Below are 71,450 nucleotides of genomic sequence, written 5' to 3'. Positions count from 1 at the left end.
GCGTCAGCGTCGTGACGAATGGAAAAAAGAAATCTATGTGCTTATTTGCAACAGCAACAGCAGCAGCGGCTGCGATGCGGCGGCGTCGGCGTCGACGCGGGCTAACATTGTCACGCTAAACTTAGCTCGACGAATACTCAAAATGGATGTGCGCGCAACTCTCGACTCGGCGTTTTTTCTGGCCTGCCGCCAGGACTGCCTTGTGCATCATGCACTCTCTCGACCGCTGTACATTTTATAATATTATTATGTCACCTGCGGAGCGCGCGAGTGGTATACCTATGCCGTATCATACTTGTATGCGCAGAGAGGAGAAGGAGAGCATTAGCCATTATCAAACATGCCGATTCGCACGATTTCGTACTTCGAACCAAGTCTATCGACGCTCGAACGCGTGTGCGGATCCCAAGAGTCGAGGAAGCTCGGCGAAGCCACTGCACTGATCCGAATTAATTTGCGTTAATATTTGCTTAATATAGCTTACACGTGTCATCTCTCGTAGGAGGATATATAAATTTCGAAGCGTGTTTCGAAGTTCAAGTTACTCTGCGCGGTGCGCGCGAGGAGAGAAAATATTAGCACAAGCCAAAAAACGTCGAAAGCAAACGAAAAACGCGTTTCGAGCAAATTATCATTCGTTCGACGGAGAGAAAAAGAGCGAGAGCAGCGATCGCGCAGCACGTGGGTGGAAATTTTCAGCGATTCAATTTTTTGTTATTCTTTTGTACGTGCACGAAAAGCACGAGCAATAATTGCAACAAAATCAAATGAACGATCTTTTCGTTTATTATTTGAATTCATCGACGGCAATCCTATATATCTGCATAAACTGACTGAGATTATACGCCACAGGTAGGACGTCTGGGTGAATAAATTTTACGCTCTACTCGGTGCAGCGAGAGCGAAAGTTCAGCGAGTCTACCTATATATACGTGTACTCGGTCACATATGTGTCCGCAAGCTTGTATTATACATGCGTGTAATATAACACTACGCACAGATGCCCACTGCCGTCACCTCGGCAAGGCCGTTCGCGGTTTTTTCCTCCTTCTCTTTCACTATTCGTCGGCTTCTTTTCTTCAGCGCGCCTGTACAACAATCTTATAATTTGACTTGTAACATCAGAAAATTGGAGCAAGATCGTTTTCTTTTAGCTGTGATGTTTATTTTCTGTTTTATAACGTCCATGTTATACCTTTGCAGCGTTCAATCCTGTTCCTGTATTCAGCTTTTTAAGCTATTCTTATCTTCAAATGTTGATGAAAATTCGTGTCTTGTCTCAAATTTCCTCTAATCAATGCAAAAATGTGATTTCAACGATTTTTCGATCGAGTGAACGTGATTTATGCACTCGCTGTGCTAGCGCTGCTCGCTTGTTTGCTTTGCACAACACTCGTCCGTCGTAAACTAATGAAATTTATACGATTTTCAAACCAGAATGAATTACGAAATTAAAAAGCTACGAAAATTTTTGCTTTTCTCATTTTTGTGCGTATAATATGGAGCGTTCGGCAATAGCTTCGCAGTCGAATACGAAAAATAAGGAAATTTCACAGCACTAATTATCATCGTATAATTTTATGCACGCATAGATCGGCAGAAGAAAAAATAGTTCTCGAATATTTGCACACATTTTCGCTCGGTTTTTTTTTTTGCGAACACACCCATGACAACTGGGGTGCCAAAGGCAAATTATAAAAGTTACGCAATGCTCGCAGAGCATAAAAAATATTTCTATTATGTGCAATACTGTCCCCTGGACTCGTACACGCGCATTTGGTCTACTTTGTGTAGCACGAATTACTTTCATGTAATTTCCGTTTCTTTTTTCGACTAATTCGTGTTATTAGATGCCGTTCGCGTAACCCACACGATTGGAACAATCAATAACTTTTTGCGTATATCGCTCAAAGATTACATATTTTCCCTCTTTGATGCAGGTAAAAAAATCAATTTTTTCGTCATTCTACTTACTGTAAGCGCGTGGCGTCGATAAACAAAGAAATCGGAGAAATACAGTCGATAGAAAAGTGTGTGTACCTGAGATCGCGATTGTATCTCCATGCATGCCGGTCAACTCGGATCGTTGAGTCGCAATTTACATACTTGTTTGAAATAAAAATTCGATATCAGTTCGGCACACACTCGGCGGTCACGTGCACGACATCGAATTACCGAAATTAAAAAAATGCTCGGCTCGTATATATGGGGCAAATTTCCTGAAGTGTCCTAGCGCTCTGCCGCACGGCATTTTTTGGCCGAATCACTCAATTTCTAACTCGCTGTAAAAGTATCAAAACGCCCCTCAAAAAAATAACTCACTAATGATTTTGATAGGAAATTTCCTCAGCTTTCTGATGGTGAGGTCCGATTTTTCGGAATTTTCCATTTTCACCTCGGAAAATGCAAGTAAACATTCAAACTCGAATATCTCGAAAAACGCCACTTTTTTTGGGTTTTTTATTGTTTCAATCAAAAGATGAGGTCTTTTTACATCGGATATGGTAGTTTTCAGAGTGTATTTTTGATGAAAACTAAAGAAAATACGGGAGGTTTTAGTTAGCGCTCGGCCGCTCGACGCGATTTCCAGCCTTGCGCGGCTCGCTGTAACTTGTAACTCGCTCTTATGACATTGTGATTTGGCTGGAAAAATTATTAAACATATGGTTTCGATAGGAAATTTTCTCAGCTTTCTTATGGTGTATTTGGATTTTCCGATAATTTTCATTTTCATTGGGAAAAGTAGAAAATAGACATTCAAGTCCATTTTTTCTAGTGAAAATGAAAATTATCGGAAAATCCAAATACACCATAAGAAAGCTGAGAAAATTTCCTATCGAAACCATATGTTTAATAATTTTTCCAGCCAAATCACAATGTCATAAGAGCGAGTTACAAGTTACAGCGAGCCGCGCAAGGCTGGAAATCGCGTCGAGCGGCCGAGCGCTAACTAAAACCTCCCGTATTTTCCTTAGTTTTCATCAAAAATACACTCTGAAAACTACCATATCCGATGTAAAAAGACCTCATCTTTCGATTGAAACAATAAAAAACGCAAAAAAAGTGGCGTTTTTCGAGATATTCGAGTTTGAATGTTTACTTGCATTTTCCGAGGTGAAAATGGAAAATTCCGAAAAATCGGACCTCACCATCAGAAAGCTGAGGAAATTTCCTATCAAAATCATTAGTTAGTTATTTTTTTGAGGGGCGTTTTGATACTTTTACAGCGAGTTAGAAATTGAGTGATTCGGCCAAAAAATGCCGTGCGGCAGAGCGCTAGGACACTTCAGGAAATTTGCCCCATATATCTATATCTATATTTACATCGTGGGCGCTATTATACCTCAAGGCTAGCGAAGAAAAAAAAATTTATTATAATACGATGCAGCCGTAAGTATAATCTCGCATGAGAAGTCAATTTATATATCATGTATATGCGAATATGAGCCAGGAGAAGAGTATAAACGCGGGAATAGGAGATCGTAATCCTCGCTTCGTTCGCTCGCGCGCAGCCAAGAGCGTAGACGTGAGTGTCGATCGGTGCGCGCCGCCGCGATCCTGCTATTGGTGCGTATACAGCTGCTGCTGCGAGGGCACCGAAAGTGAAGGTGGTCTAGTATCTATTCCATATAATGACGTAACACGGACACGCGCTGAATTTATGTACTAAACGTTTCTCGCGCGATCGAATGAATGGCAGCATCGCAGCCAAGTGCACGTTTACAAAGGCTTCCGATTTTTTCTCCCTTTTTTATGTGAAATGTAAGTTTAATTCCCCCATCGAATATCGATAAGCCGAATGGATCATTTACGCACGTGTCATTAAATTCGGCGTATCGTGTGTTTTGACGAATAGTCGATAAAGCAATTGTCATTGCGACTCGTGTGTACATGAGTTAAAAATGTTTGCGATCGAGGAAATGATGAAAGTTATTAGGAAAACAACGGTGGCCTAAGCGTTACAAACGATAAATTTATAATTTAAACACCTGGAAGATAGAATACAACGATATCGGGCGCAATATTTCATAGCGTTTTGACGCCACGGTTCGCGCTCGAATTAATGATGTCTGTGGCCGGTCGAGGAAAAAAAAGCTCAACGAGTGTTTTGTTTATACGAGTGATATATATTTTGACGCAACTTGCGTAACGACCGCCACTAGGCCACCGCAGTATAACTCGACTCACTCAACGTATTTATGGCGCTGGACAATATTTCGCATAGGGTAATGAACATTTCATAGCGTCGTAGACGCAATTTCGGTACGAAAATTTATTACAATTTTGATCGTCCGAAAGATTTTTTTGTGCCACGGACAGCTCATTTTCACGAGCATCGAACTTTGGACGCGTCCGCACAACACCCATATCAGTCTCTCGGCGATTAAAAATCTTTCTCAAATCTCAAGATGCGCACGATAGACGGGGTCGGGTATTAATAATCGATTTGTTTTCCGCATCTATTTATACAACATTAATTTATCTATAGACTAGTGTCTCATTCAGCATTCCAAGCTCGCGAACGAAAAGTCATCTCACTACAAGTTTGTGTCAATTTCCTCGTCAAAATTCGCCAAATTTCGACCTATACGCAGCAAACGCGGGTGTAATAGGCCGTGGTAGATGCTGGACTGTATCACTTTGGCGCTCGAGAGACTGTACTTCATATAAGACACGTAACGCAGACAAACTTACACGCGGCAGGCAATGCACCTCGCGCTTAAAACATTGCGGCATAATATAAGCTTTCACGCGCTCCAATACGGCCTTCAAGGACGTTTGTCAATATTGCAGCGCGTACAACCAACTACTGTACTTTTCTCCGTGGCTAATTTTTTTTCTCTCTCCCCCTGTTTTTTGTTTGATCGCCTTTTTTTGCTTTCTTGTCTTGTAAATAAAAGTCTTGAATTTTCAAGCAAGACAAATGACTTTGTCTCTCGGAGCGGAGCTGCAAGAGCGGCAAATTATAATACTCGCGCTTTGTTGCTTGACTTTATAAAAGTAATATGCGAATTTTGCTCGGCTAACAACTACTGATTGAAATAGAGAATGTATATTTTATATGTACGTACTTATACAGCCTGTGGATAGAACAAAGGACGAGAGTTCGCGTAATAATTTCCACACACACACACACACACACACGTATACACTGGGCCGCGCACACTTTTTTGTAGCTATAAGTCGAGACCGATCGACCGAGCTTGATATCGACATAAATGTAGAGTTTGCCTAATTGTTAGAAAAAGAGACGTCTTTGGTATGCATCAATTATTTACGTTACCTAGTCGACGATCGATCCCCACGCGTGGAGCAGCCGTTGATGGAAAAAATCTATAATATGGGGCTAACTTATTCTGCCTATATAATCGTTTGCACGTGTCCCCTGTGCCTATTCGTTCGACCTCTCTTCCAGATGGTACTTGCAAGTACAAAAGACAGAGAGCACGAGTAAACTTCGTGTTACATCGTGAACGTATGTAGAAATCACACCCGTATACTCGCGTACACACATTCGGGGCGAGATAATTTTTGAAAATCAATGAGGCATGCGTCGATGTATGCCGCATTATTGGACAACGTTGACTGCGCTCCTTCATTGTGATTAGTTAATTGAACGAGTCGAAATAATCCGTTATATTTGAAGATATTAAAACGCTCGCCAAAACTCGATTACGGCCGGAATCGACAGTGTAACCGAAGGGGATGATAAGGATGAGGCAGCGAGAGAAATATTTTCCGCTCGATTCGCTTCTTTTTTTATTCATTCGCTCGATATTTTGTTATATTTTGTTTACGAAGTCGCATTGATTTACAATCACAATTGACGGAAAAAAGTTATTTTACAAGCGAAAGCTGCTAATTTGGAGCGTATCGGTTTTTCTCAAAGAACAAAGACATTTCTTTCGTTCAATATTTATTGAGACGAAAATCATAACAAAAATGCTGCCAGCGTGTCTTTATTAAGATAACTTTATCTCTTGTTTATCTTATTTTTATTGTATAAAATATATAGTCATCATTTAGTCTGTGCAGGAGGTTTTGCATATACGCGCTTTTCAACGAGTTATCTCATCATTTTGCTCGTACACCTCTTTCAATGATATTAAAAAAAATAACTTTGGCTAGCGTATAGATAAATTTTTTCTTTTTTTTAATCTTAATTTGTACGTGTCTCGGTGAACAACGCAATTATAACTTTAAAAATTATAATAATACATGCTCCATACGGAATATAGAAAATGAACAAAAAGTCTAGGTTAAAATACTTGGTAAAACATGACGTGACATAAATATATGTAGGAGCAATTGATCAAAATCTGCAGAACAGCAGCCAAGGCACGAGCACGTATCCCAGGCTCTCTGCATGGACATTTCAACTTGGCCGTAAGCAGACTATCATTTCGCAAAGTCGTTTCGTAAAAGCTCGCGTGAGCGCGTGCGACAAACAAATTATAATACGTACGATACGTACGCGGACTTTTATTAGCGGCATAGGCGCGAGTTTAAAAAAATACAACGTACGCCGCGTTTCAGGTCAAATTGACTCTCGAGTCGACGAGAGAAAGAGAGAACCTAAGCTAAGAATGAAAAGTAAAAATTTAGTATAGTATAACTATAAGCGCAAAGCCTTCGGATCGATCGAAATGATGGATCGTGCTCTCGAGGTGTATAGGAAAATCTGAATATCTAATCGATGCGAGCAGCCCGCGTGGTATAAATGAATCGATAAGTATCGAAGGAGCTGCAGTGTGACTTGTACACGCCTTTTACGAAATTTTGCCTGCGCATATACATATACACGCGTATGCGTAGCAGCGATCGGCGGCGAAAAATTAATCATATATGCAATTTGATCGTTCAACCGCTTGTCACAGACGTCTTGCACGCGTAACGAAAGCAATATGTGTCTATAATACGTGTACGTGTATATGAACGTTTAACAATCGATGACGAAAACCCTCGTGTTTTTATAATAAATGTACACACATCGTACGTTACACGCGCACTGGATGGAGCTCCAACTTATTTAATAACAACCCTCATTTATAACTGCGGCAGTTTAAAACTGCATATATCTGCATAATGCGTGAGAGCGCGCGGTGTGTGCAGGTTGTAAGCGCGTCGGCCGTATGGCCGCACTCCCCATATATATGTTTTATAAACTGGTAAAACAGGAAAGTGCCATTTTTGCGGGCGTAAAAAAGTGGAAGACAAGTGAGACTTGCAAAATGCGCCCGAGACCGGTTTGCCTCTCCGCGCGATCGTGCTTAGATTCGATATACATACGGACGCACGAGCGCAACCGACTGCGCGTCTATATATTAATGCGTCTATTGCCTCTCTGATGTTCTCCGTCGTCCAACTTGCTGTTCGATCTTCAACACCGTACGAGATTCATCTCATTTTTTGGTGCTGTATCTTTCTAAACATCTACGCATCATCTATAACATTTCATATATTATTTTTTAATATTTTGTAACAATATTTACCTATCGAGTGAGCTTTTAAAACTCGTAGCTTTGAATTGACCCAGTCAAACAATAATGCCTGCAGGTGTATCGAAACAATCGAATTAATTATCTTTCACGAAGATATTTTTGTCATTGTGATTAAACTTACTGTTATTGTTCCGGATAAACAATATTTTCAAATACCCATCCAAATATGTCGCTGCGTATTTATAAAAGTCACGACGTGCGTGTGCTAATACACGTGAGCTTTTTTGTCAATGAACCGTTTTATCGATTCCGCTAGATAGTGACCGAAGTGAATCATCCTCGAAGCATGTCTGCTAATTTTACAAGATTACCAAGTCCGTTCAGTTTTCATACGGACTTTCAAGAATCATCGTTTCAAATATTTAAGTAAACTGATAAATGAATACAGAATAAGTAGCGAATATTTTTATAAAGTGCACACATTTCGACTCAGCAGTTTTTGTTTTGAATTTTATCTTCTACGCCGCGCCAATTGTCTAAAATATATATATTAACTAAGCAATTCAGACAATACTATTGAAGTACAAGAAATATACATAATTCTTGTCATGCTTTTTCTCTCTCTCTCTCTATTGTCCATTGTACGTGACGTAAATTTCCTATTATTCACTATTTTTCACACGATATTTGCTTATCTATATTTATTGGCAAACTCACTTGACTATTTTACGTCACTTTCCAATTTAATTAGGCATGTGTTCAAAAATGTTCGTATTACAAAATTCTTACGGCCACATCTTTCATATTTGTGATAATTTTTTTTTGGTCACTGAATCATATTTCATTTAAAGTTTGCAAAATTAAAATTGAAAAAGATTTTTTTAAATTTATTTGTTGGTATTTTATGAAAAAGTCCTCGAAACATAAAAATTATTTTTATACATTATATATTATTCATATATTATTTAATATTATTATTTCATTTTTGTAATATTTATTTACAAAAAAAAAATGGTAGTCCTTAAAATGAAGCATTGAAAAATGACTTTTCATTGTTCGAGCAACTTTTAACTTGATTTGAAAAGGAAAACAGTGATACCTACGATGAAAATTCAAAATGCAAGACTGCATTTAAATGACTATATTAAAAATTCATTTTTTAAAATAGAATTTACAAATGTTACAATGACCAGAAAATGACGCGATCAAGTGAACATTATATTGAAATTTCCTTACGAAATATCGGTGATAAAGTTCAGGAGTAATCTGAGAGTAAATATCGAGTGGTAATCGCTGGAGAACGTTGACTTAAAAATATAATGTCTCATTAAGTTGGAGCGAGTGCAACCTCGTTCATAAGATGATTATTATCTATCTCTTTTTTATGAAGACTTTGCACGATCAGAAACGTCAATTAATATATACAGTAAATCAGCGTACGGTCTTATGTGCGCGCGCGCGCGCGGCGCGAGTGAATGTATAAAATAATCGACATGGCCGTGACAAATGCAAGCTTGGAATAAAGATCCATCATTATAAAGCCGATCATAATATTACTTGAGGTCAGGCAAGCAAATACATAAGGACAAATAAAATAGCGGGGTAGATAGGTACGAACGAACGAAGGAACGTACTGTGCGTTCGGAGCACGCAAAAAGGCAAAAAGAGCAACGAATGGAAATGTTGGAAAAGATAAAAAGACGCGGGCGCACACATATACACATAGAGAGAGATCAGAGAGGTGAGTTCGCGATGCAGTACGAGCTTGATACGTATACACATCTACACTGTATCCAGCTGTGCGTGAGCAGTGAAAGAGAAAAAGAGGCTCTCTCGCGTGTAAAGTGTAATGCTCGCACACACAGTCGTATCGAGTGTGTGTGCGTGTGTGTGCGCGAGTATAGGCTTGCAGCAAGAGAGTCGCCCTGCCCTTGAGATTCTACAATCGACTTTGGCTCGCAATAAAGCAACTTTTGCGTACGTTATAAGAAAGGAGAATCGCACCACCGACACACTGCTCCGATCGAAAGAATGAGCAAAATTAGCCACATTGCCTTTTTTCTCTCTCTCTCTCTCTCTTTCTTTTATACTTTTTATATGCTTTTCGAGCTCTCTTGGACTTTGCCAATTAAACTCGCGTTCAAGGTGCGCAGGTAAATCGAGCGTCAGCGTGACTCTCGGTATGCTCTCGCATCAAATTCAAACGTATGTTTATTTATTCGATGCAATTTCGAGCTGAGCGCGTGCTTTTGCGCAACCCGCGATCGCGACTCACACCTTGAAGCTCTCTCTCGCTCTGCAGTGCGCCGCACTCACGAAAAAGCAAAAAAATCTCGCCGAGCGAACAACCGAGAGAGGATCGATTTGAAAACGCAGTGTCGAAAGTGTATACGCGAGACCTCGTCGCGTATATAGCGCATTATACACATGTAAAATATATATATATTTTGTATACAGATATACATGCTATACAGATCGCGGCGCTGCAAACGTATACGACTCACAATATTATCTTCGAAAGTTCCTCAGAATACTCGCACGCGTGCCTTACATTATGTACTACGGCCGCGCGCGCACAAAAGTTGCTGCGATCCGTCTACGTGAAGTGCAGTCGCGATATATATATATATACATATGCAGCGACGGTGAGAAATCAGAGCTACATACACACATACGTATATGCACGCTCGCGCGCAGGTGCTTTATCGATTTCCAAAGCGCGCTGCACGCGGATCGAGCCGCTATTTAGGCTCTTGGCACTTACAGACACAGATCTCGAGAAATCATTCTCACGCTAAAACTCCTCTCGATCGGTCTGATTCTCATTGACTTTTTTCACTGGCCACATCTATATACACGATGCACGCGTCTATCGATCCGTCGACTCGTTTTAAGAATGTTCTTGTGGGTGTTTGCGAGGACTATAGGAAATTGACTCTTTGCATGCAGTGCAGAGATGCTGTAGAGCCTCGAAGAGTCGTACCTTTCGAAAAAAGAACGAATTTAAAAATCTTGTTCTTTTGGTTATTTCGAGGCTATCGCTTATTTCCAAAATACGTTTTATGTAATCAAAAAACTGCTCGGTTATATGTAGTCACGACTGGTTTTCCTCTCGAAATTTAACGCGATAAATTCATGGGTAGACGAGGCTCTAAGGTCGCGACCTCATTCTCGACTGGCAATTTCACGATGGGAAAAGTTCGAAAAGTTGACAAAAAGTGTTAAAAAAGGAAATGCGTAAGTGCAATGCCACATAGCAATTGCGATCGCGACAGAAGAAAGAGCAGTTCTGCAGCTTTTGTGCGCCGATGATCGTGTGCTGTAGGTGCTTATACGCGAACACGAAGCTGCACAGGGATACATGTAACGATCACCACGAGCGCCCGTGTCTGTGTGTGTATATAAGTGGCCTTCGTAACCGGATGATTGTTGCGTGCCCGTATAAAGACTTTAACTATATATACGTTCTATACGATATACGCTGCGTCCAGCGATAAACACACACACCGAGTGTACGTCCCTTTGAGAATCTTTGTAGGCTACTTATGGTGCATTTGCCGGTCACTTATAATGAAAGGCGTACTTGAGATGGCTCGAGTATACGTCCAGGCATTGCCGGCCAAAGCTGCGCAACGCGCGCATTGTAAGCTCTTTTTTTCCATTGCATCCGAAAAAAATAAAAAAAAGTAATGCGCCACTCTTCGTGAGAATAACTATGACTTTTATTGACATCTGCATACACTTATCCATTTTTCATTGCTCGTAAATCAATTCGAGCCATCTGAGTTCGTATAAGGTGATAAACTTGGAGATCGATCATTTTCGTTTAACTTAATTAAGCTCGTTTTATGATACAAGACCAAATGTCTATGAAACTTTGAGTAGAAAATGAGCAATTTCAAAATTTCCCGTTATTTTCACAATTACCTTCACGGCTTGCACCAACAGCCAATCAAAAAGTTGGAAATGTTTTTTAGTAAAATTACCCATCACTTGTTTAAAAGAGAAAATATAAGTATACAAATACTTTATGAAAGAAATTAGCTTCTCGATGTAAAAAAATGCTCTTGGGGATAAGAGCGTTGTTTACGCTGTTGAAAATTTTTATACGTCTGATTCAGATTTCCTATTTTTGACTTTTTAACGAATCCAAAAGTGTAAAAACTGCATCTGCGTTATTTTCTCGCTCACGACACACCGCTGAAATATTTAACAAATGTTCGGTCTGTTTTTGCACTCACTCGCGCATCGAGATTGGTAAAACTTTTTGCCAAAACTCGTTCTCGCGCGATAAGATAGGCGGCCATTTATCACGCGAGAGGAAACTATTTACGCGCGCAACTTTTTTCCTATTATTCAACTAGTTTGCGCGCGTTTCGGTGGCATCGCCTCGGAATTCAAATGTGTACGCGAAATTTTCATTGCGCTCGCAGCAGGTTGTCGTCGGCTGCATTAATAAACTGCGAGTGCGTACTTTTCGCCCTTCTCGATTGGATTGAAAATGTCTACCTCGTCCGTCAGATTACATTGGCCGGACGACTTAAAAATTTTTGATTACTTGAATCTGCATAACTTTTGCAGGCACGCGCAATTTTTCAAGTTTATTGTAGCCTATTCTTTAAATGAAAATGCATTTGTAAAATAATCAGTAAATTCATCAGAGGAAATCAATTTCTAGTGGATTTCTTATGTTTTTAATATTGATATTCTCTTACATTTAGTCGCGTTAGATTGTTTCATCTAAGTTTCATCTTTCAAAAGACGGAAATATTTAGCTCCGAATTCTTTATATATGTTCTACATTCGTTCGGGCAGATTTCTTTCAATTGCAATCCCTACTCGTGGCTGCAGTACTCGATGAGCACTTGCATCGTTATAGAAGTTAATCTTATGCTCTTCGATAAAGATAGGTCAATGTTTCATCTCAATTATTCTCAAAATTAGTTAATGCGTAAAATTTGAAAGGTTTGCATTTATAGGCATGTGTCGCTAAATCATGCCCTTGACAAAACGAACCACGTTAAAGGCACAAGCTAATTACGACTCTGCTTTGGATGCAAAGACTTATCGTTGCAAGGCTATAGGCGCTAGGTAAACGCCGCATCCGGGAAAGCTTGTCTCCACGAAGGAGAAGCGAGCGTACGAACGGTCGCCCGGTGAAATATAGGAAAATAAATGAATAATTGCGTCAAAGCGATAGCTTGACGTCTCACCAATAAATGTCATTTTTGACGAAAAAAAAAAAATAATAATAATAATAAAAATTAAGCGAGACGCTCGGATAAGCGCACGAAAACAATGTCCGTCGCGTTAAGTAACATCGATATAATGAGCGTCAATGAATGCAATCTACGTCAGCTTTTTAATAGTTCCTTTTGTTGTTCGCGGCTCGCACTTGCTCGTGTGTGTACGTGCACATATGGCTGGGCTCGTGGCGCGCTTTACAATTCATACATAGCGTGCTGGGTGTCTTCACAATTCATTAATCTCGCGTACCGATCGTTATAGCTATAAATACTTACACACGCGGATAATGTTAAAATAATGTTTACTCATGCTTATGCAACGAAGTTTGCGACGCTACGCGATCGTCGCAATTGTTTCCATCGACAATACACGAACGAGTAGAGGTGTATTCTCGAAAAGTCCGAAAAATGCGCCTCTACACACAGCCACGACGACTGCCTGGCGTGGTTCAACGACAAAAACTTCCGGAGGCAATATCTGCCGTTGTGTCGGCGAGCGTCGTACACTGGCAAGTGCCTCGACGCGACGAACGAACGTTTTCGTGACTCTACAATGATGCGCGCATTCATGTGTGTGTGTGTGTCAGTGTGCAAGAGCGCCACTATTATACTGCCGAGCGCGCACGCCACATTTGGGTCATCGCATTTCTTTCGACGTTATGCGTCGCTGCAACAGTTTTGCGACCCAGAAAAAGATGCGCGCAGACAATCCGGTGGATAAGACCATTCTCGTTCTCTCTGGCCGTAAGTATCGCGATGATTTCGTTCAACGCGCGACCATAAAAGCTATACCACGAGGAAGTTTGGAATCGGTTTTTTGTTGCCCGCCGATACTCGAGCCGCTTGGAAAACGAGCTCCCCCTGCGTTCCGTCGCGGCACGTACGCGAGCTTGCAAGCTCGGACTCTGCTCGACGCTCGATCGGGTTTATTATTCATAGTCTCGCCGCTGCCAGACTCAAGGGTTATAAGTTGGGCCACTCTGAAAATACAGTGTGCGAGCGTGATCTTGAAACCGACCGATGAAAAATGTGCCTCGCGTAACGCCTGGCTACATGTTTTTTTAAAACAATAATTCATCCGTATCGTGCCGCTTGTTGCGTTGAAGAATTTTTTCTGCTTCAAAATAATTTTTATCTACCACCTTGTGATAGCGCACTATATGTAAATAGTGTAGCTTTATGCTTTTTCTCTTTCGAAAACGAGTGTATTTTTTTCAAGCTCTGGCAGCACTTTACGAGCAAACGCGTTGCCAAGCGACACGAGCACCAGCTAAATTACGCGCTGATATATATTTGCAATCACCGTTGATAACCTTGAACCAAGTGCATCGAACAATAATTATCAACGGAGTAATTAATAACTGTATATGTAAATGTGAGCTCGAGGCAGGAGTTTGTTACTTTGACTTTTTTTTTCCTTACAACTATTAAGTAAACTTTCGCGCGCGCACTAGACAATCGCCTCGTATAATCGTGATACATAACTGATACCGTGAATTGGCTAAAAAAAAATTCTCCTCGTTGCAAAATTCACTTTGAGAGCCGTTATTACCTTCATCGTTGGTTTGAATAATTTATATTTGGTCTGCAGCACCCGTATAAATATTTTATTCTCCATGATTTTTGCAGGAGTCTACGTATCTATTATCTTTTCTTTATCTGAAACGACGAGGCGCGCGCACTTGTTCCGACACTTGGACAGCTGTTGCGCGCGTAAAGGTGCCTTGTTTGATCGCGAGGCTTTTTTTCTTTCTTTTTATTTTAACTGCATGGCACTGCACGTAAAAATAAACCATATTTGTCGCATTGTAAATTTAATATAACCGAATTCAAACATCACCGAAGTCACACATGAAGCGAAAGCCGACTTTTTTCGTCGATGCTTCACTTGAAAAAATACGCAACGTTTTACATACACACGAGATAAATGCAATAAAGCGCCTAGTATTGCTTTCATTTTGATTAAACTGCACGATCGAAAAGCCGGCCTCAACAAAGACTTGTCTTTCTTCATATCAATTAAAGCCATGCTCCGTGGCGCGCGAGTCCAGAGCGAAAAATGCATATAAAAATTCTGATCGCGGTATGACTACACGGATTTATCAGTTCGGTATAAGCAGTTTTATGTTTCTAGTATAATATAATGCAGATAAATGCCAGGCGTATAGCTATACTACAGATGTAGAGTAGAAGCCGAGTGGCGCGTTGCGACCATTGCGTAAGTAATGAACTTAGCCAACGTTCTATTCTATGTTTAATGATCAATTTGTCGAACGCTAATACTCGGCCATTGGAACATTCAAAAGTTGATTATTGTTTTTTATTCATCGCGCGTAATACGATACCGCATTTTTCTATGAGTATGACAGAAAAGAAAGGCTGAGTTCACGTTGTAAACGTTACCTTCACACACTTGTCGAGGGCCTATTTATTTCTGATGATTTTTACACCCAAGGATTGTACGTGATTATTATTTTCTATGAGATATGAATATTTACAAAAATTGTATCCATATTGATTATCATTTCTGCATGTAACAGAAATTCCGGAAGGCAGCAGTAACGGTTGAATATTAATTTAAATTTATATTTAAAAAAATTTACGTACAAAATTGTTGTAAATGTTATTCTTGATAAGAATGATAATCCCGCTCATTCCTGCATTTCCAATCGATATTATTTTTAGATAAACTTCGGTGCATAAGCTAGTCCATTTGTATTACCGATTTATGTTATAAAGGATATTATAAAACTCATCGGAAAAACACGCTTTCAAGTTTTCATTTATTTTGCGAAAAAGTGCGCGCTCTTAAATTTGGTCAAATTAGCGAATTGGCACAGTCGCAACCTGCAAGATATCGCGTGATCTTAAACAGATAGGCAATTATAATAGGTGTACAATGCATCGGCGTCCGTCGTAAATTACGCGCGCCCGCTCATAAGGATGAATGTTATCGGGATAAAAGTCGCATAAATTTGGATTTTATGCTTATAGATAGAATCGACGCAGGCGTTTGTCAACGATCGACGTTCGAAAATTAAATGCCCGTGCGTGCGCGAAAGTGAACGCGCACGAGATGCTCTTACTTTCGAGCTCGATCCGCGATGCCACTGCACACCTCTCGGTTCGTAAGCTTTGCCGCATTTATACCGTCTGCATTTATGCGCCTCGCTCGCCAGAGCCATAAACCAATTAAATAACTAAACTTATGTCACGAGCTGCAAAATATTACACAATTTTTCGCGTCTTTTTTTCCTCGCCGCGGTCCAAGTATATTACAAGCGCGCGTTTGATTGGAGAGCGTGAAAGGCCGATTTTTCTTCTTTTCTCGAATGCGTATCCTACATATGCACGTGCGGGGATCATCGCAAACTCGTTTGCGCTTCTCTGCTACATTGTATACCGCACGAATACGATACGCGGCTGTAATTCACGGAAGCACTTCGTGGCGCTTCTGTGACAGCTGAGCCGAGAGAAAGAGGGAAAGAAAGAGAGAGGAGAGAGAGAGATCTTATATATTATACCTGCTTGCGATAATATTGATATATGTACAGAAGCGACCAGATAGATGCATCGATGCGCCGCGTGCGTGTAACAGCCATCGCCGGACATCTAGAGGCGCTTCGTCGACGCGAATGTTACGTGATCTCGCCGCGGCTGCCTTGGCTTTTCCCCATAAAATTCGTACTTTTTCCTTGTCGCCGATCGAACATTTCAAATCAAGCCGACAACCGCGAAACATATTTAAGCACTGCTGAAATTCAATTCGTCTTGGGTAAAACTCATATGGCTACAAAATAGTGGTGAATTGATTGCTTTTACAAGTACAACGAATTTAACGTATGGTTTATCCCAGCAATGTTCTATAAATAGCTATATTCACTATTTCATTTGTGCCTGTTGCCTTCGAAAGAATAATCGCGCGTTATATTACATTTTAAAATCTACAAATTCCTCAAAAAATATGGTCGACTCAAAAGTTAAACAAAGCCGAGCGTAAAATAGCACGTATTAAATTTTTTGGAATCCCCGTGTACACGGGTCATCTATATAATTACCTCTATATCGAGGTGATATTTCTTTTTTTTTGATATTTAAAGTATTTGTTGCTTTAGCTCGGACATTTACGCTGATTTATTTAAAATTAAGATAACAAAATAAAAACATTTATTGATAGCATAAATAGTTTAACGATGTAAATACAATATTAGTACAAACTTTCGAAAACATTAATCGATACTAACTAGGAGAAGACCGTAATATTTATCGATTACAATTCCCGAAAAATGTAAATATGGCTTTGCAGGCTTCGAGCTCGACAAACAGACCATTAGATCGCATTCTAACGATAGAGAATCGCTTCGATTTATATTAACAAAAGTATGGCACTACAGTACATAGTATCTCAATGGAGGGAAATTATTTTGTAAGGTAAGCAACTGGAGTAGCGGAGGCATTTGCACGCGCCAGCATGAGGGCTAACAACAACGTCTAACTTTGTGAAGTAATCCAGCCTTTGCGTAAAGGTATGTGTTGTATTTATATATGAGCAATTCTCCAAATGAAACGCATTTTTGGAGGTAGAATCGCGACAAATTTTTTTTTCAACCTACGCGGATACGGACCCCCGGGAAATGTTTTTGGGGGTCCTAGGAACATGTAACCACGTAGGAACCATTGAAATTTCAATAGTGCTTATTTTTATAGCTACTTTTGTGATTTAGAGGACGAAAAATCATGTTTTCTTATAAATACGGCTAATTACTCAATTTCTAAGTCGCTGAAAAAGTATCAAAACTCACCTAAAAAAAATAACTGGCTACTGTGTTCGATAGGAAATTTTCTCAGCTTTTCAATGGGGGTATCAGATTTTCCAATAAGTCGCACATTCACCGAGAAAATCGCCATCAAACATGCCAAGCTAAATATATCGAAAAACTCGGTACGGAAAAAGTGATCTTTGAGGTTTATTTTCAATTTTTCTTCGTGAAAATGAAATTTATCGAAAAATCTGACTACACCATGAGAAAGCTGAGGAAATTTCCTATCGAAAGCATATCTTCATTTATTTTTTCAGTGAAATTACAATGTTATACATGGGAATTTCTTTCACGTTGTTCGCTGTTTTCTGTTTCCGAGCTGATTCAGCGCGGTCGCGAGGTTTTCGGCTCGCTACAATCAAAACTGGCACGTAATTCCACCGAAAAAAATAAATAAAGATATGTTTTCGATAGGAAATTTCCTCAGCTTTCTCATGGTGCAGTCAGATTTTTCGATAAATTTCATTTTCACGAGGAAAAATCGAAAATAAACCTCAAAAATCACTTTTTCCGTACCGAGTTTTTCGAGATATTTAGCTCTCCGTGTTTCATGACAATTTTCTAGGTGAATGTGCAACTTATCGGAAAATCTGATACCACCATTGGAAAGCTGAGAAAATTTCCTATCGAACACAGTAGCCAGTTATTTTTTTAGGTGAGTTTTGATACTTTTTCAGCTACTTAGAAATTGAGTAATTAGCAATTATTACGAGAAAACATGATTTTTCGTCCTCTAAATCACAAAAGTAACTATAAAAATAAGCACTATTGAAATTTCAATGGTTCCTACGTGGTTACATGTTCCTAGGACCCCCAAAAACATTTCCCGGGGGTCCGTATCCGCGTAGATTGAAAAAAAAATTTGCCGCGATTCTACCTCCAAAAATGCGTTTCATTTGGAGAATTGCTCATATACGCGCGCGTTTCAAAATTTAATCATTATTTCGGCAATGAAACGGCTTAACGCGCGCGCGCGCGCGCGGTTTCTCTATTGTGAAGGTAATGAGCGAAAAAATGCACCGTTGCAGAATTGCGTCGGCAGAAGCCCCCGCGAAGATTACTTCGGGCTCTTTGTACCTGGACACGCTCGGTTTCAAGTTCAAACGGATTCCGGCAGTACTAGGCCGAGCCAACCGTGGTGCATACCTTCGAGATGATGACATTAACCGTTTCTTTCTCTCTTTACGTTAACGATTTTAATTAATCGCAAAGTGAGTCGGTAAGCCGAGGCAGTGCGGTCGATGATGTGTATACCGATATGGACAGGAGGAGAAAAAAAAATCGAACTTAACTGCAGTCGTATAGAGCAAAAGTCGGTGCAAGACAGATAAGAGGCGGCTATTAGGGCAACGCGCGATCTCGTCGACCTTCGATGCATTACATTAATTTACCAAGTAAGAACGTCGCCGTAGTCAATGGAGTTTGCTACATCTACCTATAAATAGTACTATAGACAAAGAATAGATAAAATGCTTGCGGTCGACTGGCGTTGACTGGCGCACTACTCCTCGGCCTGCTCCGCGCACGAGTGCGTATATACTTATAGTGTATGTAGACGGCGAGCGATCAACTTTCACGTATCATAATACACAGCCGAAGAATGTGGTTTTCCTTTCAAATTACAAAATACTGCGGACCGCCAGACGTGCTCGGCCGGGGTAGCACGCGCTAATCTCTTGGCCCCTGCGCGTGACTCGGTTTCGCTCTTCGCCGCCTGCTGCACACAATGTACTCTATAGCGATCCTCTGGCAAAAGTTGAATCGCATAGCGCAGATTCTTCTTTCGCGGCTTCTGCCGACGATTAGCACAGACGAGGCGCGACTGCGTTTCTATGATAGAGCTCGGAGGGACGATTTTCAACGCGATCAGGGAGTGCAAAAGTTGCCGAGCGCGATTTTGCAATAAATATCACAACGACCGTCGACGAGGATACGCTCGAAACGGAGTTAATTGCGCGCCAGGACACTCCAGGATGAGTGTATCATCGGCGACGCTTTTTGCCTCGCAAGCTGCTACACAAAAAGTCTGATTATATTGCGTAGGTGACTTTTGCCGGTATTTATTGTTATTACTTAACGCGTGTAAATACATGTGCGCCTGGATCTGCGCATCGTGTCATCATTCTAATGTTCTAGTACATTTATAGCGCCGCATAGTTTATAGCTCGAAAGAGAGAAAGATAAACAATATGAATATAATGCGCCAGGAGGAGATTACAATAAAGCTATAGTCTATAGGCCGCATGGCACAGATTGTGTCTCTTCGCGTGTGCGTTTACTCTTGTTCAGCTGGTGTTGTTGTTGTTTGATTACACTTAATTTACGCATTTTCGACTCTTGTAAATTATCATAGATGTACAAATACGCAGGCACACAGGTCCACACGGTTTCGACCAGTCAATGTGCAGAGGATTTTCGAAGAAACAGAAAGACAAGGTCACTCCATCCACATTCTGCGCCGATCTCAATACCCAAGCGCGGGAGAGAAAGAATTGGCCTCTGCTTCGTATTGCTCTGTTGTGCTGTATGACCTACAATATGCGCGCGTAAACGCTCCGAAGTCTGCGTGTGTATACACCTTTGAATCTTTCTTTCGCTCGAGCCGAGAGCTTTAATACGACTTTTACGCGCTGATATCGCGATACCTTGGCTCGTACATCGTGTATATAACTCTTGTATACGAGCGAGGTAAGTATTTTCTTTGTCTGCTCTCGCCTTGTACCAACTTTCGCGATGGTGGCAACAAGTGTTTCATTGCAACCTATACATTTGATGAATAAATAAATTTATAATATTATATTATAACAGCTCTATAGTGTATGCGTGCGCGTGGGTGCAGTTCTTAATGTTCGATTATAACTTACAAGCGCGATTAGACGCTCGAATTAGTTTTATTACTTTACAGCTTTTCTATATTTGATTCTTTGCACGCCTCCCCGAGTCGAGTGCACCGTAAACGGACGATGAATAGTATCATGGCATATTGATTTTTTTTACAATGCAAAGATTTAGTCTGTCTCCGCGATCGGTGCACGTATAAAACTTCTTTGTGGCGGTGTCGAGCGAGATCTTTCGCTGAGCTATTGGGCAACCTTCAAAAGCGTCGGGAGGAAAAACAAGACGAAAAATAACAATCCTTTTGTTGAGAGGAAAAAAATTAGCGCAGCGTCTGGGAATTCTTATAGCTTGAGTAGCAAAAGGAGTCGTTCAAGCTGTATTCCTTTTGGAAATTGTAATAGAATCGCTGGGACACTTTTAATATGAAAGGCGCACAATATTAATTGTCTAATTTTAAATGTACTATGCACCGTAGATGAAATATCTATTTTGTAAAAGTTGTAACGGCATAATAAACATGCGGTAAAAAAGCGCATGTTTAAATAGCGTCTGTCAAAACTATTTGATAGTACAATATGCACATGCGGATTCGAGTACAAGCATATTGCATACTTTTATTTACTTGATCGTTTACTTTTGCACCAGCTCTACATCAATGATTTAAATGATTTAACGATCTTAAATAATAAGTTCAATTCCTTTACTCTAAAAATTGAAATAATGAGACGATCTGAAAAAAGGACTTTTATAGTGATCTATTCTTGTGAAAATATGCAAATAAAAAATGTCTCTTAAAATATTGGTCATATTTTTTTATAACGAAAGCGGCCAAGGACGTGGTCATTAATACCCGTGGCTCACTCGTAATAATCATAAGAATGGATATACCTCAAGCCTTTAGGGTATTTGTTGTCGATAAAATAAAACAAAACCCTGCGGCTATATTCTTTTGATCGAGCATCGATACCATAACACATTGAACAATATGTTTTTTCATAGTTTTTTCTCGCACGTATTTTCATAATCTGTTAATTACCGAGCAATGATTTTGCACTTCATACTTACTTTCAGTGTGGCAAATTCAATGAATTTTTTTCCGTCTGTATTATTCATAATTTGATTATTTTAAACGTATGCAAGAACATGCTTATGATAAAAATAATCTTTTTTTTAAATTTACATAAAAGTATTATTCGGGAAGCAGTAAAAACTTTGCGCATAAATAATGAAAAAGTTTATTGAAGTCTCGTACAATGGAAATGCATCTGCGAAAGCATGTTTCCGACCAATGCCTTCATTTATTAATAATTCGACGATGAATAGTTTTTAACGACCTGTAACGACAACACTTTGTCGCTGCGTCACAAACACCGACGACAGCAGCAGCAACTCTGGTTCAATTCGTCTTCGAAAAAAGTCCATTGGAAAATCGTTGATTTTATCTCTGTTTTCCACGCGTACAATGTAAAAAACCTTTCGAGTAAGAGCACTGCACCGCACGACGCGACCGACGCCGATGCAACGCAGTTGCCAAGATCACCGCCCTTCACAAACTACTGCTTACAAGTTGATATTGGAAGTATAATCAGAGCTCGAGCAGCAGCAGCTCGCATGCGATCAGCCATGTATTATATATATTAAATCGAGACTCGAGTGATAAAGTTGTCTTGAATATAGACGGTATATGTGTGCACACGTAGACCGGTTCTTGCTGTTCACATGATGTAAAAGTGTTTATGCCCATTACAAGAAGGTACTCGCGAGCTTACTGCCATGTATATTATAGTACACGCACACACACAGACACTGGTACGACAATTAAAACGTGTGCGAAACTCCAAAGCCATCTACACAAATGTATCTGGATAGGGACAGCATATAAAGCTTATCTAGTACTTTATCGTATCTTCCACCGCGAAGAAACACCGGTACTTGTCGGGTAGATAGTGTTTTTCGTGGATGTATGGAAACGGAGTATCCCAGCCGGTTACTCGAGCGACCGGAGCTTCCAAATTCAAAAAGCACTCTTCCTGCAATGTAGAAAAAAAAATCAGCATTATTGAGGACTAGTGTCACAAGGTTTTGCAATAAATTAATTATTATGCGCGTAAAATATAGAACAAACAAGTACAACTGTTATACATGCATTAATTGCTTTTTTGTTGTTTCATTTTTTTTTTCAACCTCTTTTGCAATGCCCCTTGATGAATAATTAAGCATTGAATAATCAAGCAAGTTACCGAAAGCAGCTCAACGTGTGATAAGTACTCGTAAAATAAAAAAATGAAAAAAAATAAAAAAATTGAAACAAGCGAGTTCGAGCAAACATATTTGAAAGATCCTATCATTGCTTAAAATTTTTTTTTAACGTATTCGGTATGCGCGATGTTTTTTTCTGCAAGTGACATAATTTTGACTTTGTTAATTATTGCACGGTTTAAACTTTGAGTACAAAAGAAAGATCGATCCATATATTATGTAAAGCTTTACGTAATAACATAAACAGTCACTGCAAGCTTACTTTTTTTTCTCGTCACAACCTATCTCTATAACGACCTAATTGCAGAGCGCCGCTGATCGCTTCGCGTAACCAGCTAATATAATAATTACAATAGACGCCGACTCGAACGTATGAATACCCGCGTATATATATGCGCTACGCACTGCATTCGTAATCGATTAATACATTCATTAATATTTAGTAATCGCTCAATAATTCCAGCGCCAAGTATGAAACGCATAATATGCACGCGAGAGAAAAACGATCGTGACAATTTAATGCAGAAACCTGAATAGTCGCTGCGATCTCGGCGCCAAATCCCTGAGTCAGTGGGGCCTCGTGAGATACGACGGCTCGTCCTGTTTTTACGACCGACTGCAAAGGACAAAAGTTACATGTAGAAAAATGCTATAATTGATCTTGAGAAGGCATCGAGTTGTACCTTGCATATGGTTTCGATGTCCCAAGGAAGTATCGAGCGAAGGTCTATAACCTCGCACGAGACGCCGAGTTTTTCCTTTGCCATGTCGGCGACTTCCAGCAAAACGTGTACTTGAGTACCCCAAGCTATCAGTGTGATGTCGGTACCTGTATCACGGGTGTGTAGAAAATGCTCCATCAGTGCATCGCAATCGATTCGATCGGGTAAAAAGTTTCGAAATCATACCTTCTCGTACTATTTCAGCTTTTTCGAGAGGCAGCTTGTAATATTCCACAGGAACTTGTTCCGATGCCGTGCGGTACAATATTTTTGGCTCGAAAAATATCGTAGGATCCTCAACCTCTATGGAGCTCAACAGCAGTCCTTTCGCTTGTATCGGTCCCCTTGGTATGACTACCTTTTGATCATACATTCACAGTAAACAATCGTGCGTAATTTATGAGCAGGAAACAATTTAATCGACCAACCCTAAGTCCGGGTGCATGGGCAAAAAATGCCTCGGGACTCTGAGAGTGATACAATCCACCGTGTCCAACTGCACCGCATGGAGCTCGTACGGTCAACTTTCCGCAATTGAATTGGTCGCCACTTCTGTATCGGTATTTAGCCGCCTCGTTTACCAACTGTCGATTCCAATGAAAACCCGAGATAATTGATAACGTTTGCCGATCACCTCATTTAGTTTTTTTTTTTATGTTTAAAAATCAAGCGAGAACAAGCGTGATAAATTGAAAATCACGGTACCTGATCGAAAGCTGGAAATATGTAGTCGGCAAATTGAATTTCTGCAATGGCTGTAACGTCGTTTGCGGCAGCTCCGATGCCGAAACCAGCGATTCCTTGTTCACACAAAGGTGTATTAAAAATTCTGGAACCGAACCGATCTTTCAGGCCCATCGAGCATCGAAATACACCGCCGAACTCGACGTCTTCGCCGAACATGACTGAAATCATTTAGATCTGACGTAACATAAAAATATATATTCGTAATAATGTACGTTTAATTCTTAAAACATAACGATTACAGCATTTGTCGAGCGACTTGAAAAATTATATCACAAATTTCTTACTTGAAGTTTCATCTTTCTCCATGTATAAATGTAACGCATTGTTTATCGCTTGAAACATGTTCATCTCTTTCGTTTCGCCTAAAACAGATGAACGATAAATTAGAATTCAATTCAATTTTTTTTGACGACTGTAGAATTCTACGCCATGAAGCAGTACATTCGACATTTTTTCATAAGAAATCGAACGTTCTTGTGGGTGTTTAGAATGTTCAAAATACTCACCTTTAATTTTAGAAGTTGTATCTGGATAGTACTTAAAATGAACATGTCTGCAAATGTTTTGACTTTCTGCCGGTAAAACGAGCCTGAAGAATTTGGAAACTTTGTGTAAACTTATTCGGTTCGTCTTGCTTAAAATCATGGTTACTTGCTTACTGCCGCTCTGGAATCGACAGCGGCGTGGCACATATTAAATTCGCTTCATGTGGCGTGCATAATTATCATACAACGCGTGTTATTTTTTTACTCATTTATAAGACTTTGTTTTTGTGTTAGTTAGGAAGCGCTACTACTCCGATAGAATCCCCTCCTTCGGCGCTTTATTATTGCATGTGTACATTGAGCGTATGCGCGACCTCCCCGAGTGAATCTCGCAGTTCTGTATTAACAACACACTGATATATAGATATTGTATTTATAAGTAGTATATGTATTTTGAAGTAATGAAGATGGTAAAAGTTTGCCTGTATTCGAAAAATTTTATTTAATGAAACAGCACTTGATAGGCGCATGTGCCTTTCACGCGGTAACACGATAGTACGCATTGTTTATTCTCAAAACATTGCGCCAAGCGATAAAAAAACGCATATAAACATCTTCAGTTTGATAACTTTTGTGAATATTCGTTAACTATTATTAGATCTAATCAATTAACTAACGTTTTTGAAAATAAAAATTTCTCAAGAAAACAATTGAAAGTAATTTTAGCGTATATTTTTATTATACATTTATGAAATAAAGTCCATAGCTTTTTGAACTTTTTTAATTAAGTCCAAATCCTGCTGGGTAAAATAAAGGTTATTACAATCAAAATAAAAAATAAAGAATAAGTAATATTGGTAAACAACAGTAATAAAACTTTTTATTTATGAAATTTTATAGAGAAAAGTCATTCATTAGCAATTGACAATTACTAGTATTCGTAACAAAACAATAAATATGTGTTCAATGATTGGTTGGAACGCTAATGTTAATGGTCTTGGTTTCCAAAAATTCGTCCAATGAATCCATTCCCCTAAAATTAATGAATTATCAGGTGATTTATCAAAAATTTTCATCAATAGTTTTGATTTTAATTCATATGCTTCTACGTACATTTCTCTACCTAAACCAGACATTTTGTAGCCGCCGAAGGGTGCTTGAGGATGTACGGCGCCCCATTGATTGACCCTTTGTAATCGATAAATTCATTTTAATTATTTTAGTTAGATGCAGATTTTAGATTTTATAATTATAATCTACCCACCATACAGTGCCAGCTTGGACAGCTTTGGAAAATTCCAAGGAAGTATTAAGATTTTCAGTAAAGACTCCAGCGGCTAATCCGTAAGTTGTATCATTGGCACGTTTGATTACTTCGTCTAAAGTATCAAATTTAAAAATACTTTGTACCGGACCGAAAATCTGCAAATCAACGGTTATGTTTATACTGATGGAAGTTGACGCATGAATTAATTGAATGAATTACCTCTTCTTTAGCAATGGTCATGTCGTCGGTGACATTGCTAAAAACGGTCGGTTCTACAAAGTAACCAACTTTTCCAATGCGATTGCCTCCCAGTTCGCATTTTGCACCTTCTTTTTTGCCAGCTTCGATGAGCGATAATACTTTGTTGAAACCTTTCGTATCGATCTGCGAAAATTCAATAACGGGTCATTTTAACGTGAGCAAATAATTTCAAACGTAAGATTTTCATTGCGGTAACACGAACCTGTGGCCCTTGAAACACACCAGCCTCGAAAGCATCTCCAACTTTTATTTTAGAAGCGATCTCGACGTACTTCTTTACAAATACATCGTGAATTCCAGCCTGAACAAAAACTCGAGTTGGAGCTAAACAGGTTTGACCGGCGTTCATGAACAAAGCCATAGTAGCAAACTGCAACGCCAATTCCACTAGGAGAAAAATAATTAACGCGTATGTAGTATTATAGAATTAGTCACGCGGCTGAGCGTAAACGCAAGCCTAGTTTTCAGTATTAACTTTATATTTACAATTAGCGTCGTCAAATACCACCAACGGACTCTTGCCTCCCAATTCAAGGCCAACTTTTTTCAAATTTGAATTGGCGGATGCTGCGAGTACCATTTTACCAACCTAACAAATTTAAAGAGTAAACGTGAATTTTTATCTTTTTGTTTTTTATTACTTATGTCTACTGAAAATTCATAATGTACGTACAATAGTTGAACCGGTGAAACTAACACCGTCGATGTCGAGATGACTGGAAATAGCAGCACCGGTGGTAGGTCCGTAGCCTGGAAGTATGTTGACGACTCCAGCTGGGAATCCTGCCTCTTTGGTCAAATGCGCGACGTATAAAGCGGTCAGTGGTGTTTGTTCGGCTGGCTTTATGACTAGTGTGCAGCCCGCTGCCAGACCCATGGCTAGTTTGAAACTCAAAAGTACCACCGGATAGTTCCATGGTATGATGATACCGACAACGCCCAGTGGCTCCTTGCGCGTAAGAACGAACTCTTTCCCGTCTGAGTAAGAATGAAAATATGCAATCGACGTACGATGTTATTCATTTGAAAATCAATAAATTACCCGTTGGAATAGTTTTGCCGTGAATCTTGTCAGCCGCACCGGCGTAATAACGCACGAACTTGACAGCGTCGAGTGTCTGAACGTAAGAATTGTCAAATGGTTTGCCATTGTCTAAAGATTCCAAGCTAGCGATTTCGTTTACGTTTTCTTCGATCAGCTCGGCTAGCTGAAATATGTTTATTATAATTAGTATTTTTATGATAGTTTAATTATCCAATTATTACGTGCTGGAGTCAGAAATGAAAATTATACTCGAGTTTATTTTACCTTATACAAAAGCCTTCCACGTTCCGATGCATCAAGGCTGCGCCAAGCGGAACCACGTTCGAACGCTTTCCTTGCTGCTTTTACGGCGTTATCCACATCAGCCTGTTGATCAGTGACAACGATTGCAATAATACACAACGAAAGTTTATTTTATTTTATCGATTATGTGTGCACTAGCTCTTACTTTATCTGACTCGGCGACTTCGGCGATAAGTTTTTCCGTCGAAGGATTGATAGTTGGAAATTTTTTTCCACTTACAGAATCAACCCATTCGTTGTTTATGAAGATCTAAAGAATCAATTTATTTTAAAATTAGCTGTTATTTTTATGTTTATTATTAGCTTGACATAATTAGGGAATTGAATTTTCATGAAACAATGATGATAGGTTAATAATAAGGAGTCAATTGTCAAGTTTAATATAAAGCAGCCGGTCAATTTATTTGTTTTTGTTTTCAATACCTTAAATGTCAAAACAATTTTTCATGAAAATTACGTGGAATTTCGCAATAAAAACTGTATATGTAATAAATAGTTAAGGAATTTTAAAAATAAATGAGTTAATTAGACAAAAATGAATCGTTGATGAAATATAAATTCATTAATTCGTAATAAACAACCAACCATTTAAAATTTATTAAAAGTATTTAAATTACCTTCGTGTATTTTATCGGTGGGTTAGCAAGCGGTTTCGGTGGATTAGGGGCCATTTTTTCAATGATAATCTACTATAATCAGATAAACGCTTTGAAAAGGAGCGAATTGAAGCGTGAAGCTGGTGCGTGCACAACTGACGTGTAACCGAGAGAACAGATCTTTATATATGTACAAAGCTATATGTACACCCCACCACTTCGTTCTCGTACAGGCATTTTGAATGAAATACATGTGTAGCCTCTGTATTTACGAAGTGTATATATAACACAAATGACTCGGAATAGTATGGGACGGTTAATCTCCGAATCTTTTTTGAATAATCGCTCACATATTACGCTCTATTGACTTACAAATCGATACTCTTCTACGCAGCTTTTGAATAATTTTGTTCTTCAATCATTAGAGCAAGACTTATGTTATTTTCAGACGATAGTAAAACTATTAGCATTTTGGTCTTTATTCAATTTTTGGACTTACGTGAGAAGAATCATTATTATCTTTAATTGAGTCAAAGCACGCAATTGAAATAAAATAGCAGTGTCACGCTTGTGCAATATTTTCTCGTTTCTATTTTAAAGTTAGCAAGTATCATAAGATCTGAAGTTTCTAGATATATCTTTTGATATCGATAATTTTATGAGAGAATAACATTCAACAAGTCTCTCGTGCCGGCTCGGAGAATAATAAAGGAAAATTCACCAGATAAAACAGAAATCTGTTCTATCCTTTACTGTTAAATAAAAAAGGCACGAGTATAACATGCTTCTTTTATTATTATAAAAGTTCCAGTGCATAGAGAACACCTTGTATTTTCGCAGCGAGAATCAGCACGCATTCAATTAAAGCATTTCTACAATGTCAATTTTGGTGCATAGCATTGTAATGCATAGAAGCATTCGCAAGAGTATCAAGAAAATAAGACATTGTAAAATAATTCAACATCCAGCAGAAACACTTCGTTACCGGCAACTTGTTTTGCTATCTCGTTCCAAAGTCCATCTCCTACTCCGCAGACCAGAATTTCTTCACAAAGAGACAACATAAAAACAGGCAGCCGGATCACGATATCAGTCTCTTCTTTACGGGAGAGTTACTTCTTTGCACGCAGCCACATTCCTTATTTTCGCCCTAAAAATGGCTTGTTCTAAGCCGGTCATCAAGTATACACAGGTCAGGATGTTGCAGTAATATTTTATTAACTATCTCGACGAATGATTTTATACTTTTTTAAATTACACAGTAGTTCTTTGCTCCTTATTTAATTGATTATTATGGTTTATCGTCTATATGGTCGCACAATTATCACTCAAGCGCTTGACACACCTACTTTCTTGCTAGATGTATAACTAGTATTTTTTTTGTAATTTTATTCATTTTTATCATTAACAAATTTAATGCAACTATTATCTTTAAATGAGCGGATATTATTTCGATAAAAAATTTATTTATTACTGAATGTAATTTGAATGTGTGTGACTTACTTAAGCATGCTTTTGTACTTACAAATTATTATTTCCGGTTTATTTTTTCCGTATCTTAATATATCATATAAAATTTTCCATCAAAAATAAATTTGGCAGGAAAGTCGTACGAACCTTAACGTAATTGAATTCTGTTACCGATATGCAATTATCGCCTGTCTTTCGATCACGCGACGCGCGAGATCAATCAAAACGAGATACAACGAAAAATATCGTCACTGGTCCTAAACCGATCGATATGATTCTACTTGAATACAGCTCACTATGTAAATGAAAATTCCAGACTTTTTCAACTCTTTTCCGTCAACACCTCGTTAACCGGGGTGCATTTATATCTCGCGGCAAATTCAGTCCAGCGATATACAGATTTTTGGCGAGTGCAGCAGATTACCAGTCGAAAGTTAATCCTTCGCAGAAGGTATTTCATGTGTTAGCAGTTATCATAAAGCTTTTAAAAAAAATCTCCGCTATCGCTATACTGCAACAATACTCATGTGCATTAACATAAACATTTAAGTCAACATGATCTTGGGTTCGTTGGAATCATTATTTACAAGAATATAACATTTCGAGTTTTTTTTTCTGCAGCTTTTCATTGATAATGAATTCGTCGACTCGGTAAGCGGTAAGAAGTTCCCCACGATCAATCCAGCCACTGGCGGAGTGATTGCAGAAGTCTCTGAAGGAGATAAGGTAATATGCAATAATCGAACAATTTTTTATTAAAATGTTTTACAATAGCAAGAAAAATAAATACATTTTTGAATTTATAGGCTGATGTGGACAAAGCCGTTGCGGCCGCAAAGCGAGCTTTTCATCGTGACTCGCCATGGCGTACTATGAATCCATCGGCGCGTGGAAGGCTCATGAACAAGGTAATATTATTTTTATTTCTTTATTCATCATCGAGAAAAATAATTTTATTGAAAAAAATTGACCTACATTTAGTTGGCCGACCTTATGGAGCGCGAAATCGATCACTTGGCCAGTATCGAGACACTCGACAATGGAAAAACTTTCGAAAGCTCGAAAGGTGATATAGGCGCAAGCTGCGGTGTATTGCGTTATTATGCAGGATGGTGCGATAAAATACACGGACAGACAATTCCAGCTGGTAATGTAATGCTTTTCTCACACATCTCGCATTTTATTATTTACAGTTCGAGACATTTGTTTATTGATTGTATGTTTAACATTTTGTAACTGTATATTATCTGCTAGCTACTTTACTTGGGTCATTTTATCTTCTTAGAGCAACACTGATAACATCAAAACTCATATGGTTATCAGTTAAATAATTATTTTTTGCTATCTCCTAGCTGGTTTACAAAAATGCTCAAATATGCTTCCCCGTAAAATCTTATAAATATTTTCAATATTATTATAATATAATGCAATAACGAATGCATGTTTTCTCTCATACGGCATTATCACAATGAAATTTCTTCGAATAATTCTGTGTTTGAATAAACTCTTATCATACATTGGCTGTTCATTTAAGATAAGACAAAACCCCAAATGCAAATTCTTTTATTATGCATAAAAAGTTACAAATATACGTCGTTGAACTATTTTGAGTTCAAATGACTATAAAAAAGAGATTAGCATTGTTTGAAAATTGTTAATTGTGTCTTTTTGCTTAGATAATGGTTTCTTTTCGATGACTCGAAAGGAGCCAGTCGGTGTAGTAGGTCAAATTATACCATGGAACTACCCGATTATGATGACGGCTTGGAAATGGGGACCCGCTCTAGCCGCTGGATGTACGATTGTCCTTAAACCCGCCGAACAGACTCCTTTATCAGTTCTAGCTCTAGCAGCACTTGTTAAAGAAGCGGGTTTTCCACCTGGGGTAATTAACATCGTTCCAGGATATGGGCCTACAGCTGGTGCAGCTATTGCTGAGCACATGGATGTGAACAAAGTTGCATTCACTGGCTCTACGGAGGTACACATTTTGGTTTTGAGAATTTTTTGACGTTAAGAAAGATTTTTAATTGAATTTTCAATAGATTGGACATTTAATTATGCAAGCTGCTGGAAAATCTAATCTTAAGCGAGTCAGTCTTGAACTTGGAGGAAAAAGCCCTATAGTAGTTTACGATGATGCAAACAGTATGTTAATTATCAAAAATACTTTTATTTATCACAGTCAATTCAATATTTTATTTATTTATAGTTAAAGAGGCTGCAGATATCGCTTACCATGCCTTATTCGATAATCATGGACAAAGTTGCTGTGCAGGTTCACGTACCTTTGTTCATGCTAAAGTATATGATAAATTTGTTCAAGAAGCCAAACAATTAGTTGCAAATAGAAAAGTGGGAGATCCATTCGATAAGAATACTGATCAAGGACCACAAATTGATCAAGATATGTTTGACAAAGTAATGGGTTTGATTGATTCAGGTAAAAACGATGGAGCAAAACTTGTTATAGGTGGTAGCCGAGCAGGAAATGTTGGATTCTTCATACAGGTAAATTATTTTTAATTATATTTAATTATATTTCATATTCAATTAAATATAATATAAATTATATTTAATATTTCAAAATTTAAATTTTATGCAGAAGAGTGTTTTAATTAGAAAAATTATTTTCAGCCTACTATATTTGCTAATGTTGAAGATAATATGAGGATTGCTAAAGAAGAAATATTTGGACCAGTTCAGTCAATTATAAAATTCAACAACGAAGAAGAGTTAATCGAGAGAGCTAATAAGACATCATATGGTTTGGCGGCTGCCATTATTACTCAAGATATTGATAGAGCCTTAAACTTTGCCAAGTCAGTTGAAGCTGGAAGCGTCTGGTAAATGAGTAGATTTAATTATTTATAATGAAACGTTGAAGGATAAAACAATTAATTTTCTTATATTCCTAGGATAAATGGATATGATCTCATTACTGCTCATACTCCGTTTGGTGGCTACAAGATGTCTGGAATTGGTCGTGAATTGTAAATTAAAATTTTCCATCTAAAATCTATTCTAGAGGTAACTGGATGCTCTAAAATATTTCTTTCTTTTTTATAGGGGCGAGGAAGGTCTTCATGAGTACCTTGAAACAAAAACTATTTCCATTCGTACACCATCTGTTTAAGAATTATTAATTTAAAATTATAAAACTTTTTACATGTGAAGTTTAAAAAACAGTTGAGAAATAAATAAAATGAATTAATTTGAAAAACTCAAATAATTTAATTAAAAATATAACATTGAATAGCTATATTAAACAGTTTTCACTTTATTGGTTTTAACATAAGTTTAACAATCTTTCAATACCCTTTAAAATGACTATCTTTCAATTACTCTTTTTTCTCTAATGGTGGAATACCCAGTTCTTCATCTGTGTACTTTCTAGGGTCTGGTAAAAACTCTCCATCATACAAACCCTGGAAACATTTTTTTCATAAATTAATAAATTTTCATAATGTTATATGACGTTTATAATAAAAAAACCATATAATGAAAGAGACAAATAAAAAGAACTTGTTTTTCAAATTATGCAAGTATAAGAGTATCTTTATCAGTCTTTTAAACAAGTAAAAATGTGTCAATTAATCATTGATTAAAGAGCTAAAATTTGCAGTACTATTTGAATCAATTGAGTGGTTATCTTAAATATACTTACAATCAAATGAGGCCATCCGTGCCATATATTCCACCAAAACCAAAACCAACAAACAGTCGCACAGAAATTAGCTCCTCTGACAGCCCATGCAGGAGGTGTAGGAGCTGTCCGATAGCACCATCTAAATATATCATGTAACATAATATTTTATTTGTTAGTTGTTCGTAAATTTGAAATTATTCTTAATAATGTAACAATATTAATTCTTTTTTTTATAAAAGTATATGACTGTTTATTGACATTTGTAACTTATGTAATGAGCAAAATAAGACTTACCCTCCATGAGGGTGTGCACTATGGCTACCAAGACGTATCTGCTGGAAGTTAGTTTTTACAGTTTTCTGGCCCGAACGTCTGGCTACTTCTTTCAAAAGGCCAAAGGCCTTCGAGCCAATCATCTTAGAAGTAACAGTAACTTAAGAAAAATATTTCCAGTAACCACAGAAAATACAATGTTACTGTCTCTTGACTGCAGAAAAGCAGCTAATCTGCTATGATTGCTGGCAGACGACGCGACAGTAGCGCTCTCGTGCTAAATGTTTTGTACTCGGCAATACAATTCGTATTAAGTCGATAAAATAGGTACCTATTTTTGAGAATAAAATGATTTTTACGTCGTATAATTTATAAAATATATTCAACGTTTACATAAGTAATTATTTTATGAAATTCTTAAGTTTCTTTGATACATTTTAAGTGTGTAATATATGAGTGATTTTCTCGATTCATCGCTATATTACGCGTGTTAGTTACACGGGTGCTTCGCGGGTGTGACAAAAAATCAGAGAAACAAAAACCGCTGCCAAGTCATTGGCAAAGAGCTTTCCCATGAAAAAATCATCGTTTTTATTTCATTTATAAATTTTTATAAAGCAATCTTTCAAATTTAAGGGCCAAACCTTATTTTTTACTGAGATTCAGCCATTTCCATCGTGAACCTTTTCTGTATACTTTGCGTGTTAAGTTTTAAAAAAATAAACATTTTGGAATTTAAAACAATTCTTTGAAAAGGGAGGAAAAATACTAATGAAAATTACAACATTTTCTTCGATTTTAAGCTCTCTTTGAGCCCTTAAACGATTGGGAAAGGAAGCTAAAATTTCTGGAAAATACGAATGAATTTAAACGTTTTCGATACTGAATTAAGTCTTAGCTTATCTTTCAAAATCACGTCTCAAATGAAACAATAAATAAAAAAGAACCAAATATTTTTTTAAATAATTTTTTTCTTCATGATGTAAATTTTAAGAGAATCAGTGAATCCTATGCTTTTTATTTTAAATTGATGCTTGACTGCTCATATCTTTAAAAATCACTTCTAAAAAATGTTAGAAACACAATCAATAAAAAGATCAGGGTAAAAACTGAAAAAAAATTTCCAAAAAAAAACATGAAAAATCTTAATAATTTTCCTCGAGGAACCCTTTAGAAAAAAGCAAATTTCTTTCATTAATTCTGTCAGAAAAGAGCAAAATTCTCGTAGATATTCTGCAAGAATTCCATTTCTGCTGAAAACCGGACGAAATCATTTCTGGCCGAAATAATCAAAATTCAGTGAAAATTTGATTTATAACCATCATTATTATTTTTGCGAGAAATTCTGCAAAATCATGCGGCGTGAATTTTAACACGAAAAATAAACCAGGTTTACAATGAGGATTTTTATCAAGATTTTTTGTGGGTCATTTCTGTGGGTAGAACTTTCAAATCAAGTACGAAACTTTTTCGTAATTAAGGGTAAATAAAAAGTCAGATTTTTGACACATTACGTTCCGATTGCACCTGTACTCGTTCAATTTATTCATGTGTATGTTATACTTACGTATCTATACTTATAAAGAGACCACCTCAGCTGCAGATGACTAATTATTACCAAAATTTCTTTGTAGTTATCTGGTACCTAATTATGAATTCCAGTATACTTAATTTGATCCCATCGACCCGATAAGTCATTTTTATAAACATTTAAATTTAATTATAGGCGGTAAATAAGGAATAAACGATACATTTGTCTCTCGCATCTAATTCACTCATATAGCCTTTTGCCTATCATGATAACTATAAACAGAGTTTATTAAATACATCTTTATTAATCCTTCACATTACTCATATACTAATAAAAAACTGAAGAAAAAATAAAACAGTCTACGATGACAAAAACCAGGTGTTTCTAGTAGATCGTCCATCCTCTTCGGAAAATAACTGATCCCCAAATGAATTTTATTTTTCATTTTTTAAATGTATGACTCAAGATCAGAAAAAATAGTTGATTATATTGAAGAGTATGCGATATAGCAGCACTTCTATGTATTCAATGTAAATTTACATTAAAACTAGAGAAATAGGGCATGGTTACTTAGCATCACATTAAATACTAAGTGTCGCTGCAGTATCGTATACTTCCCAATGTGAAGATAAAAAGATTATGAGATTAAAGGACGCATTTATATTTATAAAAGTCAAACGATGAATAAAACAATAAAAAAAGCTTTCAAGATATAATTTATCGAAATTCGTACAAATTGTGAAAATTATTTGTTTAGATTCGTTAGGATGCACTTATGATATGGATAGATTAAAAATATATCATTCCAATAAAATTTCATAAGTCCATTTCTCATGCTCAACCAATAAGAAGTTAATTAATGTCCACTACACAGATAGTTTTGGAGGATTTTATCTCACTCTTCCAGAAGGTGATCTTAAATGTGATTTTATATATCCAGTTCTATAATCAATCATATCTTTCGATGAACACCCAGAAATTCCATGGCGATGTCTACGGCTCCACCTGGAATAATATTCAATTATTTTTGTTACAAGCAATACTTCTATTGTATCATCAATGGGTCTAGCGCGATACGCAACAAAAAGAATAAATCATAAAAGATTCGAAAGATAAAAAGTATATTAGGCATCACGCGGAAAATATGTGTGAAAGTAGCATATAAAAATCATCTTCATACACAAATTTTACGCAACTCAATCAGAGCCGATTTTGTTTTAGCAAAAAACTAATAAACGCAGGCCTTTGCTATCAATTAACATGAGATATTACTTTGTTCTCGCGGACGAGCAAGTGATGCCAGAAAAACTAGGTAAACGGTTCCTATAGTATTGTGCAAATTTTGGGACTCGTCAACGATTTGGGCCAATTCGTCCATCATCTTATTCGGCGTGCGTGTTGAGCTGGTTGCAGCGTAAGCCACGAGTATTTGACGAGCCAAAGCTGATGAGTCAATTATCATCTATGCTGTTATTGTGAATTTTCAGCCGAATCAACGTATTTTGTATGTGAAAGTGAGAAATCCTAGTTTTCAAGTTGATTTTTTTATTCCCTGCCGTTTAGAAGTTACAAAGGCATGACCGTTAAGCCGCCGCAATTCGCGGTGTGGATCGAGGGAATAGCAGCGCTCGCGTCGATTTTAACATGTACTCTTATGAAAATGACTTTTAATTGTGCCAGCGACTCTCACCAAACCAAATTTCTCCTCATAAGAAATTGTATGGGAAACGCTTCCAAAGTGGGGGCGCCACGGATGACGAACAGGGCGAATAGAGGGGGTCTAGTAGAGTCTCTCCACTGCCGAACGCCGACCAATTACAGCGCTCTAAGCAAACAGACACTCGACAATCCGTAAGAACGCCTGGATGGATGGACGCTCGTTTTTCACGGCGTGACCTCCCATACCCAATGCGCATAAAAAAGTTTCACTTAATAGCATATTACGTTCCTAGGTACGAAAGTGCGGCTTTTAATCCCTGCGTGATGTTCTCACTTCGCTCGGCCGGTAATACGCTGGGATTAAGAGCCGCACATTTGTACCGTGGAACGTATACGACTTTTTCTCCTCCTCGACCGAAAGGTCGTCCACACATAGATTATTTAAATCATGTACATTAATTACACAGGCACACAAAAAAAAAAAATGCTCAGTTCCAGAGACCGGACCCAGTAGACTTTATGTTTTTTGGGTCGCTGAATCCGAATCCGTCGTCGGTTTTTCGCCATCAGATCGATTTAAGGTCATTTGAAGGTCATTTAAAGGTCAAATCATGAAAAATAGGTTTAAAAATCTGAAACTATCCCTATATAGGTTTTTGAGGATGCTGAATTCAAATCTGAAGTCAGATGACCTCTACGACCTTCCCTTCAAGGTCATTTGAAGGTCAAACTTAGAAAATTCGATATAAAAATCCGAAAAATATATTTTTTATGTTTTGGGGGTCGCTGAATTCAAATTCAGGGTCATTTTGACTTAATATTGACATCTACAGGTCATTTAAAGGTCAATTGAAGGTCAAATCATGAAAAAAAGGTTAAAAAATTGGAAAAACTCCTATATGGGTTTTCGAGGATGCTGAATTTAAATCTAAAGTCAGATGACCTCTACGATCTTATCTTCACGGTCATTTGAAGGTCAAACTTAGAGATTTCAATGTAAGAATGCAAAAAATATCACATTTATGTTTTGACGGTCGCTGAAATTGAAAAAAAGGTCATTTTCACTATACTGAGTTATTTTAAGCTTATTTCAAGATTAAGTTAATGAAAAGAGGGCAAAACTTGATGAAACATTGTTAATTTTGCATGCCTTTTTACCTTTTTCTTTTGTAACGCACCTTTTTTTCTTCAAACGATCGGCGTAAAGGTTGCCGTTTGCGTTTAATTCCTTTATGTTGGCTCTCTCTCTCTTCAACATCCAGCAGTAATCAGCCATCATTGCAACATCCCATCTACCTGGATATCGCTGCTCCATATGTTTAATGTCTTGATGGAATCGTTCTCCTTGCTCGTCGCTAAAATCCCCACAGTTTTTCGGGAACTCATCTGAATGGTTATGCAAGAAATGCAGTTTGTAAGACATATTACATTTCATTTCACCGAAATTGTTTATCATTGTTGATATTAAAACTTTGTAATCATCACTTCGGCGATTACCTAGAAAATTTTCCACAAAATTTTTGAAGCTAACCCATGCAGCTTTCTGAATCTCAGTCATCTTAGTTGGAAAACTGTCATCTTTCAGCAATTTTCTTATTACTGGTCCATCGAATATTCCTTCTTTTAATTTGGTATCAGATTTATAGGAGAATTTAGATTCTAAATATTTGTAACATTCAACGCTCACACTCAAAGCTTTTACAAATTGTTTCATAATGCCCAATTTACAATGTAAAGGAGGTAGTAAAACTTTTTTAGGGTCTACTAACAGACTGTTAATAACATTATGATGTCCAGCTTCTAAAGAATGTCTCTCAGACCACTTGTGGTCGGTGTAATGGTTTATACGATCTCTGCTGTCCCACAAGCACTTGAAACATGGGTACTTTGTTAATCCAGATTGCTGTCCCATCAGCATACCTAAAACTCTTAAGTCCCCACATATTAGCCATTTATTTTCATTGTATTTGATGCTCTCTAATAGTATCTTCATACTTACATATGTTTCTTTCATAGTTGTACTGTGAGCAATAGGAACTGATGCAAACTTATTTGTATTATGCAACAATACAGCTTTTAAGCTCCTTTTCGAAGAATCAATAAAAAGTCTCCATTCGTCGGTTTTATAAATATTACATTTAATTTCCTTCATTAGATCTTCAACATTATTACAAAAAACTAATTTCTCATCACCAAACTTTTTTTGTTCAAAATATTGATTAAAACTTTCATTTCTGGTTCTATAATAAGATGCGTTTGTACCACTTTCCAGCATATTTCTGCGTTTTAAAGTGGAAGCTAAATATTCTGCTCCTTCTTTAGGTAACCCTAAGTCTCTTACTAAATCATTCAATTCAGCTTGCGTAAACTTTTTTACTATTGCAGATTTTTCTGTAAATGGTAAAAACTCATTCCTTAAATCTTCTTCCTCTTCGTCTTCAGACCATTCTTTACGCCGATCGTTTGAAGAAAAAAAGGTGCGTTACAAAAGAAAAAGGTAAAAAGGCATGCAAAATTAACAATGTTTCATCAAGTTTTGCCCTCTTTTCATTAACTTAATCTTGAAATAAGCTTAAAATAACTCAGTATAGTGAAAATGACCTTTTTTTCAATTTCAGCGACCGTCAAAACATAAATGTGATATTTTTTGCATTCTTACATTGAAATCTCTAAGTTTGACCTTCAAATGACCGTGAAGATAAGATCGTAGAGGTCATCTGACTTTAGATTTAAATTCAGCATCCTCGAAAACCCATATAGGAGTTTTTCCAATTTTTTAACCTTTTTTTCATGATTTGACCTTCAATTGACCTTTAAATGACCTGTAGATGTCAATATTAAGTCAAAATGACCCTGAATTTGAATTCAGCGACCCCCAAAACATAAAAAATATATTTTTCGGATTTTTATATCGAATTTTCTAAGTTTGACCTTCAAATGACCTTGAAGGGAAGGTCGTAGAGGTCATCTGACTTCAGATTTGAATTCAGCATCCTCAAAAACCTATATAGGGATAGTTTCAGATTTTTAAACCTATTTTTCATGATTTGACCTTTAAATGACCTTCAAATGACCTTAAATCGATCTGATGGCGAAAAACCGACAACGGATTCGGATTCAGCGACCCAAAAAACATAAAGTCTACTGGGTCCGGTCTCTGGAACTGAGCATTTTTTTTTTTGTGTGCCTGTGTTATAGATTTATATATTTTACTGTTATGTGTCGGAATGGTAGCTAAAGTTAAGGCTTTTTTTATATATATGATAGTGTGCTGTGGCGAGAGGGGAAGAAGCGGGTCCAGGGTGGCAGCCCTGGTGGGGGTGCAGGGGGCGAAGCGAAGTTTACTGTCATAAACTGTAAATAAAAAGTTTATATGATATTTAACTGAGGTAAATTTTGACTTATGATTCCCACATTGTTGCACGGAAGTTAAAATAATGACGATAATAGTAGCTAGTGATTACTTTATTCGGTTAACAAGCAGAAAACGTGAACACAGTGAAGAAGGATCGATGCCTACATCTCTACGTATACTATTGTTACTATTACCGCGTATGTTATACAAACAGGCGGCCCTTACTTCGTTGCATTTACGTTTTCTGTTCAATAACCGAATTGAATTATGTTTGGTAGTGTACATATAATAATAAGTATACTAGTTTGATCATGTTATTTGAGCTATTCGTAGCTTACTAATCGAATAATAGTATGCTATTTGAGTATTCTTATACTGATGGCACGGATTGAAAGCCGTCTGTTGAGGTTAAGTTGCTCGTATGTACACACACATAGCAGCGCCAAGTCAGTACACGTTACGACGCGCAGCCGGGATTAAAAGTGCCACTTTCTTCCCCGACAACAGGGAAGAAAAACGAGCTTTCGGTCAGAGGAGGAGAAAAAAAAATTTCTACATTAATTATAGTTTTTTTATATTTAAGTGAGAGAAAATGTAGGAAATTTAATCACCTTTCCAACGAATTTAGTTTCATTCCGATCGGATTAGTATTTCCCGAGAAAAATAGGGAAATGTGTGGAAAAACGTGGTTTCACCCTCTTATCTACATGGAAAATCCGGATGCTGTATCCGCTCGAGGTATGCTGAATAGAGCATTGGGAAATAACGAAGTGAATGCTAGAGTAGAACGCGAACAGTTAGCGAGAAGAAATGTTCATAGGTATTACTTAAGAATACTTCACAATTTTTGTAATGATATCTGAATTTACATTTACTCTGTTATGCATCATAGAAACATACACGCACCCACTATCACGATACGACATTATTAGCGACCAAACGAAACACTTCAAAACTTCTAGATCATTAAATACATTATTAATATTTGAAAAGAATAATCTGTGAATTATAGATGACTACCATTGGACTCGAATCAACTCGTCGATTTTCCAGTTCTTACGGTTGCATTCCTCGAAGAGTTGACGGTCGGAGTTTATCAAGTTGGATTGGCTTCGTCTTACGTTCAAGATTCATTTGAAAGAGAAGATAATGATGAATTGCAAATAGAACTCTTAAGAGATGAAGAAAGGTTACCAGAGCTAGGATTTTTAAGAGCACGAGCTTGGTCGAGACACCGAAATAGAACACGATACCAAGTGTTTATCGCTTATATTCCTAACGCTAATATGAATGATGAACCAATACGAGGCTATTATTGAACTTGCAAAACAGGAGCTCGTACTTTAGGCACATGCGTACATGTCACGAGTATGCTATGGTATTTGGGTTACGCAAGGCATGAAAGAAATGTTCATTATCCTTCCCGTATTTTAATAAATACAATCGATGATGCCGCTGACAGACCAGAACAAGTGAATCCACCACACCACGATTAAAAATCACTAACTTACATCATTCTTCCATGCATTTACTCTGCACTCTCGTTAGTTCTTTCGTTGAAATTGTCAAGTGGGACGACAAGGCCCCACCAGTGACTGCCGCCGCTGATGAACTATGTTCATCACTCTCGTTGTCGCGCGCCGCGTCACTGATGCGGCCTTGTCGTCCCACGTGACAATATGTACCATTATATTAAGGTCTTGCCGGTCTATAAAGTGCTTGATAAGCCGGAGTACTCAAATACAAAAAAGCCATAAAATTGTCAACTGTAATCTGTAGTTAATTTGTTCATTCGTAACTTCGTTACATATGCATTTATACGTTTGCTATAATACAAGAAAAATAACTTGATAAGAATTTATGTTAAGATATTTTGTTGATTACTGTTTATATACTGGCGTAACATGAATAAAGAGCACCTCCTTCAATTTTTGGATTTAAGAAACGAAATTTCGCAAAAAAGTAGCTCTTATCAGGTAGAACAACTGTGTGAAACCTGTATTCTGTGAAACTTATAGTTTTCAAGTTATTTAATTTGCAATTTTTTTGCGAAAAATCACGTCTTCGGTTCTTCACTGGAATAATCTTTCACAGTTAACTTAGGGAGTTCTTTCCAAAGAATTTTAAAACTAGAATGTTATAGCTTTAAAACGTATATCTCGTTTTTTCAATCCAACGAGCAAAGGTATGAATGAAATAATACAACTTTTCCAGATCGATCTGCGGTGCGGGTTCTGATAAATTTTTTTTATAAAAGTTAGACTGTAATACGGCTATAATTAGATTATTATTCATCATGATTCGATGTTTCACGCGAATACTTCCATACTTGCTCAGCTGATTTATCAGCTGCAAATTTTCAAATATATTATTTGAGGGTGAGGATGAAAATCCCTAAGTGAGATCGTCGAAGAACATTAAATTTGTATTTTTGAATCGATTTATTTTAGATATTTTTTAATACTAGAATCATATATGGTTTTTAAAAAATTTATCTTTAATTATTTTTAAAATTTACCGCTCCCTTTGTATGTATACTGACCGTGGACTAATTTTGTCCACTGGATCACGGAACGTCGTATGCTTATAAATGTTCCATACCGACCGAATTTGTGTTCGAATTGTGACAGAAGTACTATAACATCGGCTTGCTATTGTTGCGCTACATCTGAAACAATGTTATCCGCGAGGTCCTGTTGCAGTTTTCGTCTTTCATCGTAGCGCGGGAACCATAATGAAAAATCGAGTTAGGGTCACAAAATTGTTAGCATCTTATACAATATAAAACAATAATAAGATGGTCATTTTTCTTAGCTATTTATAAGTTGTGGGCTGTTCAATGATCGAGACTTAACTGAACTACACCAACAAATTTTTGGTTGGTTTATAAAAATGATTGAAATAAACGTTTGGTCAATTGATAGCTTCATTAGTAACTTTCACTTAGCAACTTTCATAATTAGAAAAAATAAAAATATTTCATATGAATACCTATAATTATGAATGAATAAAAAAAGGAAATTACCTTAACAGTCGCATAAAATAATCAGGCCAGTTATTTGGAAACATTACTAAAAAGAATCCAATAGCTATTAAAATCATTCCAGCTAATTTCATTCCAGCAAAATTCGCTCCGTACAATATTACGTCAAGAGCTGTTGATAAATTTTTTTTATGATCATATATAGTTATGCAAAATGTTTTCATTGTTATACAACTACATTAGCACATACAGTAAACCGTTTGTTATTTCCCAAGTTGTTCCCAGTATTTTCCCCAGTTAATCTTTGTTCCAGACGTTGATTCTGGTTCCTAGGGTGTAGAAAAAAGGGGTGTAGAGAAAAATACGGGTACGAGTCCAAAAGGTAATAGTTAACACGTGCTATAACTCAAAAAACTGAAATCGATTTTCAAAAAAATTCTTATAAAATTCTGAAAATATTTTTTCGTGTTCTTTGACTAATTTTAAGAGGTTTTTTTTCTTTGCATTTTTTTGTTTAAATGCTTCTATCTCAAAAATGGCAAATATCAAAAACGTGTTTTTTATGCTCAAATTTTATAAAAAAACTAAAATTTCACATCACGTTTTTAAAATTTGTGATTTTTTATATCGAGATAGAAGCATTTAAACGAAAAAATGTAAAGAACAAAAACGTCTAAAAAATTTTTAGTAAAAACTAGTCAAATATAAGAGCCCCCAAAAAAATATTTATGGAATTCATTGAGAACTTTAAAAAAAAAGTCTTCGACAATTTTTGGCTTGTTGAGTGACCGTGCGTGTTAACTATTACTTTTAGGACTCATACACGTGTTTTTTTCAGTTTTTACATCCAAGCAACCAGAATCAACGTCTGGAGCGAAGATCAAAAAAACTTGGGAAAAAACAACCGGTGTAATATACAGTTGTATTCGGGCTATTCTATGTAGAGCGTAATAAGACAAAAAATTTAGTTGAAATGAACTATGTAAAATTTCATTATAACTATTGAAAAATATAACCATGAAAATGTTGGTCTCTAGGTCCATACCCTCGTAGATCTACAGAGGCTCAAGTTGCATTTTAATTTTTTACATTTTTTTTCTGTTTTTTGGGGGGAGGGGGTGAATATGGTTGATTCTAAGAGTAAAGTAGAATGTCTAAAAAACTACTTCTGTCGCTGTCTACTGTCGCAGACCTGTCGGTAGCTCGCGGACAAGAGATATACCTTGAGAAAAGAACTCTGACTTGCTCTCACGACGTGGCCCACGAGCCGATGTTTTGTAGCACGAGTCGCCAGTATCTCGCCAAAAACCGAGCGATCAACAGTTTACTTACACCTTCATATTTATTTTCCATATTCACACCAGAAAAGTAAAATAAAATTTAAAAAATGATAATAAAAGTTCAAGTTTCTGTAGATATATCAGATATGGACCCTATGGGTTGAAATTTAGAAAATCATAATTTTTTTATTAGTCCAGGCCCCAGCTTCGCAATGGTCAAAAAAATTTTTTTAGTCGAGTTTTGTACACATTCCCATGTAAAATTGCCCGCTGAATCCGAATTTGCATGTTGCCAGGCCCAAAAACGTGCCCAAAATTGTTTAAACAAATTTTGTTTAAACAAATGGTCAAAATTTATGTTTTTTGACCTGGCAGTACATTTTTTAAATCAATTGGATCATTTTAAAGAGAAAAGGTCTCTTGACATTTTTCTCTAAAGTTGATAGATTTCGAGTTATTCAACATTTTATGTTGCAAAAAACTCGAAAATGGCCAACTTCGACATTGAAAAAATATGTGAAAAACGTAAAATTTTGATGTTGCCATAGCGTTTTCTTACACTTCAAACATCCCTTTATAAAGTCCCGAAGCGTTTTGGACGATAAAATTGATGAAAATTTCAAGCGCAAGTTGCGGGAGCAATGCGTATGGCTAACCATACCGTCAAACTCGCTGATTTGAAAGTTGATAGCAAACAGGTTTTCAACGATTTTATCGTCTAAAACGCTTCGGGACTTTATAAAGGGATGTTTGAAGTGTAAGAAAACGCTATGGCAACATCAAAATTTTACGTTTTTCACATATTTTTTCAATGTCGAAGTTGGCCATTTTCGAGTTTTTTGCAACATAAAATGTTGAATAACTCGAAATCTATCAACTTCAGAGAAAAATGTCAAGAGACCTTTTCTCTTTAAAATGATCCAATTAACTTAAAAAATGTACTGCCAGGTCAAAAAACATAAATTTTGACCATTTGTTTAAACAAAATTTGTTTAAACAATTTTGGGCACGTTTTTGGGCCTGGCAACATGCAAATTCGGATTCAGCGGGCAATTTTACATGGGAATGTGTACAAAACTCGACTAAAAATATTTTTTTGACCATTGCGAAGCTGGCGCCTGGACTATATTAGAATTCTTGTGCATTCTTTCAAAGTACATACTTAGTTTCAATTCATTCTCTGTTACAAAGCCAATTTTATTTTTTACTGAGACAAATAATCTAGCTAACGAAATAAAAAAATTGAACATACCCGCTGAAACAGGAACTGCTGTGATTATTCCAAGAGTTATAAATAATTCATATGTTACTGCTATACTGAAATTTCCAAGCATACTAGCAGCTGGAATAAGTTTTATTAAATGAGTCATTAACAATACATCAAATCAATGCCTCCTAGAAGCAAGATGCCAGTTCACAGAATAACATCATGCCAGTTCAGAATCTATTCAACAAGGTGCTAGTTCGGCAAGATGCTACGTCAGCGCTGCGCTTAGCAAGATTCTAGTTCTTGGCCGTGTTTTGCAAGATGCTATATCAGGCCACCGTATAATAATCATATTTATAATAAAAATCAAAGCCCGACTGTAGATTACACTTTTGCAAAGACAATTTAAATCTGTATAAGATTTAACCTTCACCTCTAAAGAATTATGTAGTTTTAAATTGTCCTCTTAAAGTGTAATCTATTGCCGAGCTTTCATGCTCATTATTTTTATTATATTCGACGTGCCAGAGCTGAAAGAGGCCACTTCGGCGCTCCGTGCAGCATGATATTGCCAGTGCAGCGCTCTATTCTATAGGATGGTATTTCCGCGTTTGAAATGACACCATGTTAATGTTTCATGTTTTAGAAGTAAATGTTGATGCTCTTCCAGTATCTGTCATTGGAATGAAGATAAAAATTAAAGTTATAACTTCAAACGCAAAAATACCATTCTACAGATCGAGCGCTGAATTGGCATCATGCTGCCTGAAGTACCGAAGTGGAATCTTTCAGCTCGAAATGACATCTTTCTTGCTCTGCTCTGCAGAGCGGAAGGTTTCAGCTCTGTCACGTCGATATGGGTCCCGTAGCATCATGCAGAAAGTGGCCACGAACTAGCATTTTGCTGACCGTAGCGCTAAAGTAGCATCTTGCCAACAGCCAAATCGATTCTGAACTGGCATGATGCTGCTCTGCTCTGTAAATTGGCATCTTGCTGCTAGAAGGCATCGAAATATTTATTACATTTTTTAATAATAAAGACACTTTGAAAACTTACCTAAATGTAAAAAACTAGCAATTAATAAAACAGTCCATGGTAATGTGTTCCAATTAATTCTTTCAATTCCCGAAAAATACATTATCACACATATAGGCCAAAGAAGCAAAGCATTACATAATCCAATCATTGTGAAAAAAAGTGATATTTGACCAAAAGTAGTATCACCAATGACTTTTTTAAATAATACCTGTAAATTACAAACAAAAAATTATTACGGTTGTGTATGGTTTATGTTATTGAATGTTGTAACAGATATTTTTTTACAGCCAATGTCTTTATCAGTTTACGTGCTATAAAAGCTTGTATATCACGTGATGGATACACGCTCAATGCTACATTTAAGTGCTAAGGTGCTTGCGCGCACACAAGGACACAAGACACGAGAAAAGTAGTCGTAAAAACAGAAATCTTTAAGCTTGGCACCATTATCGTAATGGTATAGAACTCACTTGCAGTACTGTGGAGGATTATTATAGTTACAGCCGAGAGATCGCTGAAGTAGCAGCTTCGTATAGCGATTTAGTATTAGTCGGTCATGATAAAACTTTGCAAATTGACGAAAAGTTTTTAACCAAAAGGAAATGCCATCAAGGCTGCATAACAGAGCAAATGAACATAACTGTTCTTGGATTATACTGCAAAGAAGATAAGATTGGGCTATTTTTTAAAGTGAGTTAGAAAAGTAGGAAGGAACTGTGGCCGTATATCAAGAAGTACGTACGTTCATCATGACTCGTCGAGATTATATAACGATAGCGCGAAGAGGCACGAAGGAGATAAAATGATAGATAAAATGAATCCGCAAAACACCATAAATTATCTAGAAAATCAGAATAAATTGTTGAAAAAACTATTTAAATGTCGTGAATCATCCAAATTGCTCCATTAATATATAGCCTTATATTTTGTGGTGCGGTGGCGTGTTACCGCAATACATGATGCCAAGACAGAGTCTGGTAGTCGGTCATGACCTTTCATACCCCAGGCATAGTTGTCGGAGAATTCCAGGAAGGCCTGACACTTAGAGAAATCGACCCCCCCCCCCCCCTCCTCTTGGGGGAATAGGAAAAAGAGAAAATGATAAAATCAACTTGACTCGTGAATTACTAACAAGAACAAATAAGGTTTATTTGGTCAGACTGGCTATTGTGTGCCACTTCTCGGACAACAGACTACTGTGTACTGACTCGCCACGCAAGACGAGCTCATAACTACGCGCGCGTGCCGTCGCGCGCAGACTTAGGAGGGGAGGCAAGACTGTCGACGCCACAGGCTCTTGGGAGCATGGTAGCGAGAAGTGGAGTGCCTGCGATGACGTGGCCTCGTGCGAGCGCTGGATCGTCAGTAACCGAGGAGCTGAGGTCGCACAAGGGCTGCGAGTTGAGGCACGCCTCAATTTTTATGGCTAGAGGGGCCATTTCCTCATCAGCGATTATCACGTGAAGCGAAGACTGCCACCCGGGGTAGGCTGTTTGTCGCAACACTTATATGGTAAAGCCCGCCGACATTTGCCGCCCAAGCGTAGCGGAGGGTGAAGGTCGACGACGGGATTTGCAACAAATAGCTTCAGTAATGTTTATTAGTTAAGGACTAATATCATTATTTAATAATTTTAAATGATAGATAACTATGATATAAATATTGTATAAACGATCCCACAAAGTATATGGATGGAAGTATTAGTACCATATTTTTTCTTTTTGCGATTCCCTCCTATATGTTTTCAATGTATTTCGATTGTAATAAATGCCTAATGACTAATGACAACTTTGCATGAGTATTGATTAATCTCGATCTCCGTTATCCTGTTACTAAATTTTTGCTTCCTCATAGAGGAAGCTCTGTGATAGGCTCGAAAACGAGATTTTGAACCAGACCTCGTAGGACAATTTGGTTTATATATTTGTAAACTATATCCAATTCTCAACAAATGTCCGTATGAGTTTTTGTTTTCTCGGCCTTTTGGCTAACAGTCGAAGTGTAGTTATGACAAAATTTAACGATACGAATTTTCACGTTTTTTTTTTTTTATGAGGAAGCTCTTTGCCAATGAATTGGCAGCGGTTTTTTAATAGCTCTCTATTTCCATTTTAATTGAATTAAATCATTATTAATAATTTAATTTTACCTTATATACTGCAGATCCTGCTGCCGCCGAAGCGGCTAAAACAACTCCACCAAGAGTTGGGCTTCCCGTGATTCCATCCATATATGCAAGTAAAGCAATTCCAGTGTCACACATGATAACTGCTACTATCTGTAATTTGCAATAAAATTCATTAAATCTTCTTAGTTAAATCTTATACCATTCACATTTGTTTCGAATCAATTTTATGAAATAAGTTAAACTATAACAAAAGTAAGTGATTTGCTAAATCTAAGTAAAAATTATAGTTTTAGTAGATCATAGACGTTTGACCAAAATTAATGTGATAATGAAGATGAATAAGATTAATGATTAGAAGTATTAGTGACTGGTTGGAGATTTGTTTCTTTGGTAATAAGTGGGGATTATACACGCGTCCAGAACCTTTTCAAAGGTTTCGTATTTATCGGTAACTTGTGAATTTAGAAATTAACTGCTACAAAATATATATTTTTTTATATATTTGTTTTATGACATATTCACATTACCACTGATTTCAATGGGATAGTGATCACTACCACAAGAATCATTTAAGACTAGCCAATGAGTGAAGACTACTAGAAGGTACACGGAAAATGTTTTTATAGGTGGAACGTTAAGCAAAAAAATATCGCACTACGAGAGAACGCAGTTTTATTAAGATTTTTGAGGAAGTTATAATAAATGTATTACATAAAAAAATATTTACCCTTACGCCGACGAATTGTTCATGCAGGATTACCCATGATAGCAAATAAACACACGCAACATTAGTGGCAAATAATGTTATTACATCTGTCGCAAGGAGAATACTGAGCGAATGGATGTACATGTAGTTTGTAGCGACCCATAAACCACAAAAAAGACTTGAGCGACTTAAGAATCGACCACTTGAAAAACCTTTTTCTCTAAATCCCTTGAAAGTATCTGATAAAATGGTACCTGGTGTATTACATTTTGACTTGAATAATTGATGTATGAAATATACTGGATAATATAATATGGTCCAATTCGTGCAAAACCAAGTTGTAAAGAAAGATGCATCGAAAATTCTAGCATTCTGAAAAAAGTAGAATAATTTTTAATAATTCAAGTAATCTTCTGAATAATTGCAATAATATTTTTCATTATCCATTTCATTAAAAACATTATATTCGAATCGCAGTTGTTGAAAAATATTTTAAGAGTCAGGGTGCATTTATAGGGATTAAGCCGTTTTGTCGATTTTTTAATTTACAAAAATAAAACTTTTTCATGTCCTCTTATGAAGAGAAATACTGCATCTTTTACGTTACTGCGAACAATGATAAATGTTCGTAATTAGAATAATTTATTGCGACTCATGATTTTTAGTACGATTTGAGCTCTCTGGATTAGTTTTAAATGTAAAAATCGCTGTAAAAGTACCTAAATACACCTGGAAGAAAAAATTATGTTAAATAATTTAGATAGAAAGATCAAGAAATTTTGCCATTAACCTAAACATTTTTCAGAGAGGGTTTTTTGATTTCATTGAGATATAGGGAGAGAAAGAAGAAAAAATCTGTTATTTTGGTGGTTTCTGCGTATTTGGTTGGCGCACAGCGCGCGAAGGTCACAATTTTTTTACTTTCTCTTCCTATATCTCACTTGAATCAAAAAATCCTCTCTGAAAAATGTTTAGGTCGATGGCAAAATTTCTTGATCTTTCTATTTAAATTATTTAACATAATCTTAAAAATGAAATTTTTGAGATAATTGACTTTAAAGTTTTCCCGGTGGCTTTCCCGGGGAAAATGAAAAGTTTCGGGAAAGGGTCTGACTACTTTTATACTACTATTTAGAGATAATTCGTACACGACATTTTTGATTTTTGAAATATTTTAAAATTGGTTAACGGATCTCCAAATAACCCGAGATAACCCTAGTTTTACCTGAAAAATTGTAATTTTCGTTTACGAAAATTAAAAATTTCGTGCCCAAATTTCCCCTGAATAGCCACTTCGTTTGGGAAATCCAAACTTACCATCAGAGAAGGCTGAGGCAATTTTTCATCAAAATTTTGGGTTATTTTTTCTTCCAGGTGTATTTAGGTACTTTTACAGTGATTTACAAATTTAGCGATTCGACTAAATAATGGCGCGTGGCGCGGAGACAATAATGCGACATAATAATAATAATGCGGCACTGGGAGAGTTGAAGTGAAATACCACCTAGGGGAAACTGAGATACTGCATAGCAGTCGGGCATGCATACCATTTAAATAACTATGCAATCAACAATCGTTTGAGCAACATTGGATGAATGTATAAACTTCAACTTTTTTAAACTACCAGGCGCACAAAAAATTAGCAAGAAAAAAAAAATTGAAAAATTGAGAAAAAATAAATTTAAATAAAAAAGCTAGAATTCTGAAATCGAATAAGTAAAAACTAGAAAAGTAAAAAAAAACAAATTTAAAACAAATTAAAAATTGAAAAAATTAAAACACACACACACACACAAAGTCAGAAAATACCAGCACAAGTTTCGATGTTTCACATCTGGTGCTTTACTGGTGATTACTTAACTCAATAAGAAGGACAGATTTTAAGAGTAAGCACTCATTGACTATGCACCAGATGTGAAACATCGAAACTTGTGCTGGTATTTTCTGACTTTGTGTATGTGTGTGTGTTTTAATTTTTTCAATTTTTAATTTGTTTTAAATTTGTTTTTTTTTTACTTTTCTAGTTTTTACTTATTCGATTTCAGAATTCTAGCTTTTTTATTTAAATTTATTTTTTCTCAATTTTTCAATTTTCAATTTGTTTTGTTTAGATTAAGCAGTGATTTTTAAATTTTATTTGTCTCTGAATTTTCATTCCTTTAATTAATAGATGAAGATGTTTCACATCTTGCAGCTGTTCTTAAACAGCTGGTTTTTTTCTAATTTTTTCAATTTTTAATTTGTCGTTAATTTGTTTTTTTTTACTTTTCTATTTTATTGGAAATCACATTTTCAAAAAAAAAAAAATGACTCGTACTTTAATTATTTTCTTTAACTTTCAATTGTAGCTTCGAAAGTACATTTTTATTAATTAAATTAGTGCATTGAACGGTAATCGTTCGTTGTATGTTAATATAACATGATAAAAATGTCGACTTCCCTTAAGAAGACACACACTCATAGACACGTATACATGAATGCATTGTTGAACATCAGATTTGAAAACATGCATGATAGTGCGTAGAATCTCGCGACGTATACGCATAGACAGCACATACGTATTCTATGTATTATCGTACGCATAAGCAAGAGAGAGAAAGATATCTCAACGCAGTCAATGCCGTGAGCTAAGCTGACTGCTGCTTATGCTGTTACATTGCCTCGTGCGTATATGTCGTAAACACAGTCGTACGCGCGTGCGAGAGAGAAAGAGATACGCGCGCCGAGTTTCGGCAGCGGGCAGCAGCAGAAAGCAGTTCTGTAGCTGGCGCGGCAGCCAATCACAGCGCGTAGCGCAAACCGACGCTGTATAGGCAGTTTTACTACCAAAGTTGCGCTCGCTCGGACGGACGGACGGACGCTCGGTTTTTACGGGTTTACCCCTGATGCCAAACGCGAATATAGATGTTTCACATAAAAAATGTTTATTTGTAAATTGAATGTTGCTTAAATTATGCCATGTGTGAAAGCGTAGCAAATCTAACTTTTAGAAGTTCTAGAATTGGCAAGAGAGAATAACGTGCTTATTTTGTGTTCACCACCCCACTGCTTGCGCATGATGCAACCCTTGGACGTAGGCTTATATAATCGAACGAACTCCAGAGTGATGCTCGATTCAGATTGTATGTAGCGCCTCCTCCAAAGAGATCACCTGGTAGTCTCCCTCGTTGTGACCATGTTTACCGCACGTTCAAAGCAAAAATGTAGCGCGTTGCCGCCGCAGCGCTGCGTGACACCATGCTCGAGCTGCGCGCCACCACACTCGCGCCTCATTTCTATAAAGCTAAGCCGTAGATGATTGGGAACATATCTAGTAGCACAAGATATGGGAGTTTTGGGTGGGACTGATATCTTTGGAGGAGACGCTACTTACAATCTGAATCGAACTGCACTCTGGAGTTCGTTTAATTGTATAATTCTATTTCGCGCCTTCTCCTTCAGATATACCTGGTAGATCTTAAAAGCTCATCTACGGCTGATAAGAGTACATCGATTAAATTCCGATCGATGTGATGAGAAAAGAGACATCATATTTATTAACATACAGAAATATTTTGTACAAACAAATATAAACTAAATTAACAAAATAATTAGGAACGATGATTCTTTAAAATAGCTAAGGCGTACTCTTCGTTATCTGTGATGATTTCACGATTGTAAAACTTAGCGAAGGTAGCTGAGCTCTTGGACCATCCTGCTGTCCTTCTTATTAAATCTTGGTCAACACCTAATCTATTCTCCGTCGAAGTTGACGCATGACACCCAGGTGAAAATGGTATGTTAATTGTTAGATCTGACTGCAGATCTGACATCAGATCTAAAATGTCAGATCTGAAACGACTGTATCGCTCCTGATTGTTTAAGGTGGCTTCTCAATGTTTGGGTTTTTTATAAAGTGAATTTAAATTAATTCGATAACTTTTATTGTTTAAGATTTGTTATTAAATTTTAATTATTCATAAACTTATTGTTTAAATAATTAAAGACGTCACAGTTACTTCAGATCTGACATCTGGAGCCAGATCTGATATACTCTTTTTATCTGGGCGCGTACGATGGGCAGAAAACATAGTGGGTCCAAAAGAACTTTCTTGATCCACCGGCTCAGTGTCTGAGATGATATGGCCTTCACTGGTTTATTGGTCGATAAAAATAACTGATTACTCGATTTTCTTAAGTCCTTTGTGACTTCTATATACCGTGCAAGACAGGATGATGCACGTATACGATCATCCTCGTAAAAAGACAAAGTAAGCAAAGGTTGCAACACTCCTTTTCCTGAAGTCTTTATTTGCTTCGGGATACGAATCTCACTCTTTCATAATACTTAATTCTAGCTCGATACGTTTGAAAGCCCAATGAGATAAACGAGCGATATCACTCAAGTTTTCTATGAGAGGAAAATCCTCCTCCAAGCTCCGATTGAGAAGGCTTGGTAACATTTTAGCAATTCCACTGGCGCAGGCTGCTAGCTTTCCTTGCTTGAGAACAAATCTCTGATCTCTTGGACGGATAACTTCATTCAAGGCTAAACTGATTTCCTTGTTTAAATCAGGTGGGTCTAAAAAAGGACAATTTTCCGGAATTGGGTACTTTTTAATAAGATCAAGCCTCTCTTCCTTGGGTAGTCTAACTTTTGTAATGTCAGACCAACGTTCTGCTAATGAGATATGCACCGGCTGAGCAAAAGTACGTTTTTCAATGACGCGTTGACCAATGACATTCAAAATACTTTGATCCAACGGGTCTTTATCGGTCGAATCCGCGCCCTCAAGACTTTTTTGCTTTATCGTTTGCTGCTGCACGCCGTCAGCTGTCTTGCTCGCCCCGTCATCGTGTCCTGGCAGGCCGATTGTTGGCTACTGCCGCTCGTCAATCAGCTTTTTAGTCTCGCCATCTAGCGGACTTTGGCAAAGCTTAGCTGCCGTCGGTAACCTCTCCTTAGATTTCGAGGATAGCTCTCGACTTCTCACGGCCACCTGTTAAACAGATAGGGGCCAGCGGTGTTAAACGTTATTGATCAGGTAAGCTCCTGAACAAAATGTACGCTTGCTACTTTCAAACCATAGTTTTGGATCACACTAGGGGTTGAGTGGTAGTTACGCAGTATACATATGCAAGCATAGGTTACAGCCTCATGTCTACCGTGCTCGACAGATCTCAGAGATTCTATTGAGCATAACTTTACAAACAAGCGTCAGACGCCATATGTAACCTTGCTGTAAAAAAAACTTACATTTCGTGGAATCCGAGTTGCATGATGATGATGAAGAGTATGACTCTGCTCTACGAGGACTGCTTGGTCGAGGCGGAGAGCGACGACGATCTCTCCTCGACTTACTTTCCTTCATCTTCCTGATGACTTTCGCAACTTTAGCTGCCAACTCTTCGTTCTCCGATGAAGAACGTCTTCTTCTCGATCTTTTTCCCATCCTTTTTTCTCTGGTTAATCACTCTTATCCTACGTATTCGTGTGGCTGTGTCGGCACACAAAAAAGGAATGAGGCGTGAGTGTCGTGGAGCGCAGCTCAAGCATGGTGTCACGCAGCGCTGCGGCGGTAACACGCTACATTTTTGCTTTGAATGTGTGGTAAGTATGATTGATTGATTGATTAGTGTATTTATTGGGGCCCTGAGGTATAACCACATGGGGCCCAACGGCAATTTACAGATACAGTTTAGTCAGTAAAATATTTTAACAGCAAGTATAACAGAAGCAAAGGAATATTAACATTTGTAAAAATCAGTCTAGAACGTAGATGGTGGTAGTCATAGCAGCAAGTGTGCGGCTGTTCCACAGTTCTTGGCACTGAGTATCTCTCAATTTTGAGGGTAAATAGAGGAGCAAGTACGAGTCCCACAATCAATACCGCCGCAGCCACTCGGTCCACCGCAACGTGAGAGGAAAGGAGCAAAAGGGTAAGAAGCATACTAATGAAAGATATCGAAGTAAAGGAATATTAACGGAAGGTTATTTAGCAGGCTTCTAATGAGATGACAGTGAGATGAAAACGAATGAGGAATGACTTGGAAATGTGGCTAGAGGAGCGAGTAGAAACTATTGAAAGGTGAAACGTAAATAGAAGTTTATAGCAGGAGAAAGGTGGATGAGATTTAGAGCAGAAAAAGAAAAAAGAACAGAGTAAGAAGAAAGAAGAATGCAAGAGAGGAGATTTACGAAGAGATTTATGAAGAAGTCTGCGAACCAGGGCTGAAGTCAGAAGTCAGCGGTTCCATGTCTTGAAGTGGTGCACCACGATTATCACTCATGTGCTGACCAGGACGGTGGCGATCTTGTAGTTCTAGCAAAGCGAGGTCCTTCATCGATCGGATACGGGTCACCGGTCGACCTGGCCCACACCTCATGTACACGCCGAGTCCACGTCTGAATGGTCAAGGGTAGTGCAGTCCGCGCGCAGTCACAATTCGACGCTGTTAAGGAAGAGTAGCACGTTTCTATACATTTTTAAATGTAAACGTGCTAGTCTTCCTTAACAGCGTCGAATTGTTCGCCGCCAGAGACGGTAAACGTCGCGTGGAAGTATAGAAGAAGCCCGAATGCACCCCTCGCCGTCGACACCGAACAGTCGCCTCAAGGAGAGCTCGTGCAACCCCGGAGAAGAGCTCATGACTTGGTCACGAATTAAAGGGCTAGCAAATTGTATCACAATTTGCCGTGTCGACGAGCGTGCAGTGGCACTAGTATCTCGAATTTTCCAGTCGCGTACCCGGACAATATGAGCCTCAAACCGATCCAATGGTCACAACGAGGGAGACTACCAGGTAATCTCTGAAGGAGGAAGTGCGAAATACAATTTATGAAACATCTCAGTACCTATTATCAGGTCCTGTTGCTATGCAGTTAATTTTGGGAATCTTTGAAGCAGTATTCATGACAGCTGCAAAGACGAAAACAGTTGTGAATTCTTTTATAGCGTGTGGGATTGAGCCTTGTAATCCTGCCGTTTTTACCGTAGTGTAAGTCCAGAGATCAGACCTAGTTGACTTTATGTTATGTGGGTCACTAAACCGGATACGGTATCGGTTTTTGTAAGTTGGCTCATTTTCAAGGTCATTTGAAAGTCAAAATTACAAAAAAAATCTAGAAAAAATCTGAAAATAGTTACTTATGCAACAAGTGCCCAAAAGGCGTTTTTACGCACACTGTGCATTAGGGTGGAGCGAAGTAGGCAAAAAATTTTAGATCATTTTGGAATAGTGTTCAAAGTTCATCTTTTACACAAACAAAACAACAGCCGTCCGCTAGACGTTGGCAAATGATATTTTCTACTGCAACCAGAACGTCAAGCTCCGTTTTTTCGTATTTTTTCGTTTTTCTCGAATAAAAATTGAACTTTAAGCCAAATAAACGAAATATAACGTACCGGACCCTTATAAATTGATCCAACCTTTTTTAAAATACAATAACAATCAGTTTTGATGGTTATAGTTACTCCTAAAAACTCTTGTGTTACTGGTATAGCCCGAATAACGATGATTTTTCGACTTTTTTTGCGATTTTTTGTGCATTTTCGATATCGTCCCGAATGCGTAATCTGTAATAAAAAACAAGTCTGAGACCGGTAATCGTTGTCAAGAATTGTTGTTGTTACAATAGTAATCATCATCAAGTATCAAACGAAAATTATTACGTCATAATTGTTTCTTTATTTTTTCGCTTAATGATATCAACCCATTAATGTTATTAAACCCCCCTAGAACCAAAATGATCACATTAAGCGGTACTACCTACTGTATTTATACATTTTCTAAATGAAGCAATCGTCAATTGATCACCCAACGTCAACAACGAAATTGTTGAACCGAAAATTAAAGTGAATAACAACAGCTCAAACTCATATACAAAATCTAACTTCATATGTTGGAGTAAAAGACGTGATAATATCGTACAACAGAGAAAAGTATATATGAAATGATTTTGTAAGGAAACCGAGTAGATTTCGTACTAAAATCTAGGATGATTCTGTAATAAAACCTAATTTTAAGCCGATTCAACTCTGAAACGCAGTCATCAAAATTTACAGGGCGAATTCACTACGGAATCAATCAAGATTTCATGTTGAATCTATACTGAATCGTTACGGATAAAATGGATTATTTGGCTTTTGAAACTCTACGTAGATACCAACTTCATTTTGCCATAAATCAGCAATGGAAACACGTTGATTCATTATTGATTCCATATTTTTTCTTTTACGAATTATACTATTGCTTCAATGCAGAATTAAACCTAAGTATATGTAGTGTGCATATGTTACGCAAAAGCTGGGCACGTGTTGCACAAAAAATGTTATGCAATAGTGTGCGAAAAGTACATACATATTTTACACAAAATACTAGAAATTTGAACGTTCACCACTGTCCAAAAATTATTTTTATGCACTAAAAATTGTGCCCAAAGAGGCATTTTTCACTACACTATTGCATAATAGTACTTAAAAACTTTTGTTTTTTGGCGTTCTAAAGGTAGATCCCTTAATTTTATATTACGAAGGCTCTTTTTTCTCTTGAATTAAACTATTTTATTGTTTGCGTATTATTATAATATGTCAAACCTGCTTATGATCTTGCTTTCTGAATATAGTGTAATTGGAAAAGTTCTCTGCGTCATTACCATCTAGAAAACCTGGAGATCTTTGAAAGTAAAGATATTTTATGCAATGTGTTGTTCCAACCCAGCTACCAGTGACAAGAATGGTTACACAAACTCCATAGTAAATCTATTTTGAAAATATAAAGTCTTATTATTAATATAAAAAATGTATCAAAAAAGAAATTAAACAGTATTATAATAGTATATTTTATAACAAGTGCGCGAAGCAGTTAGTTCGCGGGCAAGTTGCAAACGATCTTTTTTAACCCTGCTTGCGAGAAACGAGGTTTTTCTGATGCTTTAAGGTTAGAAACCCCGTGTTTCGCGCACGCAGTGTTTAAAAGATAAAAAAACTGCACACTGCTCTATGCCTAGAAAGTATTATAGTTATTTTTGTCATACTATTTTTGATTATTTGGAATAATATAATTTCACACAAGTATGGATTAAATCCAAGTAGACTCGCTTTCGAGAAATCAATTATTATCATTTCGTATAAAGTTTAGTTTTTCAACATATTCATAAATAATATTTTTTAACCAACCTTTTTTGCTGAAGATGAACAACAAGATTTTGTAAAAGTCGCAAATGATTCTTGATATAAGTAATGATTATGAAAATCTCCGTGTATATCACACATAGCTTGATCAATTTGTGGCGATTGCTCTTGAACAATATCATCTTGAATAGGTAAGGTGATATTTGACTGATGTACACTTGGGGAGTCCTTCATTTTCTCTGTTTCATTAGTAATCTTCTTTCGGACATCTATATTATCTTTTTTATCCATTGTTTTAAAGTCTTAAGAACGAAAAGATTATAATCAGAACGAATAATTAAAATGAATTCACGGTACATATTGTGTGAAATAAATGAAATCGTATTATTTTACTTGTAATAATTAAAAATGTATGCATGAACATTTATAATTCAATTTACGTGTATTGAATGTGTGCACGCAAAACTATAACGTATGCCATATCTGTATCCTCTACAGGATTGTGAAGTTTTAAAATAATTTTTAATTTAAATCCAGTTGTTAATTCACAAATCAAATTGATTTTTGATTGAATTGTTAAAATTACCCGTTTTCGAATTTTTTGCAACACAAAATGTTAAATAATTTAAAAACTATCAACTTTTGAAAAAAAATCTCGCGAGTTCATTTTTCTTTCTGTAAAGGAAGCTGGCAGGTTAAAAAATATAAATTTTGACCAATAATTTAAAAAAAATTGTTTAAACAATTTTAGTCAATTTTTTGGCCAGAGAACGTACAAATTTTTTGGATTAAGCAAGTAATTTTACGCATCGATATGAGACATTCCACACCAAGTAAAATCCCTTAATTTCTATCTAGCGTAAAAAGTATCGAGGAGCGCTCTCGCGCTCGATCTGGCAAGTATGACAGAGATTGATTGATCGGTTGAATAACTTTATTCGGCCACAGGGTAAACCCCATGTGGCCAGGTTGTAATTACATGGTTGTGTATAAAAATAGTAAGCGTATAGTGGCAAATATTTAAGTAGTATCGTTAAAAAACTAGTACCAAATTGTATTATTAATGAAATGAAACGTAAGCTGTGAAATGAGTTGGGTGGATGATAATGAGTAGCATTTACGGTGAGCAAAAGTTGAAGAGGAGAAGACTAATGAGTTAAGGAAGGAAGAATTTAAAACTGCGTTTGGTGAGGTTGAGTGTTCGTAAAGTAGTTGCAGTAGTATTAATGAAAATTCAATACTATAGGCCTGGGTTTTAATTCTGAGAGGTCACTCTCGGTCATGATAGGGATGAGTTCCGAGTTGTGAGTTTCACGCATAAAGACTGTGAGGTTCTTTACAATAGGCTGCGCATAATTAAGCGATAATGTAGCGTCGTGAGCTCTGTTGAACTTGAGAGAAAGAGAGAGAGAAAGAGAGAGAGAGCTGCGGCGTACACGCTCCTTATATACAGCGCACTGGCTTTTTTCGGTGCCCGCGAAAACTATTTCCCACTCTCATTTGAATTTCAATATATACTCAGAAAAAATATAGCACCCAATACTGAAGCTCCCTGTGCTTAGTTTGATCCAATGGGCCTAAGGGCCCATTTTGTAGAGGATTTTCCACATTATAAAAAAATCGTTGTTATTTTCTACATCGAAATAGAAGTACTTAAACGAAAAAATGGGACGATCAAAAGTTTCAAAATTTTTCGAAGAATCTGCTTGAATTTTTTCAGAATTTTTGGGACCATGTACCACTCTCTTTACGAAGTCCTAAAATCTACTAAAAAAAGGGTCAAATTTGGGCCTTTTGAATTAAGTGATAGATGGTCTCAAAAATTCTGAAAAATTCAAGCAGATTCTTTGAAAAATTTAAAAACTTTTGATCGTCCCTTTTTCTCGTTTAAGTACTTCTATTTCGATATAGAAAATAACAAAGATTTTTTTATAATGTAGAAAATCCTCTACAAAATGGGCCCTAAGGTCCATTGGATCAAACTAAGCACAGGGATCTTCAGCATTGGGTACCAGGAGACCGCAAAAAAATTTTGGAGCAAATCCATGACCCGAACCTGAAAAGCTCTCCTTGTAAGTATGCAAGGAAGTTCCGCTCGTAAAACCGCGTGGGGACTCGAGTTTCAATAAGGTGTTATTTTTTACTAAATTGATAAAATGATTTAAAACTAAATCAAAAACTTCTTTAACTATCACACTTCAATGTAGTATATTATGTAAAATTTTAAGGGATCTACTACCTTTAGAATTTTCAAAAAATTGATTTTTTTTCTATTACATTTTTGAAAAGTATATGGGCTATTCCACAACAGGTGTTGCAAGCTCAAAAAATGAAATTGAAAGTAACCATTTACTCTTCAAGAACACAATGAAAAATGAAAATCCTGAAGGGCACAGCCCCCTAGGTCCAACCCTTATGGATCTACAGGGGCTCAAAGTTGGATTTTCATGGTATGAGGATATTCTGCTTCTGACTCTGCTTTTCTGGGTGGACATAAGAAAAAATTTTTAAACCATGTTTTTTCATGTAAAATTTGATGTAGAATTCAAATCTGTACTCAGATGAGACATTAATAACCTCAAAACCCCTTGAAATAGAAAATATGGTGTAATAGGACATAAAAGTAAAAAAAAAAAATATGTTCGTATACCTCAAATCAGCCCATATTGTAATATGTTCATCGATACACCAAAATACAACTTCTGATAAAGTTTGGTAACTGAGTCTCTAATAGAGACAATTTGGTAGCTAGCGAAGAGGCAAAAAACATGGAAAATGAGGAAAAAACCATGTTTTTTGGCCTTTCAAAAGCTACATAATGATCTGAAATGGAAACTCAGTTACCAAACTTTATCAGAAGTTGTATTTTGGTGTATCGATGAACATATTACAATATGGGCTGATTTGAGGTATACGAACATATTTTTTTTTTTACTTTTATGTCCTATTACACCATATTTTCTATTTCAAGGGGTTTTGAGGTTATTAATGGCTCATCTGAGTACAGGTTTGAATTCTACATCAAATTTTACATGAAAAAACATGGTTTAAAAATTTTTTTTTATGTCCCCCCAGAAAAGTAGAGTAAGAAGCAGAATATCCTCATACCATGAAAATCCAACTTTGAGCCCCTGTAGATCCATAAGGGTTGGACCTTGGGGGCTGTGCCCTTCAGGATTTTCATTTTTCATTGTGTTCTTGAAGAGTAAATGGTTACTTTCAACTTCATTTTTTGGCCCTGCAACACCTGTTGTGGAATAGCCCATATGTATACAGAAGTATCTTATTAAAAATTCATAAAGATTGAAGCGGTCTAACTGTATTATTAGTCAAATTTTACTTTGTCGTTTCAGCGCGCTCAAATGCTAAAAAAATCTTAAATTGCGTTTTTCTCTAAACAAGGTTTTTCAACGGCACATTGATGAAATCTCGGGAACTAATAAATCGATCCTTACGAAATTTTTACCAGACATTCTTGACGACTATAGCTATTGAATGAATTGAGGGTTTTTCAAAATTTAGATTTTAAGTATTTTTATTTGCTAGAAATTCGTGAAAAAACGCACGTTTTTTTGTTTTTTTTGGAAAAATTTCCGCCATTTTGTCAATTTTGCAAAAATCGAAAATCGCTCAATTCATACAATAGCTATAGTCGTAAAGAATGTCTGGTAAAAATTTCGTAAGAATCGGTTTATTAGTTCCCGAGATTTCGTCAACGGCGCACAACCCTCTTTTTTTTGCACCTTTTCTTCAAGTACCTTTTTCATTGTTAAAAACGTGCAAAAGTGGATAAAAAAATTTTTTTTACACATTTCGAGAGTATATTTATTACGTGTAACACCTCTTCTATCAATATTTATAATATAAACAATTATAAAAAATTATTTAATAACCTCTGTTTTTCGACGTTCTAAAGGTAGTAGATCCCTTAATTTAAAAAATGTATAAGTTTTAAAATTAAAAAAAGACATTTTTGTCAAACATTTTAAAAATAATTTTCTATTGTGATTTATATAATTATGAAGGTTCCAAATCAAATTTGTATCCGTGAAGACTAGTCAAAAAATATTGTCTGAAAATTAAAAAAAAATCACTCACTCACAGAGATGTCGCTACCGGGCGTCGAACTTTATATACATATATATAGATAGATGTAGTAATATTTATAGCAATATGGCGGCGTACCCGAGAAGATTAACACGCGTTTAAATAAGAATTAAGATACTTTAAATATAATAATCTCGTTTTAACGCATCCTCATTATATTAATTGTGTTATATTATAGTAATGTGACAATATATTTTTTAATAAATAGCCTTTTCTTTTCAGGACTATAGGTTTGCTTCTTCGAGGAAGTGCATATAAAATGGAACTTCAATTTTAAAATTCTAAGTTAAAAGTAAAATGGAAAAGTTGCGAAAAAAGAGTATTCTCCATTAAAGACTAAATTTGTTTTTATTGTTTATAATTAAAAAGATTTTTAATGAAAATTTTTAATTGCAAAGATCTGAGATACTTTTTCCCTTACTTAATTTGCGTATCGTATGCAAATGAATTGTAAAGAAGAAAAATTAAATATTAATGTTTGTACGGTGGGGTTTTTATTTTTAATTCTCCCGAAATAATATCTTATTTAAAAGAAAAGGGGGGGGGGGGTGTTATGATGCACTAAGCCGTAGCTTTCTTAATTTGATTAAATGAAGACTTTTAAAAAATAGTGCATTTGTATTGATAATTTAAAAAATTTATAATAGAGCAATGCAAAAAGTTCTTAAAATTATATTTATAAGAAGTTGACCACTCAAAAATTTATCATGATTGTAATATTAGGAAATTTCACTTTGGAAAATGAAAAGACAATTATAATAATTTTATACTTATGTGTGATATATCAAGTATTAAATAATTTTGATTTAAATTTGACTAATATAGACATTTACAAAAACTGTACAGCTATTTAATTAATTTACACTTTTTACAAGCGCTATAATAATCATTATATAAAAGAAAATGAAAATAATTTTTTTATGTTGATGTATTCTAGAAAAATGTTGCTATCTTAGAATATCATATAATTGTAAAATGTTTATTACAAATATACCTAAGTTGCGGATAGAAATAAATTGATCACTTTTTTTTTTCTCTTTACTGTTGTATTGAATAGCAGTGCAATTTTCATTAGGCTGAAAAATGATAGATACTTCACTTGAAGTCTTCATTCTTGTACATATAAGATCGAATTAAATAAAGCTTCAGAACCTTAAAATTTGTATTCGTTTTAATTCATTTAGTCCTGGAAATATTTCACGAAACCGTATAAAAATTCGCAAAAGGTGAGGGAATACTCTCAATGTAACAAAAGTTTTGCAGCACTAAAAGTGCGCATGCTCAGCTCTAAATTATCACCGTTGACAAAGATTGATGTTTTCTTTTAATTTCTCGGATTGTTTTTATCAGGTTCAAACATTAAATATTTTTCATTATCAATAAATGCGACGAAAAAAACTTTTTATGAAATTTGACGTAGACATGTACAGGGTGTCACAAATTGTGAAAACCAGTGAAAATTTCGCAGAGTAGAGGCAATAAAAAAATCAAAAACCCTTTGTCCAACGTATTTTTCGACGAGAAATCGAATCATGACCTTGAATTTGATTTTAAACATCAAGGTTCATTCTTTCAACTTAATTTTCAGGGCCTTGCAGATACAAATAAAGCCGTAATTTTAACTAACAGTAAAGAAAACAAAAAATTTATTTAGAAATGATTAAAATATGATTTTTTTCTCCTTTTCTTTAAATTCTACTTGAAAAATTACGTTTTGATAATAAACCTTTTTTTACAAATAGGTTGTTACAAATTACAGTAGAGGATTAAGGGGACCGACCTGTAATATAAAAATAGTTACATAAATCGAAGTAGTGGACATTTTCTTTTTGTGATAGTAAAATATGTTCATTCTATACCTGATTAACCAAAAAAACTTCTACCCAAGCTCTGGAGAACCAATTAGATTACTTCTTTCATAATACTAAATATTGTGTTATAAATCCCTTGCCGTATGATCTTGAAAAGAGTTTTTCATCAATGTTTATCTATGGGGTGTGAAAATCGACAGAAAAGTACCCTCACCCACTTGAGCGGAGCAGAATTTGAATGACAATTTTCATCGTGTTATTTGCCGTATTTTGAATATTACAAGAATAATGCTCTAGCGTTCGCTAGTCAATCAGTTTACGCAATTTTTAATTAATAAGATATCACTTTTTGTGTGTCATTCGACAAGAAACTTTTGTCGATCGTCAAATTTATTTTAGCAACGTCATCATCATTTCACAAGATCATCGTCATTTCTCTGGAAGAAAGTAAGGTACGGCCCATAAGAAATGACGATACTTGCGAGTTATTGAGTCCCTCCGCGAGGCTTATTGCTCGACTTTTGTCTCAATTTCTATGCTTTCGGACCATATCACAGTATCAAAGTTTCGAAAATTATCATTTAAACAAGATTGGGCCACCGAAAACCTTCCGGGTCGATATTACTTGCAAGTCGTGTTCAGTATTCCACGGCCAAATGCTCGCTTTTTCCTAAACTTTCTCGGCAGTTCGTCTAGATAACAGCATCCTATGAGATCATTGCCATTTCTCCGGCAAAAAGTGAGGGTCAGCACATAAAGAACGTCGGTACCAGCGAGTCATCGAGTTCTCGCCCAACCGTTTGCCCGACTTTTGTCTTACTTTCTATAGGCTGTCGGACCAAATCACAGTATCTAAGTTTCGAAAACTATAATCATACGTTGGCATGAAGTATAAATCCGTTCATTGACTCTACTGAGCCAATTCTTAAAACACTAGTAGACCTTGTACGAACACCTCCTCTCTCTGGGCATAGAATAAGCAGTAAATATAACAGCACAGTATTCCTAAATTCTATAATTACATAAAATAAAAACAATATTTAATTTAATTAAATTCAAGTTGTGGTAGCATTTTTTGAAATAAAATATTATTTATATTTACAATTAGGAACCTTTATATTTTTCAAAAGATCTCTGAACTTCTTTTCTCTGATAGTTTCATTTAACAGTTTTACAATTTTTTCAGATAAATTGGGCCAAGCAGAAGCTATTTCATCTCCATTGCTGCTGAACAATATTTTATAATCTTTGAGAATCTAGAAGTAAAGTATAATTATAGGAATAAAAAATAACTTTTAATAAATAATAACTTATAATAACAAATTTGTTGATTTCCTTACCAATTTTCGTTCATTTGGGGGTGTCAAGAGGATATTTCATGAAAATTTCTTCCAGACTTTTGAAATCCACTATATCTGCCTGAATCAATTTCCTGGAATTTTCCCAATGACGTTCTACATTCTCCCATTCCCAAAATGAATATACAATTAAAAATTGTAACTAAAAGTATTTAAATACATATGCAATATTTATAAATTGATGTGATTACGATCGCGTTACGTCGTCACAGTTCTCTCGCCACCTCAGCCATACTAATGTGAAATGTACAATTTGAACTCATGTTTTTCCACGTAGCAGTAGCAGCGATACCGTGAGAGTTACTTTTAATTAATTTGAGACATATCCTATAAATATATTAAACTTATAACGTTCTGGATATAACGGTATTAATAAAATAAATATTACTATATTTTGCAAGTAGTTTTTAGTAAGCCTTTTTGCATCAACATCGTTAGAGTCAGATTCTTCAATGTCCAAACCGCAGTCAATGTCATAATCAAATTGATTATCATTTCTACTTTTTCGTTTTGTTAACTGCACGCGTGATGATGATTATACAATTGTCGTAGCTATATATACTCATAGAGTCAAATCGACCGTTAAAATTTGAAAATTTTCGCGGCGTTCCAAAGTCAATACAGTCACGCGTATACAAACGAATATGCAAGCTCGTTGCCTACAACAACACCACGTTCTATTATCAATATAGTTAGTTATTTTTTTATCAGAGATTGCAAATTAATATCAATATCAGTTGTGTTTAAAAATAAAAAAATGTATAATTGTAAAGAGTGTGTACATATTTCAAGTGATGTCGAAGAATTCATAGAACATCTAGAAAAAATCCACTGTTTCAAAGGTGGTAGCCATTACGCTTGTTCAGAAAATGGCTGTCTAAGATCGTTTCTGGATAAGTAAAAATTAAAAAAACATATGAAAACAGGTCATTCATTAAAAATTGTGGAAAAAAGTTAAGTGTTTAAGAAGGAAGATGAAATAGTTATTCGAATGAAGAAAAATTTTTACACGAAAAAAGTAATGATTCAAGATAAAATCGACGAAAATGTAGAACTCTTAGTAGCATCAGTAATCGATCAGAATGTTTCTCAAAGCTCCGTCCAAAATATGATTTTATCAGCAAAAAAATTTAATAAAAATCTTTTTGGGTATTTTAAAGAATTTTTTTTAAATATGTTTGAACAAAACATAGAAAATAGTAAGGAATTTGTCGATGATATGTTTGCTATTTTTTCGAATTCTTTGGTACCCGTAGACAGCGAATACAAGCGCATCGATTATTTTACATAAAATCAGTATTATGTTAGTCCTAAATCTTATAATATTTATACAGCAGAAATAGGTCATATGGAAAACGATACCTACATTATTGAAACGAAAAACGTAACGGGCCAATATGTGCCAATAGCGTCCACATTGAACATGATTTTCAATCAAACGGACATATTTTCGAACGTTTCTGCATTTATGGACCATTGAAAAAAAGCTAAAAATCAATGTAGCGACGGAGAGCATTTTATTCAAGCGGATTTATTTTCTCCGTATCTAGAGGACTATCCTAAAAAAATTACAATACCCATAAAAGTATATTTCGATGACCTGGAACTAATAGTCCTCTCGTTCACACAGGAGTTTATAAAGTTGAGAATATATATTTTAAGCTTCTATGCTTACCACCTGACTTGGCTTCCAAATTGGAAAACATTTTCCTAAGCATAGTTGTAAACTCCAATGATCGAAAAGATTTCGAGAATCCTGAAGCCTTGAAACCACTCATTGATGAATTGAAAATTCTGGATAAAAAGCCAATACTTTTGTTAAATGGAAAAAGAATTTATATGTTCGTGCATTTATTGTAACAGGCGATAATTTAGGGATGCATGAGCTGTTGGGATTTATGGAAGGTTTTTCGGCCAATTTGCCGTGTAGGATGTGTAAAATATCAAATTTAGAATTAAAGAATTGTTGCGTCGAAGATGAAATGCTATTACGAACAATCAGCTACGAAGAATATTTGAAAATTAATAACGCTAAGATGACTGGCATTAAAAGTCCTTGTATTTTCAATGAGCTCTCTTACTAGTGTGATGGGTCGTTTGCCACCATCTATTTATTATAAATAAAATATGCCAGCTGACTGAAAGCTAATGACTCGACTCTATGTCTCTTGGGTGGGGCGTGGTGGAGAAATGAATAACGCAAGGACTTGGATTCACACATACGAGACTGTTTATTTAACCTTAATCCTAGTTACATAAATGTTGCTTACTATGTACCGGTGTTCTTATCTTCGGCGGCGACGTTCGGTGCGGCGGCGGAAGGAGTCGGTGTGCTGTCTGTTGTAGGGCGGGCCCGTGACGGTCTGGCCTCGGCTGGTGCGGCGTCGGTGAGGGTAATCGGCGTCGGCGAGATCGGCGTTGAGGAGATCGGCGTCGACGAGGGCGTCCTCGATGTCGATGAGGGTGTTCTCGGTGTCGATGAAGCCGGCACGGTGTCAGCGTGCTGGGCAGCGTCGGTGGTTGCAGCTGGACGGGCTCGCGTACTTTTCGTATAACTAACTCGCACTGATTTTATCTGCGGAGCCGAGCAACAGGCTGGCTTTCAAGTAAACTGCGAACTTTGACTCGAGAAGTAAAGATGTACGTGAATACCGAACCGACGAGCGTCGATGTTTACGCCTCAAACCGAGAATGAACACTGAGCCTACGAGCGTCGATGTATACGCCTCGAACCGAAAACTACGAATGAGCCCCGAGACTCTCTGAGTCTCGGTTTATATACGGTTTGTTGCTGCCGTACCCTCTTTGTCTCAGCTAGGGTCACCGTGACTTTATGTGTCCTCTGGAGCTTGCGGGCTGCGCGTTTTTTCCCATCCGTCGAGTCTGGGATTTTTAGCGGATGCTTCAGCCGTCTCCTTAGTTTCTTTGCTCGCAAGTTGTGACCTGATTTTTGCCAACATCCGTTTTTTCTGCCCGAGCCGGTTACCCCATCGCATTCCTGAGGCATCATAAATTTCGACTTGTAGCTTGCAAGCGCGAGTTATGTTTCCTACAAGCGCTTGCTGCTCCATGCGTGTGCGCACTCACACCAGTGCGTACCGCGGCGTACGTGAGTGGGCGCACACTAACGTTTGCTGCTCTATCCGTGTGCGCACTCATACCAGTGCGTGCTGCGGTGTACGTGTGCAGTCGCACACTAGCGTTCACGGCTCTGTCCGTGTGCGCACTCACACCGGTGCGCGCTGCGGTGTACGTGTGCAGTCGCACACTAGCGTTCACGGCTCTGTCCGTGTGCGCACTTACATCGGTGCGCGCCGTGGTGTACGTGTGCAGGCGCGCACTGACGTTCGTTGTACTTATCTGTATGTGCGCTCACACAATTACGTGCCGCGGTGTAGATGTGCGGCTGTACACTAGCATGCCCGTTCGGGACTTGATGTTGCACCGGGCTGGTTTGCTGCCCCGGTGTTTTATCTACTCGTAGGGATGCTATGACCCTTGTGACTGGGTCATTACACTAGCACTGCATTACCAATGCTTGTTGTGACACTATGCACGATTTTAATGAAGGAATTTGCAGATATGTTTTTTGTAATTTAATTTTATATTATGTAAAAGAAAGAAAGTATTCAACTGTAGAATATTTAAATAATAGATTGGGAACTTTTAATTATGGATCAACAGCGAAAGCCACAGAGTGGCTTTTTTGAAAGAAGGGAGCCTTGAAAATCAAAACTTGGGTTTGTCGGCAGTATAAACTGCTCAATTGAGTAGAAATTTTGGTCTCATAATAGGTAATAAGATACCTCGGAATGACACGCACTGGTCTTTGTATATAACACTGCGACATAGTGGTTTTTTGATGCCCGGCCACCGCCGCACTGTGAATTCGTGAGCTCGAATCGAGCTGAATACGCGAAGTAATGGGGAAAGAAAAGTGATAGGAGAAAGGCAACACAAGGGGGAAAATAAATAAAAGTCTTGTTTGATTTGAGTTCTTTTTTTATAATGAAGATAAATATTACGCAGACACACACCTTACAAATGATGTTTACTGTACCAAATCCGCTCGATGCCTCGGCAGAAATCCGGCGTGGCTCAACAGGCCTCGGCTAGGCTATGGGTTGGCCCTGGAAGACGCTGGCAAAAACACTGGGGTTGGTTTGAGTTGCGGATGGGGGTCTTTGATCAAAATCTCGGTTCGTGTACCCGGCTTTCCACTCGCAACACTTCCTCACACGAAAATACTAATTCAAGTTGAATTCTGAAAAATTAATTAACTTATACATTGAATTATTTGAAAAAAATGCCATGTTTTGCGACACGGTGGCTTTTCGAGGCCCTGCCACCGCCGCCCGATGAATGCGTGGACTCGAACTGGGGCGTAAGCGAAAAATAAAAAGGGAAAGGAAAGGCAACACTGGGTGAAAATAAATAAAAGTTTCTTGTATTTTGTTTTTAGATAATTATGTCCAATGTTTATTACAAAAAATGGCCCAACTCAATCGGCTTTTATACTACTCGCATACAACCTCTCACACACACCTTACAAATAATGTGTTACCGTACCAAATCAATGAGACGACGACAATCTGGCTCTGGCGAAATAGCTCTCGGCTGGGCTGTGGTCTGGCTTGGACCACAACGGTGATTGGCACTGGTGGATGTCGCGGATGGTGGTCTTAGACCAGAGTCTCGGCTCGTGTACCCGGCTTTCCAACACGCGACACTACTGCACACTACGCACTCTCGCCTCTCTCGCACAAATCTCACACGGTACTCGCAGGCAATCTCGGTGCTCACAGCTCTTCACTCCTCTCTCACTCGCACATGCCTCAACTTACTCGGCAGGAAAAGTAACTCGCAAAAAGATACTCGTCCGCTCTCGCTCGTGGTCAACACGTGAATGCCGCGCTTGGCCACCTACTCACGCGCATCACGTGTCCGGCACGGCGCGCTCTGGCGGCTTCTTTTACAATTTTAACCGGCGCGACATATGAATTCGTTTTATTTCGGTCTAGCTCTTGGCGGCGGCTCGTCCTTTTCTGGCGATTGACCTGCAAAATTAATATACTCGTTATTCATTGCATCAATTATTTTTACATTGCCTGTCAATTCTTCTCATACTTCTCTGTTATTAGCTGCTCGGCACAATCACAGTGTCACAGTTTAAAATACACTTCATTTTACATTACCAAAGGTTAATGAAACAGCTGGGGCGATTAAGAAATATTTCATGTAAAAGATATGAAGCAAAACACTTATCATCTACTGTATCTCATCATCTTTCTCAATTCAGTGTCTTCTCTATAATAATCTTGTATTTTTTCTTACTCTCTTTTTCTGCTCATATCCATAATTAAAATGCCTATCAAAATACTACTCTGCCCAGCAAATTGACTGATATAAGCTTGAAACTTGAAAATGTAGTTTTCTTACTGTCTAAACATGTTACTAAGCTTGAGGAAATTTCCGCCCAAAATGCACGGGCGATATCAGACATCCAGAGTAAGTTTGAGGCGGTTAAAAGCAGCATTGAATTACTTAATACCTCGCAGTTACACATTCAGCCTGACATTTCTCATTTAAGAATCGACTGACTATCAACCTCAATCTTCCCAACGAGGAGATACTTGACAAAGCCTTCTCGACGATTGGCCGTAAAAATCATACTCGTTTTATCGCAAAAACATAAAATTAGACTCTCGAAAAGCCAAGCCCTGCTAACTTCAATATTAATAATAAGTATA

General features: G+C 36.9%; 5 protein-coding genes across 7 annotated transcripts; 1 reads left to right on the top strand and 4 right to left on the bottom strand.

The window, feature by feature from the left end:
- Positions 1 to 21,613: 21,613 nt before the first annotated feature.
- Positions 21,614 to 24,752, bottom strand: LOC106656094 (2-oxoisovalerate dehydrogenase subunit beta, mitochondrial). Of its 2 annotated transcripts, XM_014376760.2 has the most exons (8): positions 24,581 to 24,752; positions 24,359 to 24,436; positions 24,033 to 24,232; positions 23,756 to 23,911; positions 23,514 to 23,685; positions 23,289 to 23,434; positions 23,135 to 23,221; positions 21,614 to 22,376 (listed from the first exon to the last, which is right to left on the bottom strand). In XM_014376760.2, the coding sequence occupies exons 1-8, from the start codon at positions 24,717 to 24,719 to the stop codon at positions 22,236 to 22,238; spliced, it is 1,119 nt and encodes a 372-aa protein (XP_014232246.1). In that variant the 5' UTR covers positions 24,720 to 24,752; the 3' UTR covers positions 21,614 to 22,235. The 2 variants fall into 2 exon arrangements, with proteins under 2 accessions (XP_014232246.1, XP_014232247.1); XM_014376761.2 differs by lacking the exon at positions 24,581 to 24,752 and having other exon boundaries at positions 24,033 to 24,248; positions 24,359 to 24,433.
- Positions 24,753 to 25,408: 656 nt separating this feature from the next.
- LOC106656269 (retinal dehydrogenase 1-like) lies at positions 25,409 to 28,204 on the bottom strand. Its single transcript, XM_014377124.2, has 11 exons — positions 28,053 to 28,204; positions 27,581 to 27,685; positions 27,397 to 27,498; positions 27,130 to 27,295; positions 26,761 to 27,065; positions 26,574 to 26,676; positions 26,290 to 26,474; positions 26,046 to 26,210; positions 25,824 to 25,981; positions 25,673 to 25,747; positions 25,409 to 25,592 (listed from the first exon to the last, which is right to left on the bottom strand). Exons 1-11 carry the CDS (start codon positions 28,104 to 28,106, stop codon positions 25,523 to 25,525), a joined length of 1,488 nt encoding a protein of 495 aa, XP_014232610.1. The 5' UTR covers positions 28,107 to 28,204; the 3' UTR covers positions 25,409 to 25,522.
- A 437-nt stretch (positions 28,205 to 28,641) lies between these two features.
- LOC106656268 (aldehyde dehydrogenase X, mitochondrial-like) lies at positions 28,642 to 32,703 on the top strand. Of its 2 annotated transcripts, XM_014377122.2 has the most exons (11): positions 28,642 to 29,223; positions 29,818 to 29,952; positions 30,123 to 30,227; positions 30,308 to 30,409; positions 30,483 to 30,648; positions 31,178 to 31,482; positions 31,547 to 31,649; positions 31,714 to 32,012; positions 32,139 to 32,347; positions 32,420 to 32,494; positions 32,571 to 32,703. In XM_014377122.2, exons 1-11 carry the CDS (start codon positions 29,188 to 29,190, stop codon positions 32,635 to 32,637), a joined length of 1,602 nt encoding a protein of 533 aa, XP_014232608.1. In that variant the 5' UTR covers positions 28,642 to 29,187; the 3' UTR covers positions 32,638 to 32,703. The 2 variants fall into 2 exon arrangements, with proteins under 2 accessions (XP_014232608.1, XP_014232609.1); XM_014377123.2 differs by lacking the exon at positions 29,818 to 29,952 and having other exon boundaries at positions 28,643 to 29,223; positions 32,571 to 32,702.
- Positions 32,704 to 32,761: 58 nt separating this feature from the next.
- Positions 32,762 to 33,671, bottom strand: LOC106656270 (NADH dehydrogenase [ubiquinone] 1 beta subcomplex subunit 2, mitochondrial-like). Its single transcript, XM_014377125.2, has 3 exons — positions 33,445 to 33,671; positions 33,169 to 33,289; positions 32,762 to 32,929 (listed from the first exon to the last, which is right to left on the bottom strand). Exons 1-3 carry the CDS (start codon positions 33,564 to 33,566, stop codon positions 32,843 to 32,845), a joined length of 330 nt encoding a protein of 109 aa, XP_014232611.1. The 5' UTR covers positions 33,567 to 33,671; the 3' UTR covers positions 32,762 to 32,842.
- A 2,173-nt stretch (positions 33,672 to 35,844) lies between these two features.
- LOC106655950 (putative thiamine transporter SLC35F3) lies at positions 35,845 to 63,773 on the bottom strand. The gene is made up of 9 exons (XM_023459577.1): positions 63,526 to 63,773; positions 58,470 to 58,726; positions 57,888 to 58,052; positions 49,333 to 49,683; positions 48,627 to 48,755; positions 46,496 to 46,685; positions 45,484 to 45,573; positions 42,994 to 43,123; positions 35,845 to 35,959 (listed from the first exon to the last, which is right to left on the bottom strand). The coding sequence occupies exons 1-9, from the start codon at positions 63,641 to 63,643 to the stop codon at positions 35,845 to 35,847; spliced, it is 1,545 nt and encodes a 514-aa protein (XP_023315345.1). The 5' UTR covers positions 63,644 to 63,773.
- Positions 63,774 to 71,450: the final 7,677 nt, after the last annotated feature.

Source organism: Trichogramma pretiosum, unplaced genomic scaffold (assembly GCF_000599845.2).
Source record: "Trichogramma pretiosum strain Unisexual culture from Peru unplaced genomic scaffold, Tpre_2.0 scaffold7, whole genome shotgun sequence".
Taxonomy (NCBI): domain Eukaryota; kingdom Metazoa; phylum Arthropoda; class Insecta; order Hymenoptera; family Trichogrammatidae; genus Trichogramma; species Trichogramma pretiosum.
The sequence above is the reverse complement of the archived record's forward strand: the minus strand, read 5'-3'. Positions and strand labels throughout refer to the sequence as shown.

Coding starts and splice junctions, on each gene's coding strand:
- LOC106655950 (XM_023459577.1), bottom strand. CDS start 63,643: ATGAAGACTTCAAGTGAAGTATCTATCATTTTTCAGCCTAATGAAAAT. Junction 58,727..63,525: donor TATTTCTATCCGCAACTTAG/GTATATTTGTAA, acceptor TTCGTTCTTAAG/ACTTTAAAACAATGGATAAA. Junction 48,756..49,332: donor AACAATTCGTCGGCGTAAGG/GTAAATATTTTT, acceptor TGCAAATTACAG/ATAGTAGCAGTTATCATGTG.
- LOC106656270 (XM_014377125.2), bottom strand. CDS start 33,566: ATGATTGGCTCGAAGGCCTTTGGCCTTTTGAAAGAAGTAGCCAGACGT. Junction 33,290..33,444: donor AGTGCACACCCTCATGGAGG/GTAAGTCTTATT, acceptor TGATATATTTAG/ATGGTGCTATCGGACAGCTC. Junction 32,930..33,168: donor ACGGATGGCCTCATTTGATT/GTAAGTATATTT, acceptor AAATGTTTCCAG/GGTTTGTATGATGGAGAGTT.
- LOC106656269 (XM_014377124.2), bottom strand. CDS start 28,106: ATGGCCCCTAATCCACCGAAACCGCTTGCTAACCCACCGATAAAATAC. Junction 27,296..27,396: donor GTGGAAGGCTTTTGTATAAG/GTAAAATAAACT, acceptor AACATATTTCAG/CTAGCCGAGCTGATCGAAGA. Junction 27,066..27,129: donor CGGCAAAACTATTCCAACGG/GTAATTTATTGA, acceptor ATTCTTACTCAG/ACGGGAAAGAGTTCGTTCTT.
- LOC106656268 (XM_014377122.2), top strand. CDS start 29,188: ATGGCTTGTTCTAAGCCGGTCATCAAGTATACACAG. Junction 31,483..31,546: donor CATTCACTGGCTCTACGGAG/GTACACATTTTG, acceptor AATTTTCAATAG/ATTGGACATTTAATTATGCA. Junction 32,495..32,570: donor TCTGGAATTGGTCGTGAATT/GTAAATTAAAAT, acceptor TCTTTTTTATAG/GGGCGAGGAAGGTCTTCATG.
- LOC106656094 (XM_014376760.2), bottom strand. CDS start 24,719: ATGATTTTAAGCAAGACGAACCGAATAAGTTTACACAAAGTTTCCAAA. Junction 24,437..24,580: donor TACAACTTCTAAAATTAAAG/GTGAGTATTTTG, acceptor CATCTGTTTTAG/GCGAAACGAAAGAGATGAAC. Junction 23,686..23,755: donor CCCATGCACCCGGACTTAGG/GTTGGTCGATTA, acceptor TATGATCAAAAG/GTAGTCATACCAAGGGGACC.